The sequence below is a fragment of the Micrasema longulum genome, unplaced genomic scaffold (genome assembly GCF_059751315.1).
Source record: "Micrasema longulum isolate JH-2025_06_02 unplaced genomic scaffold, ASM5975131v1 h1tg000766l, whole genome shotgun sequence".
In the NCBI taxonomy this organism is placed as follows: Eukaryota; Metazoa; Arthropoda; class Insecta; order Trichoptera; family Brachycentridae; genus Micrasema; species Micrasema longulum.
Genome location: NW_028277960.1, coordinates 202834 through 274922, shown reverse-complemented (window position 1 = coordinate 274922; position 72089 = coordinate 202834). Strand labels below are relative to the sequence as shown.

The window sequence follows — 72089 nt, the reverse complement described above, 5'->3', positions numbered from 1 at the left end:
AGTAAATTTGTATTTTTTTAACTAATTTCCCGATTCCTTTGTCCTTACCTTAATTTGCTTACTATAAACAATCTGCATAAAGGCTTTTAAGACATTTTTGCAGAAATTTGTAAATAAATCAGTACACAAATACATAGTTACTATGTCCCTAGATAAAGACTTATACAGAAATCGGTGAAAAATACAGAATACAGCCATTAAAGACAAAACTCACGCAGAAAAAATGTGAAATACCAAAATACAATGTTGGTCCATTTCATATGGCTTAAACTCAAAGTTTGCATAGGGTGCAGTGTGGGAAGTGGGCATACAAAACAAAACAATCATAAATCTACTCCGTGAATTTTGCACTAAGATGAAAAAATAAATAAAACCCGTATTACTTACCTTATACTGTGGTTTATGTGCGGAAAATTACGTCATTCAAGTGATGTCCATTTTCGTTTATAGGAAATAGACGCTGTTGACGAAAATTTCTCCCCACTCTCTCTTACATTTGAATTTATAATTTTAATGCGTGTTATAAAATTTTGATTTCGTTTTGTAAATAATTTGTAAAAGTCGAATTAGTAAATGCAATATTTTTTTGAAAAATTTTCGCTTCCCACTCTGCGTCCTGTAGAATAATCAGCAGGGATTAAAGATAAAATATTCCAAACGACTTTTAAAAAGTCAAATATCACACAAAGCCTATTTTATAATTATTTATAGTGAGAAAGATAAAACAAAGGGTAGAAGTCAAATCTAACATCAACATAAAAAAAAACTCACAAATTACCTAAATCTGATGTCGATCATCTCAGAACGCAGAAAGGTTTGTATAATAATCTGCAGGGAGAGTGATACAAATTATAGACATTACGAACAAGTCAAAACTTATACTGAAAAAAAACTTATATAATAAAGGTTTGTATCATAATCAGCAGGAGAGTGACCAAAATTATAGGCATTACAAACAATCCAGAACTCACACCTAAAAAAAGAAACCAAATGACTTGCTTGTAATGTTGATCAGATCAGGTAACTTTAAAAATAAAGGTTATTATAATAGTGAGCAAAGAGAGCCATAAAAGTTATAGGCATTACAAACGATTCAGAACTCACACCCAAACAAGGAAACCAAATGACTTGATTGTAATGTTGATCAGCTCAGGTAACTTTAAAAATAAAGGTTTGTATAATAATGAGCAAGGAGAGCAGTAAAAAACGATTCAGAACTCACACCCAAAAAAGGAAACCAAATGACTTGCTTGTAATGTTGATCAGCTCAGGTAACTTTAAAAATAAAGGTTTGTATAATAATGAGCAAGGAGAGCTATAAAAAACGATTCAGAACTCACACCCAAAAAAGGAAACCAAATGACTTGCTTGTAATGTTGACCAGCTCAGATAACTTTAAAAATAAAGGTTTGTATAATAATGAGCTAGGAGAGCTATAAAAAATATAGGCATTACAAACTATTCAGAACACACACCCAAAAAAGGAAACCAAATGACTTGCTTGTAATGTTGATCAGCTCAGGTAACTTTAAAAATAAAGGTTTGTATAATAATGAGCTAGGAGAGCTATAAAATTTATAGGCATTACAAACGATTTAGAACTCAAACCCGAAAAAGGAAACCAAATGACTTGCTTGTAATGTTGGTCAGCTCAGGTAACTTTAAAAATAAAGGTTTGTATAATACTGAGCAAATAGAGCTATAAAAATAAAGTTTTGTGTAATAATGAGCAAGGAGAGTTATAAAAATAAAATTTTGTATAATAATGAGCAAGGAGAGCTTTAAAAAATATAGGCATTACAAACGATTCAGAACACACACCTAAAAAAGGAAACCAAATGACTTGCTTGTAATGTTGATCAGATCAGGTAACTTTAAAAATAAAGGTTAGTATAATATTGAGCAAAGAGAGCTATAAAAGTTGTTAGTATTACAAATGATTCAGAACTCACACCCAAAAAAGGAAACCAAATGACTTGCTTGCAATGTTGATCAGCTCAGGTAACTTTAAAAATAAAGTCGTTGAAACAATAGGCATAATCCCCCAGTCTACACACGTGCGTTTCCAGAAATTCTCCAGCAGCCTAGTGGACCACATGGTGACGATATCTACCTACTGTCTACAAAAGATTCTCTTCGTACATCTATCTCCCTTTGTTGACCATGGAGTTGATACAGTGCTTTATTTATTTAGTTTTTTATTGCTTAGTTCTTGGCATGAACACTTGACAAACTTACTACTATGCTCTATTTTTTAAAAATTTATTGATATCATTCTAACTTTGCTAGAATTCCACTCGTCCATGCGCTTTGTAGCTGCACGATGATTGGTTATCTAGCTTTCATATACCAACTTAAAAATACCTAAATTTTATAAATGGGGTCTAGAATTACAATCGTCTATGCGCTTAGTAGCTGCAAGACGTGTTGTAATCTTACTCCTTTTTATTATTCATATTATTTTTATTTTTTTTTAGTATCATTAATACACTAAATTTATTTGTCAATTTTTAAAATGTGTAAATGGGGGCTAAATTTCTAACTGTCTATGCGCTCTGTAGCTGCAAGACGTCCTGTAATCTAGCTCCTATCTGTTATATTTTTTTATTGATCTTAATTGAAAACGAGGAACTAGAATCCCAACCGTCCATGCGCTCTGTAGCTGCAAGACGTACTGGGATATTTATTAATTGTACAGCGCCCTTGAGGTGATTTTCACAAAAATGGCGCTATTTAAATTATCCAACTATATATATATATATAAAGGTTTGAATAATAATGAGCAAGGGCGGTTAAAGACACCTTGGAGGAGCGAGGAACTAACCTCGCTAAAAGGCTCATTCAAAAGGGCATCCCGTAGATTGGGAGTTGTCCTCAGTAAGGTGAAATGGGTATCGCAGATCCTTGGAGTCTAACCAGTGTACTAAATAAGAATAGAAACGGCTCGAACAAATATTTAAAAGTGATTATTGGTAATTTAACTACCTCCACTGTCGAGTCTACCTTGAGGGCTCTTTTAGATTCACCGATTCCACAAGACTGTGAAGTAAATGATTCTCCGTACCACACTCTGGTCAGAAGAATCAGCGTCGCTGACCCTAGTACCAGTGATATCGAGGTGTTTGTCGTCACGGAGGGTGAAATCGATAAAATCATAAAATCCCTCAGACCAAAAAAGGCACCTGGTATTGACAGAGTTAACGGGGAAATTGTGAGACACGTATGGTACTTTGCCAGGCATCAATTCACAACTCTGATGTGTTTATGTCTAAAAGCAGGGATATTCCCAAAAGTTTGGAAAGAATCACCCCGAAGGGTAACGATAAAAAGGAATCTGATCCCAAGGCTTACAGGCCAATAACGCTCTTCCCAGCTCTTGGCAAAGTTCTTAAAAATATCATTAGAAATACGTTGGAAGGCTGGCTCTCTGCTCCCTCTCCAAAGCAGTACGGTTTTACTAGAGCCCGGTCTACGGAGGATGCCATACTCCATGTCAGTAAATGGAGAGATGATTGCCGGGTGAGATATGCCTGTGGGATATTTTTCGATATCTCTGGTGCATTTGACAACGCCCGATGGCCGATGGTATTGATGAAATTAAAATCCAGAGGTTGTCTGAAGGAACTTTTTGGGATCATTCAGAGCTATCTTATAGATAGATCCATCTCTGTGGTCCACGGATTCATAACCGTGTGTAGAACGACGACCATGGGTTGTCCACAGGGTTGTATCCTGGGGCAATCACTATGGAACATACTATTTGATGACTTACTGCGTTTACCTTTTCCGGCAGGCAGCAATATGGTGACCTACGCAGACGACGCTCTTCTTCTCTTGTCAGGAGACATTGAGGGGAGACCCTTAAGAGTCCTAGGGGACTCTCTGTCAGCTGCGCATAGAGGAAAGTTATTATAAATATTCCTAAGGAATACAAACTCTATGCAGATTAAGGAGGGGGAAGGAGGATGTATGGACAGAGGCCAACACGTCATCCCCACCCCTCAGGATCCCCTTAATGCCTCTGTTTTTCTTTTTATTCAATAAAATACGTACCTACATAAACAATTTACATAAATAAACGTATCCAAATATACAAAAACAATTTCTTAAAACTATAGTAACATAACAAACATAACTTACACAAAACTTAAGTAAAAACACGGATATTTACAATAAGAGAACGACTTTGGATAAAGAAGGACTCCCTGGGTGGTCAGAGCCAGAGGATCCGAATACCACCCCCGTAAGGGGAGGACAAAACAAAAGAACGTGTGCGTTCCGCTCGGAAGGAAGCACAGTTCCAACTGAATGAGCATCCCACAGGAACAGTTGCCTGTCCATCCATATTTTACCCACCTCGGCGTCCGCGCATCTGAGGAGCTCCCAACGCGATACCCAAGTCCGGACAAACTGACGGAAGAGTGCAAAATTCGTACTATTGGCCAGACCAGTATCAGATCCAAATTCCACGCTGGTCGCATGACCCCTGTCAGACCATTGAGTATCTCATCTCTGGCATCATCATCATCACACAGTGCCACAGGATGTGTTCGGCCGATTGATGGTTATCTCCGCAAACACAGCTCGAGACAGGGGCAAGTCAAAGACAGTAGAAGGGAGTTGGAAATTAGGGGGTGTGAGGCACTTAAACTAATTTTAGAATGGGGAAATAGGTACAGACTAACATTCTCACCGCAACAGACTATGGGACTCATGGTAAAGGGTATCTCTGGCAGAAGAAGAAAACCCATAACCAGGATGGGTGGGCGGGAAATACGATTTTTCCAAGATGTAAGGTACTTGGGTGTCCTTCTGAATACTCAAGAATCGTTTTTGGCTCATACCAAAATGATATCCTCAAAGGCGTCTTTGCTTTTTAAGAAAGTACGAAGGATGAGCCGAGCAACGTGGGGAATAAAAAGTAATGGAGTCCGACTTATATACCAAGGAACTTATGTCGCACAATTAACATATGCTGCTAAAGTTTGGGCTCATCGTGCATCCTCTGGTGGCGTCTACAGGACCCTCATGAGTGGCCAAAGGGCCTCTTTAATTGCACTCACGGGTGCTTACAGAACTGTGTCCACAGCCGCCTTACCTGTCCTAGCCGGGGAACTTCCGGCAGACTACGAGAGGTAATGGAATCTGTTGCGGTGAAATTACTAAAAAAAAGGTAAGTTGGTTACATATTTTGACATCAGTGTTCAACACCGAGAGGGTAGTAGATTAAAACCATTGACAAATGTAATAACAGAAAAAACTATTGATCAGTCCCAAATTAGGTGGGATGCATCTCTTTCCGGTCATACGAAAAAAACTAAGCCTAAGGAAAATTAACCTGGATCACTGTGTTGTCCATATGTTGTCTAGACATGGTGAGTTTAGGTCAAAATTATATGACCTCGCCTAGTATCCTGAATGTACTTGCGGGAAGCCCCGTCAGACGGCTGAACATATTTTATGGCATTGCCCGATTTTAGATACTGAAAAGGAAAACATGCTGACCGGCTTGACAGAGGTGACAAGGCCGATGTGGAATCCAAGCTTATTGGCAAATCCAACGAACGTTAATGCATTTTTTCATTTTGTGAGCAAATGGGTGGAAAAATGGGAGGAACTGGGTAAAGGCCTACCATGAGTACTAAATCAGTTGTTATAATGATACATACTTGGGTACTAGTATCGGTTGTCTGAACTGAATTCTTGTCCGTCTGTGTTGTTCCTGCCCCATAGAAGGGAAGGGGTAAATTACAAATCTAAATAGTAGACTAACTCAAGAGAACCATGCGCCGACCATGCTCTAGGACCCGTTTCGTCTGCTCTAAGGTCTGAGAGATTGTTAGGACGATTAGGGTCTTTGCATAGGATTGTTTCTACGGTTGGTATTAAGATATTAAGATAATGGTTTTTGCGAGGAACTCAGTATTATGAAGTAATTTTGCCTGAGTTCGATAGGGATCATGTTAGGATCTGTGTTAGGATTTTGCCAGTAGTGTCTTGATAATTTGATGTTTCTCTGTGATTTGGTACAGATACGTATTGTTTTTCTTCTGTTGCTTGAGTGCATGTTTATAAGGCAAATTATTCTAATGTTTTCTATATGTATTTGGGTTTTGTGTCGTTGTTTGATTTGTTTGTATTGCTACGTTCTTCTTCCTTTCTGAGGTTTGATCTGGAGCGTGCGGCCGTGATCTCAATTTGGAACTAACACTGTATCTCTTCACTGTCATACTGGGAAATTAGAAAAAGGTGATTGTGCTTACCATGTGAATTTGATTAATCACAAATTGACAATACTGCAGTGAGGGGTATAATGAAAGTTTTAAAAGTTTCTTTGTTTTATTATTTCCACGGTTTGATTGTAAAGAAATATTAAATTTTCGCTTAGTTAGTTTAAAAAAAATTGATATTGATATGTGAAACTGAAAATAGACTCAAGTCTTTATGAACAGTTTTGGGAAAGTGGTGGATGCTTTCATTAAACCTTCTCGTGGCAAAGATGTACATTTATCTGAAAACCGCACGTAAATTGGTCTGGTAGTTATTGAGTCCATCGAGGACAACTATTCGAACATTGTCTTTTATAGAAGATTCATAATTTAACGTGGGTAATTTATTATAAATATTTAATTAATAATTCGTACATGTAATACGCATATAATCTGAATAAAAACATAATTGTAGGTAAAAATGAAGTGACATTTTGTAAATTTGAAGGGCTCTATTTGTATTTAATAAAAGTTTTAAGCTTAAAAATATCAATGTTATTCAATAAAATAAGGTTCCTTTGAAATAAATGAAATAATATAGATAATTAATGTTATTAAAAATAAGTATTTCTTATTTATAATAAATTGAGTAACGGGAGAAACTTTCATATGTTTTAAATTTGAGAAGATGTATGAATGTGAAGGAAGCAAAGGAAGTGTGCCAGGACAGAGTGGTGTGGCGTTCTATCCTCTCTGCCTACCCCTCCGGGGAAATGGCGTGATGGTTAGTTAGTTAGTTAGTTAGTTAGTCATATTTAATGCAATGGGAAGCCAAAAAAATATTTTGAATACTTAAATTTAGAAATTTCTCTAACCTGGGTAATCTGCGCTGTAATTCACCATTGTAATTAGGCTGCCTGGCCTGTTGTGGTGTAATATTAAAAAAATAAATAAACATAATATTAAAAACAAACAGATGGCAGCAAAAATAGCTTAATAAATATATAGAAAAAATGGAAATGTTAAATAATCGGTAGAATTTCGATAAAATTCGGTAAACCGACAAATTTTTTGTTCTTTGATTTACAGCACAGTACAGTCAGGTTTGAGAAAAATAACTTTGAATTTTTGTGTTCTCACCGGGAATTGAACCCTGAACCTACCGTGCGTGAGTCATGGGTCTTAACCACTACATCACGGAGGCGGCTGGGATATTGAATATATCATGTCTTGATTTTTTTGTGTTTCTCATAGCATTATTCTGACTGATTATTTTTTTTGTTATTTAAAAAAAATAAATGGTTATGTTTTTATGATTTACGCAAATATTTAAATTTTGGAAACGATTTTTAACGAGTTATATATAACTCACTATTAGGAAATGGGAAACAAGTTGTGATTGACCGAGGTGTGAACCTCGGACCTCTGATCAGTGAGTCTGCGACCCTAGCCACGGGACCACAGCTCGGTTCATTATCACATTTAGATTGCTACGAACTGGAAAAAAAAATTGACGCTCCAAGGGGGGAAATTTCACAGTGCCCAAAATCCTAATTAGTCAACTAAGGCCCGAAGGGCCGAATTTCCTAGCATGTTACAGTCAGTGATTGTCGACTGTTGCCTGCTAGTACGAAAATATATCTAGGTACAATTGTGATGTAACCAAATATTGTTTTGTTTTAAGTGTTCTATTATAATGTGCTCGAACTTAATATAAAAAGGCACTGTGCCCTTAAATACACTAGTTTTATATTGTAACGGTCAGTGTAGGTTGAAATAAATTATTTGGTCCCAGGTGGGTGACATTATAGAGGTAGGTTATCAAAAATAAATAAGCAAGTTTTTAAGATTAAGAAGAATAATGCAGATGACCAAATAAAGTACCTACAAACACTTACCATTCACCAGTTTCGCTCAATCGGCAAGAACATGAGAATTCTCCAAAAGAATAAGATTATGTTGTATAAATTTAATTTTATGAACGGAATCAAAAATGTTATATAGAAAATACCTTACTGTAAAATGGAACAAATATGACTTAAATACCTGAATTTTATGAAATAAACAACTCGTTAGTGAAATACAAAATTTTAATAAAAGAAGAAATTCTCTACAATGTAACAAGATTAGTTAATATAAAAATTCAGAATTCTGCCTAGCTAATATGAGTAAGTAGTTGACAGTAAATTTATCTAAGAAATAAATATTCGTTACAATAATAATGACAAGTGAAATAGATTCTGGATTGTTTTCTTCTCGAGATGATATGAAATAATGTTGAGTTTACAAAATAAAATCCGCAGATGGAACTCGATATGCGACGTCTTCGGTTGATATATTTTTACTCGTGGTTGGCTCAGTTGATGATTTCCCAGAAGATAATTTGTCGACATTTTGATTCAGTAAATGATCGTCTGCTTCCTTGCATTTGTAAATTTGTGTCTCATGATCTTAAAGAAAACTTTAAAATCTGACACCGCGGCTCCAGGTATTTACGAATAAACTTCGTTATAATTAGTGATCCATTCGAATCATGGAGTAAATATACTACATTGTGAAATCTTTATCATCAGACACAGTAGATAAAAGGTGGAGTAAATAAAATAGAAGAAGGTGAAAAAATGGAAAAAGATAGAAAAAGGTAGAAAAAGGTAAAAAAGGTAGAGAAAAAGGTAGAGAAAAAGGGAACCTGTATAAAATACAATCTCATTAGAATATGATGCTCTATAAGAATTTCGATAGTAAATTTAAAACAAATAGGCTTACGTTACGTTGAACGTTCCCTTTCTTGAAGGACTATATTTTTGAAATGTGCGGTCGCCTCTCTTTGAGTCCTTGCGCGACAGTTGGACTGTTCGTCCCGAGTTTTCAAATGGAAAGGAATCTACTTCTAATGCACGGATATCGTATGGATGAGCTACTACCGCAGATGGCGCTAAATCAGGCAACTTAGAATTATAATCCAGTACTAAAATGCTTTCAATACGGGGTACGTTGGACTTCTTTTTTACAACGTTACAATATGTCGGAGACTTGAATAGGTTCAAAAAACAGTAAATATCATGTCGTTGAAAGTATCGTCCATCGCCAGTGACTACTTTCTCTTATCTTTCTGGCAGCATACGAATACCATTTCGAAAGAACGTCTCATATTTTTATGTTATCCATAAATCGAGACATTTTTGGCATCTTTCCGAATAGATGTGCTGTTCAGCCAGCCCATGAGTCCTCGATCGGAACAAGTTGTATCGGAAGGAGCAATGTCCGATGAAGACGGCGGGTGGGGTTGGACTTACCGTTTGAGCGATCCCAAGTGTCAACAATGTTTCCGGAAGGATTTCCGGATTTTTATGAAGTTATTTCGATCTAAATTCATTGCAAACAGAGAGGAAATACATTTTTGAGAAGGGAACATGGAAGTCTAGGCAGGGCTTATGACTTGTCATTAGCTGGTTCAAGTGGCTACTTTATACACTTTACGCATTCACCATTCTGCCCACATTTCCTCAACTCTTCCATATGTTGACTTTTGTGAAGTAAAAGAGCTAAAACCTTTATCATGTGGGTGAGATTCATCCGGCTGAACCAATTCACCTACTAGTCAACCCCTGAAAACAATTTTCCAATTTTTATACTTCTTATACCAGCTAGTTTAATCAACAAATGTTTTCTCTCTCTGTTGCAACACATCTACATCTAAATTACTCCCCAGGGAGTAAATTCAGCCTGGCTCCAAACATTTGAACATACTCAAAGCATTGCTGATTAAACTAACTGGTATAAGAAGAGGTATAAAAAATGACAATTGTTTTCAGGTGCTGTCTAGTAGGTGAATTGATTCAGCTGGACGAATCTTACCCACCCGATAAAGGTTTCAGTTCTTTAATTCACATAAGTCAACAGATAGAACAGATGAAGAAATGTGGATGTTTAAACAATAAACAGAATGACTCCCTATGAAAGAGACTTCCACATTCCCTTCTCAAAAATGTTTTCCATCTCTGTTGCAACAAATTTAGTTTTCAAGTATGTTTTAACTGACCTTGCAACATATGGCCGAGCGTTGTCATGCTGCAAAATTACTTTGTCGTGTCTCTTATCGCATTTCTGCCGTTTTTCCTTCAATATCCGGCTCAAACGCATCAATTGTAGTCGATAGCGACCTCCCGTGATGGTTCAATTGGGTTTGAGGAGTTCATAATACACTATACTCAGCTGATAACGGTACAAAGAAGAAATAATAATGGTGAAGATACTCGTATCGATGACGTTCGGTGGTGTTCCGCCAGAGTATGGTCACCGTAAGACTCCGCGAGAATAATAATTATGTGCTTTTTAGCTGCAGATATAAAAAAAGTACTGCAGTAAAATTCCCCGCAAGCACTATTTTTTTGACATGAAATTCGACATGTATAACGGTATGAAAAATATGTTGTTTACACGTCGGCTTAAGGGTGGAGCTTTACGATGAAGTTGGCTGTTATTGGCTGATGTAAAAAGGCTAAGATAACACCGTATGTCGGGAAACGATTTGAACTTAATTGAGGGTACTACTTGCAAACCCGGCAAAATCCAAAATTAAAAAAAAGTGAGATATTAATCAAAACTTATTCGGAATACAATTTTTTTACAATAATTTTAACATTGTCAGTTAAAAATACGGCTTAGTTTGTAAGACTTGATTTTTGAATTATCGGCTTAAATTAAACATGGCAACCTCTACTTGAGTATTGCAAACTTGGTAATCTATAAAATTAAATTTATTATTTCACTAATGTTTCTTGACATAATCATGCTTATGTCATCACTGCCTACGTATAAAATATTTACTGATTACAATAACAAAATTAAGTTTTTAAAAAAGTTGAAGTCAAGAATTGTATCAGTTTTTTGTGATTTGCTCAAAATAAAGAAAGATGGATTTTGCCGGGTTCGCAAGTAGTACCCTTAACTATAAGCACCAGCTGACGAACTGCATTTTATGCAGTTCAGTAGGACTTGAATATTTGTAATTTAATTTTTGTGTGTTTTTGATAAATAAATAAAAAAGAGACCAACAAATTTGTAAAATTAGGTATTTATTTATTTTATTTATTTAAATCTTAAAGTAGGGCACACATATCATACATATTGTTATGTGTGTTCTAATAATAACATTGCAAATATATTTAATTTATAAATTGTTTATCACATATGTCTTGACCATTATTTTAAATTTTGATATGTTTTTTTCTTCATAAATATTTTTTTCCATTTCGTAATACTTTTTAATTGCTTTAAATAAAATTGAATTTTGTGACTTTGCCTTTTTCCTAAATGGAAGTCTAACTTTGTTCTTTTCTCTAGTATTGTGATTGTGTTCATGCTGGTTCCGATCAATTTTTTTCCAAAATTCTGTTTTTTTATTAGAGTTTATAATTTTATGAACAAATATCATTGTATTGTAAAATATTCTTTGTTTATATGTTAATAATCTCATTTCATTTACCATCGACTTTACCCTCGTATATCTGTTTTTTTTCAAAATGATTCTAAAGGCTTTATTTTGTAATACAGTTAGTTTATCTATGTTTTCTTTGTTGGATAAAAATAAAATGCTACTACAGTAGTTAACGTGTGGTTCAATAATTGCTTTGTAAATAGTTTTGCAGGAGTTCTTATCAATAAATCTTCTGATCCTTCCCAAAATTGATATTTTTTTTGCAATCTTATTTATTACCATCTTAGCGTTTTGGTGAAATGTAAGTTTTGAATCCAACATTACACCTAAATATTTAATTTCAGTGACTTCATTAAGTTTTTCATTTTCTATTACAATTGATGGTGTAATTTCTATTCTTTTGTTTCCTATATTCATATATTTAGTTTTGTTAACATTTAATTTTAATTTATTAATTTTTAGCCACAGTGATACACTATTAAGATCATGATTTAGTCTGTCCATAATTGTTTTATAATTTTCTCCCGATATATATATTAAGGCATCGTCTGCAAAGAGTCTTATTTATTTACAAAAGTTAAGAGATTGTTGGTCCAAAACACTTTTAATATCTATAATAGTTTAAAACATCATGGGGTAGTGTAAGTATCATTAAAATAGATTTTACGCACTGAACTCGGCTCATTGAGTTTTGTTCAATGACTACGGCTCGGCGCTGGAATGATTTTTATTTAGATCCCGCTGGACAAACAATCGCCAGTAACATAGTGCCAGCGTTCCCGATCAAACGAGAGGCATTATACGGCTGTGTATTAATCAAACACCGGTGTTAACTCACGTGCGACATTCACGCATAGCGAAGACATTAAAATTACACATTTCATTTGTGCACATCCAAGTTTAAATAAAAAAAAAGAGTGATTAATATCGATAGTCAGTGAGCGTTTCTTATTCGCGTAAAGTTAAAATGGAGTTCGAAACAATGGTGCCTATAACAGTGGAAGAGGACGATAAACTTGAAATTCAAAACGGATTTGAGGGGAAAATACGCAGCATAGATGAAGCCGACGAGGCCAAAGCATGTCTCTCTTCCCCCGATAAGTTTGCCGAGCCTAAGCCAAACTTTAAGTCGAGAGCCGAACAATCTATTGACAAGTTGGGGAAGCGGATCGGGCATCGCTGGCTGTTGCTGATAGCCATGCTATTGTTCGTATTTTTGGTGCTCGTTCTTTTCCTTCTTTTGTGGCCAAGAATCCCTCATCACGCGTTGGTGCCAAAATGTGCGACACCTCACTGTCTTCGGACTGCGGCGACGGTAAGCATGGAATACAAAATACTACTAACACGCTGATTGAGTTATGGTTTCTGTGCCAGGTTTCTTGCGCACTATCACGAAGACGGCACAATTACTTAGAAAAACTCAATATGCATTTGAATTGCCCTGAAAATCTAAGCAATTTAACTCATTATTCGTCCAAAAAAGTTTATTTATTTTTATGTGAAAAAATCTTTACCATTTTTGTTTCAATTAAAACCATTGTTTTGAATTAAGCAACTCGTTTTAAAAAAACAGATAAAAATTAAATACTCGTAAAAATTGATCATGTACTCGCTTACATATAATATGGAGGGAATGAGTTATCAAAAAGAAAGTTAAAATAATAACAAACAATTCAAATGGTTTTCCATACCTATGTTTTAATGAGTAAATATATGTTTTAATCGACTATGTTTTGGGTATGTCCAAATGTTTGTAGACAGGCTGGATTTTCTTCCCAAGGAGTTATTGAGATCTAGACTTGTAAAGTAAAATAGCTGAAATCTTTATCATGTGGGTGAGATTTATCTCGCTGAACCATTTCACCTACTAAACAACGCCTGAATTTTTTTAAAAATATTTTGTACTTCGTCTTATGCCAGTTAGTTTAATCATTAATGTTTCGAGCATGTCTAAATATTTGTAAACAGGAGTGATTTCCTCACTAGGGAGTTATTAAGGTCTATTTTTTTGCAATGGAGAGGGAAAACATTTTGAGAAAGGAATATGAAAGTCAAGGCATTTACAGGACTTATGTCCAGTCATTGGTACATCATGTTATAGATATTTAAGGATGAGTATTGTAGAATCAAGTGATGAGTTTAGAAAGATATTGTGTTTATACTATCGGAGTAAAAATATATGTCAATTTTAATAACTCCCTAGGGGTAGAATCGCTTCATTGTCTTCAAACATTTGCACATTCTTAATATATTGTGGTTTTAAATCGTAATTTTTAGTTTCAATATAATTATTTTTGGTGAGTGATAATATTGTGAAAAATACTTAAAATATGCTAAAAACGTAAAGTTGGGACATTGGGAGTTCTATTTTAGAATTTTAGTAAAGAATGCTTATTTAATAAAATAATTAAATATTGTCAGTGAAAGTTCTTGATGGAATTTCATTGTAATTTATTACACAGCGTGTATTGTAAACCCTGTCACATCCAAAGTCACAATAATCGGTATGAGCAAAGCGACATATTTTGTTTTATTTTTATTAAGCCTTTTAAATGCCACACAAACGAAATGGTGTATTTCGCAAAGCGCTGAACTAGCTGCTCGAGAAGATATTTAAAAAATAACGGCTTAGTGCGACCCCCCTCCCAAAAAAATGCTGAAATACATTCGTTTAGTAAAATGCAGATTTTTTACTCCTAGGTTTGTTTAAGTTCTCAATTCAAGTAAATAAAATGATTTTTTCACTTAATTACCCACTTACCCAGATCCGTTTTAAGGTAATGTGGCCTCTTTTCAGGTCCGCACATTGCAAAAAGAATTCCTTTTTAGCTGTAATAACGGTATTTTTTTTTTAAAAATCTTTTTTTTGTATTTTAAAAATTTACGTTTACTGCTTTCAATACCGCTATCATCGTCAAAACAACCGCCAAAAAGTATAACATACAAAATTATTTTTGAAAAAACCGTATTCTTTTCCCAACGTTCAATTATTTAAAATATTTAAGTTTAGATATAAAATTGCCATATAAAAAAAAATGTTTGCTTCAAATACATAAAGATAAAATAAATAGTAGTATTTCTAGGTCTCAAAATGTAAGTACGCGACCTAGAACAGGTGGTAATATCTTAATTCCTAAATTAAAAACAACTACTGCACAGCATCATTATACTTACAGAGGAATATTTTTCTTATAATGAAATGAACAAAGATAATAAAAAGTACAGTTAGGAATACAATATATTTAGAAAGAAGTTAAAAATTACATCTTAATTCTTCTTTATGTAACACTGATTAAAAACATAGTTTATATATTTTTGTAATTTATTTAAGTTATTCTAAAATATTATTGATTAAAATAAAATAATCTATTGTAAGACGTCACTCCCCATTATGTTCACAAGAATTGTTTATTTCTTTAACGTAATGGGAAACATTAATGTAAATATATGTATTTGATTAATGTAAAAAATTGTATTTGTTGTTATATTGTATTTTTATTTGTTTTTAATAAAAAATAAAAAATAGAAAAATTATAAATATAGTCAATTTGTCAGTCATCCTCAATCTAATTTTTCCAATCCTTACCGTGATAGGTATTCTATTTTTTTAATTTTTATACAAGAAAACAACAGTTGTTGTTATATGAGAATATAAAATATACAAAAATAGTACATACATCCAGGCAAGTTTTTCATAATTATAACGAGAGAACATGTTACAAAGCAAAGAGTAAAAATATTATATTATATCAAAGACATGAGAAAAAAGTGCAAGAAGGTAAAGGGATGAGTGGAGGAGTGAAGAGAAGGATTTTTATAATATATTTGACAAATGCAAATTTTGATATTATAATAACATGTACATAATTAAAGGTACATGAACTTATTACACACTGAGAAATGTTTCATTTTGTAGTGTTTAAAAAGATTTTTGTGTCACAAAATTTTGAATTCATATCTAAATAGGGACAAAGTAAGTTAAGTTTTGATCAGCTACGATACGAAAAACAGTTTTGAATATATTTTTTTTGGGCAAAGGATTATAAAAAAATTAACTTGTCGTGTTGTATGGGACAGAAAAGGACTGTGGATAAAATTGTTTAAAATATTAAAGAGAAAAGACAGATCAGACATCATGTTGTGGTCCCGTGGCTAGTGTTACGGACTCACGGATTAGAGGTCCGAGGTTCAAACCCCACTCTACCCGATCTTGATTCACATTTTCTAACAGTGAGTTATTTACAACTCGTTGAAAATGGCCCCAAAAATCGAAATATTTTGGTAAATAATAAGAACGAAAATATTTTTTTTATTTTTGTATTTTTTAAATGCATCTACGTTTAGTAAAGGAAGTTAAACTATGAAAGGAAGAAGATTCTTCGTACGTGTCAAAATAAGTGTGAGTTTATAATTCAGACGTTAAAGAAATCTATTATGTGTCCTATCTATGTGTATCGAGGATTCCAAACAACAGAAGCAAACTTAAGATGGCTGCGAACGTAAGCATTATATCGAAATTCGAGGGATGCGTTTGTTTTGAATGGTTGAGTGGTGCGTATTATAAAACCCAGGTTTCTGTAAGGCTTATTTATGGACGCCTGAATATGGGAATCAAATGAGAGATTTTCATCCATAATCACACCTAAATCTTTTAGCTGGTTTTCCCGGACAAGACAATTAACGTTTATTTTATTTTTATTTCTATATCGAAATAACGAAACATATATTAGTGTAAAAGTATAACGGGTTACGGTAACAGTAATCCGCTAGTTAATTTAGGTGGTTTTGTAATTCCAAACAAATATTTTCAGATCTAACTTTTTAAAATAATTAAGTGTCATCAGCAAACATGAGAAAATTAGATTGCTTAATAAATTTTTCAATGTCACGTATGTAAATTACAGTCAATAAAGGTCCTTAGTGGAATCCTCGAGGGACTCCAGAGGGGATTCAGACGCAATTAGAATTAAATCCTACCACAGCTATTGTTTAAATTCTATTTATAATATACGATTTAAGCCGTCTGTACAATCAACTTGTATTGCCATTTTCCATACCCTGTGAAGAAATATATTATGTTAGTTCATTAGCTTGCTAGTAAACCGGAAGAATCAAGTCCGATCGGAGAACCAGAACTGTTACCACTCCTTTTATATTTGTTTATGAGCTGCTCATCATGAATTATTATCAAAAAGGATCGAACGGCAGCGTCGCATTAAAAATAAATTGTGAGCTGATTAAGTGCCTCGTTACTGTTTGTAAATTCTGTTAATATTGTATGGGCTATGGATGGATAGGTCAAAATGTAAAAAATAACTCCCAGTATAATTTAAACGGGGCTTCTTTGGAAAGGAGTTTTTTTTAAAACGGTGCAGTTTCATGGTTTGTAGTTTACTAGTTTTTACAAAATGTCTTAAAGGTTACGACTGTTAATGAAACTGTTTCAGTGTAATTTGCTTCCCTGTTGTGGAACCATCTTCGGTTTTCGGTATTCTTTTACAACGGTTACGACTTCGAGCTGTATAAATTTCGTTTTCAGCTGATACGAATGGACAAGGACACGGAAATGTGCGGGTGTGTATGGTGGAGTGGAAACCGATCTGGGAAATTTTATGAGTATATGTGTTTCGGGCGGGTAACTGTTTTAATATACCAATTATATTTTTTGCAACCTCTTCTAGCTACCCCCTCCGCACTCCTGTTTTCTCTTCTGCAGAAGTAAGCAACCATTTTGTTTTTTTGTTTTGAAACGCTTTTCAATTAATTTTTTTTAAATATGCCGATATAATTTCGTGCTCATACCGATCATCGCGATTTAGGAAAGGACAAGGTTTACCATAAACGTTGTAGAAATAAATGACTTAGTGACGCTTAAATTCACAAATTTGGAATTTAAGTTTCACTCGTTTTTTATTTCTATCTATTTTATTAAATAATAAGCGTGTAAAGTATATTATTGACAATATAAATAGTATTCACAATTCATAACTGTATGTTATAATGCAATGCAGTTATCAAAGGTGTCATATGAATACGACCTACTTGACTAGTCAGAGGTTTTATCGAAGTATTATGTTTCATCCACATACGAGTATGTACGTAGATACGATTATGGTTTATAAACTGTTTAGCGACCTCCATATTGGATAAAAACTAATAGCGCCTGCATTAAAGCATTTAAAAAATATTTGTCTCACATATTTCTCCTTTTTTTTCCTAAAAATACATAAGTTTGGTACAAAAAATAATTTGAATAACAACAATAATATAGCTCACTTTAATGCATAATCCCGTATAATAATGTAGAAAGTAATGCTGATATTGATATCTTTATGGATACATTGAATAATTATTGGAGAACTGTAATGTATTGTATTAAATTAAATAGTCCCTTATGTAACCTAACTAAGGTAAAATAATTCTAATAAACTGTTAGTATAATTTAGTTTTACAACCTTCATAATATTAATAGAATTTAATTGAGCTAGTCAATTTTTAGAAGAAATTATATCCCTAAGCTTTTTTTAAAACTTATTTGCGCATGTTGTGTTCTTATATAACTGATGAACATGATCTCATATTGTGATTATAATACCAATTTCGTATGTATTGTTTATTGTTTGTGAACCACAATAAATAAAAAAAATAAAAATAATTTCCATCTTCATTTTAAGTAAATTGACCCATGTCCCGGCGTATTAAGAATACAGTTCTGTACAGTTCGCAGTTTCTGTACAAGACGCGATGGTTGAAAATAAAAAGAAAGAAAATCGAGTGGAGAAAAATTAGCCTCGTAGTTTAGTCGGTGGCGCATTCGCTTACCGTGTTTGAGGTTCAGGGTTCATAATATCTATCAGTTCTTCTTTACGGATGCTAATCGTGGCACCTCAATCGAATCCAAAATGACAAAATATTTCGTTTAAGAATATTATTCTACGCAGTAGTTTGTTTTCGAATAAAAAAAAGAGGAAACTTATAGTTAAAATCTAGAATGTTTAGAGCGCACAATCCTCGGGTTTTAATAATATAAAGCGGTAAAAAAAAAATCATAAAAAGAGGAGAAGCGGTAGACGGCCTGCGTTTGGGCCAGCATTCTTCCAGACATTGATAAGCATTTTACAAGAATACTAGACGGTAAGAGAGTGACTACTGTATTTTGCATATAATATCATGCTACGAAAATGAAAAAGAGTCATAAGATGCATTGTATCCATATTTGTAATAATCAGTAAAAAATGCACTAATTTCTCTTCCACCGGTTGCGGATTTTTGTATCATGTTTCTGGAATCTATTGAGGCTTCGTTGTACATTTTATTGGATAATGTCGATGAAACATTATAACTGCTATTAATAAACTAAAATACGCTACCCGTGTTACTGGTAATATTTTTTAAATACTTTACGTAATTTATTATATAAATAAAACACGAGTGATACTTTAATCCACAAATTTGGAATATCCAGTGACCTTTGGAAGATGTCGCGAAAGCGATGAAACCGGTTAAAATATAAATTAAAGTATAACTCGTGTTTTATTTATATAATAAATTACAATGAACTTCCATCAAGAATTTTCACTTACAAACTTAAATGTTTTAATAAAACTTTACCTAATATTAGCCAGTTAATTTCTTAGTACGATTTTTAAGTTATTCAAATGACAAATTATCTAGCACATTACCTTTTTTTTATTTCCTTCAATGAATGTATTTGTCTTTAACGATTTTTTTTATTACAATTTCGGATATCCTTTGGCATTTTTTAAAATCAATAGTGTTTCTGTATTGTAGCGTTTACCTTAAATGGTTATTTTGATTGTGGCGGACCCCGCAATATAACGGCTAAGACGTTTGCCTCTCGCACAGAGGGTTCCGGGTTCGATTTCCGGAGAGATTACAATAATTTTACTCAATCACGGGTGTTCTGTGCTGTAATTAAAACTCGTAATTGGGCATCTTGGTCTGTTTTTGTGCTAAAAAAAGTAATATTACGGACCGCAAATCATAGGAATATAGCAATCAGATCCCATACTAGAAAAGCTTGTTCATGCCTGATTTAGAAGATTCAAACTTCTTTTTTTTTGGCAATGTAATAAGGATGATTTGAGACAAACGTTCTTAGTTAAACTTTAATAAAAACAAGAAAATTATTTTTCTAAGACCCCACTTCCTGAGAATAAACAATATGAACGCATAAAAATGACATTGATGTAGGTATTTGATACGGCTTTGGTGAGCTTAAAAATGTCATTATTTTTTTAAAATTCATTTGACGTAGTAAGGTGTATATAATATAATATTATATTATTTGATAAAAAATTACAAAGAAACGTAATCTATTTTGTTATTTTTTCAATCTCTGTTGATTTTTCTGTCTTCCTAGAAAAAAAATTCTACACAAATAAATATGACAAATTGAAAACATTGTTTTTGTAAAAAGCAATGAAAAAAAGGAGCGTTTTCGAAAAAAATAAATTATCTTGCTGTTTAGGTTTAGAAATTGTAGTTATATATTTATAAATATAAATGTAAATGTAAGTACATATTCATGTATAAGTTTTGCATAAATCTATAATAAAAATATATTATCAATTGTTCATATTTAAAATATGCAAAAGTTATTCATATTTAAATATGAATTATTGCATATATTATGTTTCACGTCACTCAAATTAACGCGTCTTTTGACCGTTATTATAAAAAAAACACATTTTGTTTGCAAAATATACTCTGTACACATACATATATATTTGATTTATTTATTAAAAAAAAAAACAAAATTGTTTAATTTACATGACAACCAACAATATTTTAAGTTTGTCCAAATTTTTATGGACAAGGACTGGATTCAAATCCCTGGGGAGCTGTTTATATTAACATATTACAACAGAGATGAATAACATTTTAAAGAAGGTAATATAGAATTCTAGGCAACTGCAGGGCTTATGACCTGTCATTGGCTGGATTAAGTGGCCTTTTTACCCACTGTTTAACATTTACCATTCTGCCCATATTTGAACATCTATATTCCTTTACTTCACAAACATCAACAGATGAAAGAATTGAAGAAATATTAATGTTCAAATATGGGCAGAACGGTGAATGGTGGGCACAGTGTTTAAAGTGGCCACTTAAACCAGTCAATAAGCCCAGTTGATACCTAGACTTCTATATTACCTTCTTTGAAATGTTCTTTATCTCTGTTGTAATATGTTACATATACACTTTTAAATTATACACTTAAAGTTTCAATGTACCTCTCTAATTTAGTAAGATTTTTTTACAAAATTTAAAATAGTATTTTGGTAATGTTAAAAACATACAAAGTTAGATATTGAAGTTATATTTTAGATTTATGAATTTTTCGAAAGATCAAAACTAATTTATTCAGTGAATGTGTACACTGCTCATATCAAAAGACTTCTAAACGTGTCGGTATTACGTAATCCTTCCGGATGTGAGGTTGTACCTGTAAACATAAGAAAATATTGAAATGCGAAAGCTTTAGGAGAATATGCATATTATTATTTTATTTGTTATTTTTAAATTGATTTAATTTAGTTCTATGATTAAGATAGTCTAATTCAACATTTATATCTATAATATTTTGAGTTTGTCCAAATTTTTGTAGACAAGGACTGGATTGAACTCCCCGGGGAGCTGTTTATATTAACATATTACAACAGATATGAAGAACATTTAAGAGAAGGTAATATAGAAGTCTAGGCATCTACAGGGCTTATGACCTGTCAATTGCTGGTTACCTAGCAGTAACGGTGGATGATAGTTGTCGACTGGGACTAAAGGTTCAGTAGATCTAGACAGCTACATCATGCAAACTACTGAACACTAAATCTAAACAAGCGTTATTATAATTTGTAACTTGATTGTGTTGAAACATATTTATGTATGCATAAAAGTTGACAATTATAGCCGCTTGCGCTGATAAAGGGCCTATAGACATAACTCCGTTGTCATCATTAGCAAAAACAGTTTTGAGGAAATTAAAATCACCACAAATAATTACGGTGTTAAAATTTTCAGTCAAAATCTCTTCGAGCAGCTTACTATGGGATTTAAATGTTTCAATTGAAGACGATGGTGAAAAGTATACAACTCCAAATATATATTCTTGTGTACCCATCCGCACGCATAAATATAGTTGTATGTATAAAATATTGAATTTGTATACGTATGACCACTTACCGACTTTTCTATGTCTACCACCTTCGAGACTTACTTTATTACTAAAATCCTACTTAACACCTTCACCTTCACCAAAGAAGTTGCTCAAAAATATAAAACCGACGCGCTGATAGGATAAAGGTATATGCTATTAGAAGCGAACATCAATGTGCAATTATCATTAGAGTAGTTAGTGTCCTGACAAAACCGGTATACACAAAACGTCCGTAAGTGGTTATACAAATATTTACTAACATTTATTGAAATGTTTGACCATAAAGTTAATGATTTAAATATGTATCGGCACAGCAGCTGACGGTGCCACGATAGAAGAACTCCTATGGAGTATGGAGATAGAACAATGCGGAGTGTAGTGCCAAAACTGTTTATTTGAAAATCGTGAGGAAAAAACCCTAAATACATTTAAAAACTTATTAAAAACAGCAAGTAAAATATAAGTGCACACAAAAATATTATATTCTTCATCTATTATTAAACTATATACTTACCTTTTATAAATAAAAAAATAAAAAAATGTTATGTGACCCGCAGACAAACCTCGGCTTTGCGGGAACAAAAATACAATAATGTATTTTATTTTATTTGTTAAAATAAATAAACATAAAAAAATATATATATATATGTTCACAAACTAGTTCCCCAATTATAAACGCTCGTTTGCTATATTATTTCGTATTCAATAGTGACGTAAAAATAAAATATTATAAATTTATTTTTGCATAGTTGAATGTCCGGTAAAAAAAAACCTTTTTATTCTAATTTCCACAACCCTTCAGTACCTGTAATTGTAACTGTATTTCTTCACTGTCATTCTGGGAAATTATAAAAAGGTGATTGCACTGACTGTGTGTATTTGATTGATCACACATTGACAATACTGCAGTGAGGGGTACAATAAAAGCATTTCATGTTTCTATTTTTTGTTATTTTACCGATTTGATTGTAAAGAAATACTAAATTTCCGTAAGCGGTTAGTTTTTTTAAAATTGATAGAAAATATGCAAAAATGAAGAAAGACACAAGTATTTACGAACAGTTTCGGGAAAGAAGTGAGTGCTTTTAATGTAATCCTTTAATTTCACGTTTTGTATGATTGAATTATGAGTATTTTGAAATCCTTAAAATCGAAATGTAATAAAAGTTAATGCATGCAATAGATATCGAAATGATATCGACCATAGCTGTGTTCGCTTGTTTTATTTAACTCATGTAGCACGTTTCTGTAGTATGTATATCTGGCATGAAATAAAGTTAGTTAATTATTATTCATCTCACATCTATCATACGCGGTAGTAATTTGCTCCGGGAAATGACTATGGATTCTGCTTCATTTCATAAACGTAAAAGCTAGCATAGTTTATCCGCAACACTTGAACCTTTAATTACACGAAGTTTCGACATACAGATAACCAGACGACACCTTCGCTGGCCCAAGATTGACTTAATGAGCATTAATATGCCCAGAGATACGAGAATCGACAGTCTTAATGTGCAGGATGTATGGAAAAGCGATCACTGTCGTAGAACACGCGCTTCTTAAAGATATCAATTATTATTTTTAGAAGGATACTCAATGTTCATTCCCTTTGGAGCCACTTCAAGTGGTTTTGTTCTTCCTACTGTTAAACGTGCTTGTGTATGAAAATAGATATAAACGTTTTAGTAGCAAATGGTTCTGTTATTGTATATTTAAGTATTTTTAAACCAAATCAGTTCAGTTGCGAAACAAGGAATGTTTCTTATTTATTCTATAAACATCTTTGAACCCGCGTCGCATCAACTTGAAGCTCAAAGGGTCAAACAGAGAACACAAATATTATCATTCAATATTTGTCCGCCTCGTGGTGTAGTGGTCAGCGCGTTTGCTTACCAAGCAAGAGAACATGGTCGACTTGAAATATTTATTTGAAAATGTGTTTTACAACATATTTCATAGTCTTTAGACTGGCACCTGAAGCGTAAGACTGATCCTTAATATTTTCATCCAACAAAAAAAAACTATTTAGATGTGCTGCTATTGGTGTACCATTGCAGTACCCTATGCACTATTAGGTGCGGAAAGCGGATTTTTTATATTTTTTTACAGAAACTAACAGTCGACAGTAGATACGGTTTAAAGACAGACCAGCAAAGTTTCTAAATAAAAATCATACATATTATTGTGGTACAACAAAGGGGAGTGTTAATGTGTATTTGTATGAGAGTAAGCTGAGAGGTGTGCTTGTGTGTATTGAGAGAATGAGTCTTAATTTATTTTTAATTGTTGAATTGGGGCGTGTTAAATATATCAATAGATAATTATGATGATAATAATCCAATAATAATTTCGTTTGCCATAGCATGCGTCAAAATGGTTGCTACATCGCGCAATAAATAAATATTATCCTGGAAAATGCATCATGCTAACTTTTAATTTATAGATGAAAAAAAAATCTAGGAAAAAAATAAGCTCTCGGAAACATTTCATATAGAGTTCCTGTCTTTAAAAAATAGGGAAATATCACATACTACGAATGCCGATAAAAATGTATGAAATGGATTTAGAAAAAATAATTGTGTTTTCCAAATGAAAAAATTATTTCATTCGTAACTTTAAAAGAGAAATTAAAAAAAATATGATGCAAAATGATTATTTTGTAGAATAATGACACACAAAATAATTACACTTTCCAAAACTATTCAGATCATAAAAGATTGTAATTTTTTAAATACTGATTTTTCCTAAGGGGATCATTTTGGACAGGCTTCCCCTACCACGCATAGAAGTATTTCTTTTCATTTTTATGTTTATTTATCCCTCACCATTTTTCTTAGTAACTATCATAATAATAATCGAGAAATCCGTTGCTGGTTTTTTTACTCAAATAATGTTATCTTTGTAATTTGCATTTATCATCAAATATGGTTCTAGCTCGATACAAAAATCAAACATTCTCACTCTATGATAGCAATGTTAACGGGGCAACATACCTATAGACGGAGTCTATGATCAAGGCGCACGGAACGAATGCGGTAGTGTTTTATGACGCTGTCCGGTTGAGTTTTGATAAAAATTGGCTCGTCGATGTTCACGTTGAAGGCCCCTATTAACAATGGAATTTTGAGTAGAGCAGTTCAAATTTAGTTTTACAAGCACTGTTGCACGGACAAAGTTATTACTACCGACAATATTAGCTTAGAAACTGACTAAATAACATGATTTTAAATCAAATAAATTATTGTATACTATGCAACTTTTAACTGTGTTTATATTTATACAGACCATCGATATAATATATTAGTAAATATCTACGAGCCATTCGAAACTCAACCCGATAGCGTCACAAAACACAACCGCATTCGTTACACTGAGGGAAGATGATAAGCGTGTGATGAAATATTGTAGCAAATAAATACACGAATAACGAATATTTTAAGAACCTTGCCGGGAATCCTGCTAAGAACCTTATGCATGGTGACTAAATGTGCTATCACTTTACATTTGATCAGTAAATGGGCAGGACAATCTAAAGGTATGTGTTGTGAGATACCTAAGCGCGCGTCATTTTGTATTAATTAAGTACAAGTGACACAAATTTTAACGTACGTACGAGTAGTAACTAACTGTTCGCTATTTAAATAATTCTGGTAATTTGGAATCATCCGGTTTACTTAAATGTCCTTCATAGTTGCGTTACAATATTACATAATATAATTCAAGTCCCGATATCACATGTAGACGATATTTTTAAACGATTGGGTGCCCATGTAAATGAATACAATCCGTATATTAGGTGCTTACTAATGAAATTGTAGTTTGTGCATTATTTATTTATTTATTTAAACACTTTGTATACATATACAGATTACGAGATTACATACATATGCATAAGCGGAGCGGGCATATTTATTGCCTTAAGGCAATTTCTTCCTACCTACCCAAACCGTTAAATGTGAGAAAATCAGTAGTACTTGTATATGAACATATTGCAGATATATTAGAATATTTTAATTATAAAATATAACATGAATTAAGGAAAGCAGGAAAAAAAAAACTAAAATATTTAGATAGTGACATTTTAATCGTGATTTAAATGTACATACAGAAGGGGCGTGTCGGACATTAGTGGGATTATTATTTTACAATCGAGCAGGTACTATGAAAGAGGAAGCAAAAAAATAGGAGCGGTGAAAGGGTATTGAAAGGGTTCTCTCGTTACTAGAACGAAAAAATAGCCCATGCTATGGTAAAAGTTGGAAGATCTCTCCCAGATAAACAGGCGAAGTGGGATTATTTAATATATTGTGGAGAAATAATAGAATGTAAATTATTCTTCTATGTCCGATATTGAGCCAGTGTAGTTGTGTGCGATATTCGGTTATGTGGTCAAATTTGCGAAGATTTAAAATATAACGTACGCAAACATGATGTAATTGTTCCAACATATCAAGCAATTGACTGTTTAACATACAGTATTGTGCGAATTAATAAAATAAAATTCCTTGTAACCATTTAATACGTCTTTAATTAATATTTTGAGTTACAGGTCACGTACCATCAAAAAATACTTTTTATTTAATAGGATGTATACATGTACGTCCTTCTTTTACTTTTATAACAGCCTGAATACGTTTTAGCACGGAATCAATTAAACATTGTCAATTTTCGTTTATTCTGTCATATTGAAACCACATCTGAATAACAGCCTTAATCATCTTTATCTTGGTCTAGTAGTCAAATTTTTGTATCCTATATTTACAAATCGCCCATAAAATTGCTATAGGGTTAAGGTCATGTGAATTTCCAGGCCAGTCTAAAAGAGTTATTTTCTTATCATTGAAATACTTCGGCATAAATTTCGATACGTGACAAGGAGCTGAGTCCTGTTGAAATACAGCCCCACCATTAGGACAACATTTATTCACTTCTGTACTCAAGTGCTGCTCCAATAAAGTTTTATACTTAAGACTATTTATTATTCCTTCTATTGGTATCAAAGATCCGGTCCCCGTATATGAAAAGCAGCCCCAAAACATCTTCTTCACAGGATATTTCACCGGTTGGTCAATATGAGCCACATTAAGTTTTTCATCCCTACTTTTTCTAACAAATTTTCGGACACTAGTTTTTCGGTTTCTTCCACATTTCACAATTCTCTTTGCTTCAACTGACCCTGTTTCTCTTTTCTGCTTAATTATCCTGCTGACTCCTCCTTGAGTTACAAAAAATCCATTTGCAATCTCCTTCTGAGTCATTGATGTATGTTTACTTAAGGTTATAATCTATAACAAGGTATCTCATAAACTTCTTTTAAGGAAATGGTATGCGTTGGGGACAGAAGGTAATCTGTTGGAATGGTTTTTAAGTTATTTAGTTTTTATTTACTCGATTTAATAAACTCTTCTATGTAAATGTATCTACACAAAACACAGTGCACACTTGTCGAAAAGGAGAATTCATGCGTTTGCAAATGAATACGCAAATGATATACGAGTAGATATATATAATAAAACAATTTTGAATTTTAAAGGGCAGTGTATCAATTTAATATCTTCTAATTTTTCAATTTAAAGATATTTAATTAAATAGTACTATGTTGATTTTAATTGTTTACCGATTATTGACTTATATCTGTATTTTAAATTATTGTTTTTCTAACTTCTTCTAATTTTAAGATTCTTTTGATATAACTTATATGAATAAATGCACTTCTGTTCTTTCCACTGCAATATGTACTATGTGTATAGTATACCCATTTATGTTATACTTATATGTAAATATAATTTTTCTACATATTTTATATTTTTATTAATCTTCTTTAAATTATTTACATTTGTTGCTACTTTTGTGTAAAATACATGCCTCTCTTTAAATGTATTTATGTGTGTAAAACATGTAAAAGCCTACAAGGCATTTAAATAAATAAATAAAAAGAAAGTTATACGTTAAGGTTAATTCGATAATATCATAGCCATTTTACGCTTCTAGTGGCTTACAACAGGGAAGCCACATGAGAACAGTACTGTTTTTAATTTTTAATAATTACATTGTTTCAATTTTTGAGAATGTAGAAGTTGTCCTGTTTGCAGACGACATAAACGTACATAAATAAATTACAACATTTAAGTTTGTCCAAATGTTTGTGGACAAAATACTGGATTTCACCCCCTCGGGAGTCATTAAGATTAACAAATTACAACAGGGATGGAGAATATCTTAAATAAGGGAATATGGAAATCTAGGCATTTACAGGGCTTATGTCCTGTCATTGGCTGGTTTAAGTAGTCATTTTACAGTTGGAAAATTACAAAATTGGAAAATTGTTTTCAGGCGTTGCCTAGTATGTGAAATAATTCAGCCACATCGCAAAAATAAAAGTTTCAACTCTTTAACTTCACTAAAATCAACAAATGGAAGAATTGAAGAAATATGGATGTTCAAACATAGGTGAAATGATGAATATTACACAGTGTATAAAGTGGCCACTTAAACCAGCTAATGACAGGTCATAACCCTTGTAAATGCCTAGACTTCCATATTCCCTTCTTTAAGGTATAATGTTGTAATTTGTTAAATAAAGAAATATCAAATGTAAATGATTGTCAAAAGCTTCAGTTTAACTTTATACCTTAACTTTAATTTTAACTTTAACTAAATAGTTGGATCATACAAAATGATTTATTTTTTAATATTAGAGACCCAACCTTCGTTGATTGACCCCCACTACCATTCCCGACAGGCCCTCGGGCGCTCCAACGTACAGTCACGTAAAAAAAATTCACTCACATTACTTTCCAGATACACCATTTAGACATTTTTAATATAACAATTATTCATGTTACAACGTCTTTAAATGTATTGTTTAAAGCTAATTATTTAAGTCGATATAAACCATTATTTTTCATGATTTTTTTTCTCTATTTTTTATGTGTATTATTATTGTCTTATACTCTTTTTGAAATTATTATTTGAAATATTTTTAACATGTGTTCCATATATATTATCATATGAAACACTTACTTTTATTTAATTTTTATTATTGCAGTATGCTTTTTTAGTTTCTGCATGTCTTAAAAAAATATTCGTGTTGTTTTTTTTTAAAATTATTATTATGTTTGAAACTGTATAATTTTTATTATTGACCCATGGGCGTATTGTAAAATTCATCATCATCATCATTCCCTTTCTGCACCAAATGGTGCATAGGGTACTGCATTGGTACAATAATCGCAGCGTATCTTTATCATTTTTGTTACCCGAAGGTAAGATGATTAGTCTTACGCTTTAGGTACCACTCCAGGGACTAAGAAATATTTTAATGTGAAAACACCCTTTAAAGTATATATTTCATTTCAACCAAGTCAATCACGAGGTCGAAAATTTTTAAAATTCAATAAATGAAAAATAAAAAAATGTTACGAATGAAAATTAAACTCGACGGTATTCTCTGTACAAAGTTATAGTGTAATAATAACTACAGTTTTTACGGAATACCGTTTCTTTAAATGTAGATTTTTCAGTAAGATATTTATTTATAATAATATGCACTTACTATATACTCATATATGTAAGCGCTCTATGGGCTTAGTTTAATAAAAAAACCTTAAAGGGAATACGGTACTTAAGGCAATTATATGGCTCATGACCTGTCATTGGCTGGTTTCAGTAGCCACTTTTTCGTTGATAAACGAAAGAAATGGGATTTTAGGTAAGGATCTAAACTTGTAGAGGGGCTGGCTACGGCAAAAGCACGATCTTCTTTGGCCAGCTCCGAAGTTCGACAAGTTTTCCTCGGCCTGAATCAAATGTTGACTTAAGAGTAGATATTATTTGATTTGATTCCGGTATAATCGAGTAAGGAAATTAAAACAAAGTTGTGGTAGAACTTGGACCTGAGTCTGATCCGGGGTAGTAACACTACAACTTGGCCTCAATTCAACTTATTAAGACCTAGTTTAGCGAATTTTAATACATAGCTTGTTAATAATCCTTGACCAGTTCAGCAGGTATTCCTTGAGTAAGTTTCCAAAAAGAGGTTCTACGGTCTAATTTCAATTTGCCCATAATCATCCCCAATAATAATTTTCTCAACTCAGAGTATTTTAATCACGTAACCACCAAAATTATCGGGCAACGCCGTTTATTGTAGAAAGTAAAAAAGAATATAAATAAAACAAGCAATGTTGTTCAGAAATAGTCTCACCATACAAATTGCACTGGTTTTACTAATCCTTTATATGGGCCTTATTTCAAGGTTTCAATAAGTCGGTCGTGTAAAATGGAGTTCAATACTTTTATGTTTGTCCCATAATTTTGTTTACAAAACATGTCAATTTGTTATGAAAGCACCGACGCGACGCCATTAATTCTAAAAATACTCTAAACAGAATAACATCACAAAACATTTCTTTTGTTTAAATTATTATACCGTTTTGTTTAGATTATTAATTAAAAATAAATACAGGTGAAAAAGGAAATAAAATATTCAAGAATATTCTATTTATAATCAAAAAAGCCTTAAATGTGTGTATGTAATGGAGGCCTCCATAGCGTAGTGGTTAAGACAATTTACTAAAGCACGGAAGGTTCCAGTTTTGATTCCCCTGAATGCGTTTTTTCTCAAGCCTAGTTGTTTTGTGCTGTAATTTACCACTGTGATTGGGTTTTTCGGCCTGTTGTAGTGCAAAAATAAATTAAAATTAATATAAAAAAATTAACTCAAATAATTAAGTTTCTGTAACTTCTGGGAATGTAATGCATTTTCATTGTAAAATTGAAATATATTTGTGTGTTTAGAGTGTTATACAGCACGAGCCTAGTACTGCGGTAAGGTACAATTTCCTTATATACTACAATACACTAATACACAATAGACTACAATAAACTAAGACTACATCAACCCAGATGAAACGCTGTGGGCAGGAGTTTTAATACACGGCAAAATAACCCAGAGAAACATCACAAGAATGTGCGTGCTTGTTTGTTTGTTTGTTCGTCACAGCATCTCTTCCGAAACGTTAAGTCCTAGCGACGTGAAATTTGGACACGTCATCCTAAATATGATTTGAATATTATATGTGATATTTTTGAGTGAATTCTTTTTTAAGTCTTCCTGAAAAAAATAAATAGGAAGTTGTAGAGACGTGAAATTTATAACGAACATATAAAATGCCATTTTTAGATCAACCGTGCTGTTTTTGATACAATTTTTTCTTGGTCTTCTTCGATAATATTTCTTTTTAGTATAAAATTTAACTTGTTTACCTGTCTTTGGCTGGTGACCACTTGACATACTATTTTTTCATGAGTTGCAGTATTATTGACCTTGCTTATAATGTACAAGGTTAATATTTCACAAGTGGATTTTATTTTCTAGCTAGCTATATCTAAGAAGTGTCGGGAAAGGGAAGGAATTTCGGCAGTAGAACTTCATGGGAACTTCTCCGCAATTGCTTAATGAAGAGAAAACCATTGATGTTGAACTATTGAAGAGACTATTGATAGACGTCAGTAGGCCTTCCGTCTCACTTGATAGGACGGCACTTTGAGTCCTTTTACCATTTATTGTCTGTATTACCTGTACTATCCTAACCTTGAAAAATACTACCTCTTGTGATAAGTCATTGTGACTTATTACGGAATGGATGTGCCCTTGATCCTCACCGATGATTCTGCATCGTGCCTCCTCATTGAGTCTTTCGACACTGAAAAGGGGGAAATGCATCAACAAATGGGGAATATCTTGAGGGGTTTCAACATCACATGAATACTAGTTAATCTCGGAAAGTTTAAAACGGTGCAAGCAGCTCATAAACCCGCTACGGCCCGTGAGGATTTGGGTGAGTTCGAAGTTCATACGTTGCTTTTTCCTGAAATCAAAGGCATCATAAATAGAAAGAAATACGAAAAACGTTCATTCCAGAGTTGCAGAGTTCTGCTTCCAATATTTCTTTTAGCAAAACTAAGAGAAAACTCGGAAAAATCAGGAGCTGTCCTTTTAAGCGTAGCTTACCGAATCTTTTCGTTTGATCTTTTGTTACTTAGAATTTCGATATGTCCTCTTATAAACGGTGTAATATCCACACACACACATTTACACATTGTATGGCATTCACTATTTTGCATTACCATGTCTGAAGATCCACCTTTTTTCAAATCTGCCATTTGTTGATTTCAGTGAAATAAAAGAGCTGCATTCTTTATTGTTGTGAAGAGATTCATCTGATGTAATTATTTTACATATATAAGGCAACGCTAGAAAACAAATTTTATAAGTTTGTCAAAATATTTATAGACAAAAGACTGGATTTCACCCCCTAAGGAGTTATTAAGATAAACGAATAAAAACAGATATATTATAACATACGGTACTTTATTCTAATAAAGTACCGTATTTCTAAATCGGTGAAAAAAAAAGTACTTTACCGAAGCTCAGAACACTTAACTTCTGAGTTTTGAGAGTAAATGCTTTAAGAAAATATTAGGCATAAGACGGTAAGATTTTATAACTAACGTTTAAGTCGAAAACGGACGCAGCAGCCTCGTATAACGAGCGTCTTGAGGATGCAGCGTCGGACCTGGTTTGAACACCTGCTACGCATGCCTCAGGAAAACCTTAACCCAAGTTGCCTGTTCTTTGAACCTGCGGGCTCATGCCGTCCTGGAAGGCGGTCGATGACGATCTTCCGACTTTTTTCGGCAGAACTAAGGGGCGCTTGATTGACAAGGGAGGAGGCGAGAGTGCTGGCTGGCGATAGGGTCTCCTGGAGGCAACTGATGATGTCCACATGTTACACTAAGTAGCAGATATAGAAAAGAAGAAGAAATAATACAAAAAATATATGCTTATCGGTTTCGTAACACAACTACTATTTTGTCAATAAGTATAAATGAAAATAAATTTTAATATTATGTTAATAAAATTTTTATAAAACCACTCACCGACTTATCTGTCTACCGGTTTCGAGACGTAACCCGTATGTTCGTCAGGACAACAACACTACCCCAACATGCAAATCATATACGCCTCGGCAATGGAAGTGGCTTTTTTCGGTGTATATTTTTCTGCCCTTTTTTTAAATGTACCGGTTATGTAAAAAGTTAAGATTTATTTATTATTTGCATGTTAATAAATTTATATAATCTATATTTTAATATTTACATTTTTAAAATGTTATCTACTTTGGAATGATATTATTTATTGTTTTGTTATTTAGTTTAAGTCATTGTTATTCTATTACATCAAATAATATTATAATTCAATTTTATGGTTTAACACGAGCACAGCCTAGAAAGATTAAATTAGTTCACAAATCCTTAAACCAATGTAATTTTAAATTAATAAATTAGTAAAATAATTATATCGCCGTTATTGTAAAAAAACGTCGGTTTTGCGCAAAATGCGTCATTGACAGTCTTAGATATTTGATCTTGAAAAAATTACAAAAAGGCTTTATATTCCTGGTTTAAAAATAAATTAAACATATCAAATTAGATACTTTTGTAAAAAACACTTAAACCGTTCTCACATAAAATTGAAGAAAATCACATGTGTCGTTGTTCTACAATCCCGACGATATGAAGAAACATATACAAGAAACTGAAAAAAAAAAAAAGATAAAACTAAGTAGCTAAGACAAAATGGGCAATAAAATAATTTTATACAATATGTTTTACAACACTATCAACATAATATAAGACTTCGAGCTAATCTATGCCAATTTTTTAATGTGTGTATTTGATTTTTATTTCACCTTGAGGAGAATAATACAATGCACATATCTATTTATATTATGGAGATTATTTCCATAAATGAATATAAAGCGCCATTTTATTTAAATAGTCAAGAAATCAACCGTATATTAAATCTTGATCTTGTTACGTTGACTTTCCATATTTTTTTAACAGATGTCTCTAACAATATTTCTTAAGGTGATCGTACGTGGATCTTACTTTTTATATTTTGAAACAAAAGGATTCATAAATGTCAATGGCTTACATTTATTTAAAATTCTACATTAAAATAATATACATTCATTTAAAAATGCCTTTCTAAGCTTGTGAAATGTGAATGTATAATAAACATACATTATATTTTTGATAAATTAATTGTAATCAGCGCTTCTTGCAAATATTTAATGGCAACTTTCTATTTTATGAGAATAAATTATTATTATTATTGTCTGGTGCAATCCAGTGTTTGCAGGAAATTGATAAAAAATACATTTTATGGTCATGATCCGAAGTTTATAAAAAAATATGCTCGTCTGTTTTAGTTGTAAGTTACAAACGGTGTATTGTTTGAAAATTATTAAGCTTTTATCAATATACTTTTATTTTTGTTTTTCTAATCCGTTTTCCTTTTTTTCTTATGCTTTTTTTACTAATATTTTTTTTTGATCTTGAAATAGTGCACACATTAACAGATTCTTATGTGTGCTCAAATTTTTCTTCATAAACGTTTTTTCCCATTTCTTTACTGCCTTGTATCCAATTGAATTTGTGACTTCGCCTTTTTTCTACGTGGGATTCTGATTTTTGCTCTTTCTCTGGTATTTTGATCATGTGTGATTTGATCAATTTTTAAAAAATTCTGTGTTTTTTAAAATTTATAATATTATGTACAAACATCATCGTATTATAAAATATATGTTGGTATGTAATTTTACATCAAATTTATACTTGTGTATCGTTTTTTTTTCCAAAACGGTTTTTAAAGCTTTGTTTTGTAATATGGTGTGTTTGTTTAAATATTCTTTGTTTGATAAAAATTATATACTGCTACAGTAGTTAATGTGTGGTTCAATAATGATGTTATAAATAATTTTGCATGAATTCTCATCAACAAATCTTCAAATTCTTCCAAAATGTTTTTTTTGCAATCTTTTTTGTTACGAAGATTTTTAAGTCTCGAATCGGTTAATACGATCATATATTTAATATTTATGCTTTGTTCAAATATTTATAGAAACGGTTTCAATAAATACTAAATTTGTGAGCCTGGGCCCATATTATAATGAAAAGTTAAAGTTTATCTTCAATTACATTGATGTTTTTTGTAAATATTTATTGATGAAACTCCATAGTCAATGATTTCGATAAAAATATAAATGTGCGCTCGTTCGTCGAATTGAATAAAAGTGAAACTGAACCATGAAGTTTTTTTGATAATTTTATTTATTTTTAACTTAATCTAAAAAATCAAGTTAAGTTTTCTGTATGACAAATATAATATACCTACATTTTTATTCTAAACATATTCAATTTCATGTTACCGCCGAAGATACTATAAATTTTCATGAAAATATACACATTTTCCTACATAAATATCGATTTTACTTCAAAACATGTTCAAATGCAGGTAACAATGTGTAACATTCACCATTTTGCCTATGTTTGAACATTCACATTTCTTCAATTCTTCCATTTGTTGATTATAGTGAAGTTAAAGAGCTGAAACCTTTGTTGTTGTGAAGGGACTTCCATATTCACTTTTTTAAGGTATTCTCCATCCCTGTTGTAATTTGTTAATCTAAATGACTCCCGAGGGGGTGAAATCCAGTCTATTGTCTACAAACATTTGGACAAACTCAAATATTGAAATAAAATGTTTATTTAAGTTTATAGGACGGATTTCAGTTTTTTTTGTATCATATAGTTTCAAAGTACAATAAACGAATATAATTTGTATGGATAACCACTTTTATTTTAGTAAAAATAAAAAAAACTTTATGAGATTGTTTAATTAAATACAAAAAGAACAGTTCGTTATGTATTCAATCATCTTTTCTATTAAAAAAATGAAAACGAAAAAAACTTTTTTTTTATGTTTAGTGCTATTTTTTATATTTAGTATAGTTCATTAAAAAAAATGGTGTTAGTTTTTCGTTTAATTTAAGGATAATTTAGGATAAGTTTTTTTTTATTTTAAATTTTCGGACACCGTCTTTTTAAACTTAAGAGGCTTGTAGCAGGAGATTTAGGAATATACTATATGTGAGAGTACCCGCTCTCCAATTAGTAGCACGGCTTTAAAAAGACCCAGACTTGTGAATGGCGATAATTCGCTTACGGGGCCCCGTCACAATAGATCTACACAGTACATAGATCGCAGTGACGCCAGCGGTGCTATTCTGAACGGCTCCCGCGTCATAGATAACACTTTTATATAGTGTTTTTACTTACAAAATACGCGAGATAAAAGCGTTTAGAATATAGCCCCAGGAGCTTATTTAGCTCTGATATTCATCAGAATATAATATAATAGAAAAGGTGAGGTAGTTCCGACACGTATAGCGAATGTACAGAAAAAAACGGCTAAAATACATTTTTAAATATCCATAATAATTCGCAAAAAAGTTACAAAATACTGAATAAAAACATTTTTCATATGCAATAGTTACTAGAAAAAAAAATAGCACGCACAAAATAACAATAAAGAAATAAATATTATATTAAAATAAATTAATTAAAAAATCAGAATTTAATACCTTAATTAACAATGAAACATCTGTGGTATGTAATAAATTATGTATCTAAAACCTATCTTCAGAACACATTTATTAAATACTAGTAAATCAAGTCTTTTTTGATACCGAAATAAATGAAAAATTATAAACTAAGAAATCTAGGTCCCAGGAAACAGAAATTGCATTGGCCAAAGCTTGTATTCATAAAAGATCCCGCGTAACAGATAGTTTCTGTCGATTTGGTCCGAATATTTTGTTGTGATTTTATTTTGTCATTAGGTTTCCAGAAGTAAACAAGCGCTTCTTTTACAAAATTGGTTCTTTTTATATTCAAGCAGTGCTGACTCTACGATGGAATATATTTATAAGATCAGCGTGTTTTTTAAAAATATATTTTAAATCACATAATACAAAGTATCTTACGAATTGATTATATTACCAGGAAATACTACAGCTCTTTAATATATATATTTTTAATGCACATATTCCCAACCATGTCACGAGAGTCAACATCTGAAATTTATTAAATCTTTTAAGAGGAACTTTTGTTTTTATGCCCCAATGTCCAGAATTTCGCCACTAAAAGAGTATCAGATGAAAATGGATTACATGTTTTAGCTCGAGATCTTATTGATATGTTTATCGTGTTTATGATTATATTGTTTACCATTATTTTATCGCCCTTGTTTGTCTTTGATACATGATTTAATATTATTTTTGTCCAGTTTCTTGTAAACACGTTTCTTCATATAACTGTTGTAATTGGCTGAGGCCGTCTATATAAAAAATAAATATTTAGAACATCAAAGAAACAAAGCAAATTTAAACGCATATATAAATCAACAATGTAAAATAATGAAAGCACAAACAGCCTTACTGAGAGTATTCAACAAAAAGCCCTACCAATACTCTATAGACATACTTTTTACAGAATTTCCGAAGAAAATTTCAGAAGAAAAACATGAGGAAATTATACATAAAGACAATTTTAAGACACTTTTATTAAAAGCCTAACAGACATAATGACGGACAACAAATTTACGACACTAGGCAAAAACAAAAAAACAATACTTCTGCTACTAAAGAAAAAAAACAAATTACGGACAATGACACTATATTTTTTTGGCCCTTAAGCTATACAACTTTTTAAGTATGGATATATCGGTAAGCAAAATGAAAAACAATGTTTTCAAAACTCTAGTCCATAAATGGATTACTAAAAGGACTAGGCAGGAAGCTAAGGATATACGTTTCGTATTCTTCTTCTTTTAAATCGGTCCCTCAATGCTGAAGATCGTGATCACCATGAACATTTTTGATAAGTCTGTTCCACTCTAGTTTGTCCTCAGCCCGACGAACTGACTCATCAAATTTTAGTCCCGTAGTCACCTTTATTTGGTCAGTCCATCTATATGGGATTCTACCCCGGCTTCTTTTCGGCTAGAGATCATTGCCTTTTCTAGATTGTCTGGCTCTCGTCTAGCAATATGTCCAAAGAAAAGCAGTATCCTTCTCAAACACACCACTGATAGACGAGTTGTAATATGGAGCTCTTCCAGTATCGATGCATTCGTCCTTCTGGCTGTCCAAGATACACGCAGAAGATTTCTCCAACTCGAATGCATCGATCCTCTTCCTCTCGTTTGCATTCGCATTGTCCACGTTTCAGCCCCATATAGGAAAACGGAGGATTCCAGGGCTTCCATCAACCGTTTTTTGTGTTTATTGACATACTTCGATCTCACCAAATCTTCTCCAAACGGTTCATTGCTTCTTTGGCCATTTAAATCCTGCGACCAATCTCAGGTTTGCAACTGCCGTTGTTGGAGATAAGCGAGCCGAGGTACACAAATTCATCTATCAGTTCATGGTCTTGCATCTGTCTTGTCACCTGTCTTGTCTTGCCAGCTCTGTCTACAATCATTAGCTGTGTCTTACTTTTATTTATTTTCAGACCCAGAGTCTCACTCTCCAACTCTATCCGTCTGAAAGCTTCTGCTAGCTCTGTTTCATCTTTTGCAATCAGTGTCGTGTCGTCTGCATATCTCAGATTTGATATTTGTTGACCTTCCACTTTGACACCACCATTCCACCCATCCAGCGCTCTTCTCATAATATATTCACCGTAAAGGTTGAAGAGTTTTGGCGACAAGATGCAACCTTGACACACACCTCTTTTTGCTTTAAATAGAGCTGACAGTGCATTCTCCATCCTTACTTTTGCTGACCCATCCATATTTATTTTTTTCACCAGTATTGTGAGATGCTGTGTGGATATAATTTTAATTTAATAAAAGTCCTTTCTAATTTTATTCATGAATGTGTGTTTTAAAATTTTGTATTTTTTTTATTTTTACACCCATAATAATATGTTGATGTGACTTGACAATTGATGTGAAAGTATATACTATTATGCATAAAATAAATAATACACTGAACGTGCCTGTGGGCCAGTCGAGTGGCTACATCCATTAATAAAAAGGAAATCTTATTGAATGTACCTATTGTATAAACTTTTTTTTGTTTATTACGTATTTGTATTATAATAATAAATAAAAATAAACAAAAAATAAATATTTAGCCAGGTACATATATCGTTAAAACGAAAATAAATAAGAAAAAAGGGACTTAATTACACCTAAATATTTATTTAGTTATTTATTTTACATATTATACTGTAATGTTAATGAAGAGTACTTTTAATACAATAAGAAAGTTCAGTGCTACGGGAAATCGAAAATAAAGAATATGTAAAAATTAGAGCATTTAATTGTATTGCGAAGATTCTTAAAAAAGTTACGTATAAAATGCTTTTATTAAAATAACTACTTTGAGCTCTGACTAGAACTTATGACGTCACAGGCGGAGTAATTTGAGAACTACAAAACTGTAAAACATGCGCAGATAATACAATACATAAAAATAAATTGGCTTAGTTTGATAGTCTATTAACAAACAAAAAAAAAACACTGAATTTCCTCATTTAAACAGAAGATAAAAATAAGATGGTAAAATTAAACGTACACTTAGAAAAAATAGACTTTGTAGTTTTTGACGAGGTTTCCAAAATATTAGCATTGTTTTTTTAAGTCTGTGTAACGTAAGACGGATCATCTTGCCTTTTTGTAATGTAAATAATCGAGTCTATTGGTGTACAAATGCAATAGTGTCCTTAGCACAATTTGATACAAAACATTGAATGATTTTGATATCGTATGTTTTATTTTGTTTTCAGTACGTAGAAACAATGAACAGCAGTGTCGACCCTTGTGTTGACCCTTGGCAATGGGCGTGCGGGAGTTGGTTGAACGAATCGACTACAAAAATCCGACAAAATTGGGGCAAGCGGGACGAGCTTTGGTTGTTAGGTAAATATACGCATGTACTGCATGATATATTAAACTCGAAATACTACAGTATAACTGCGTAGTTTATGTATGTAAATGTAAAGGGCCATTTACATGTGAATAATAAAATAGATATGACAGTATTGTCTTGTCCCAGATCCATGAACAGCCTCTGTCAATACTCAACATTGGGACAATAAAAAATTCGCTGCAAAAATTAATACACGACGGCGTTAATAACGAGCAAATTCTTGGTGTGAAATTAATAAAAATATTATCAATTTCATACCAAGATATATTGAAATAGTTGAAAGACGAACTAAATAATAAAAAGTATTGTTTTTTATTTATTTTTGGGAGCAGCACGATAGACACGCGCGATGGTGGGGGTAATCATTGCTCCACGGAGATAGCCTGCCCGTCTATCTCGGTGGCGATGTCTCAGGAAATTGCTGTTTACACGTGGAGAATTTTCGAGATCTGGGACAAAACAATATTGTATTGTCTACGTGTAAACAGCCAAGCTACAAGCTGCAATACAGCAAGCTGAGAGCGTGTTAATATAAACATTTGGTGTATGTTCGTTTGGCAATTCATATATAAAATATATGTTTGCTAGCAATGCTTTCTCTACCCCCTAGAGTGAGTTCGGAATCACGTTGCTGCACTAGTAATGGTGTCACTCTAAACTATCGTAAAACTTATCATACTTGAATTGTTCTTTTCTTTTCTTTCAACTAGTTTTTTTTCTTATCGATATTGATTTTATAATTATTGTATAAATGTTTTGAAATAAAAATACACTAGATCATTTAACAAACAAACATAAAATTATATATATTACAATGTGTGAATACTGGCTGTATTAAACTCAAAATATGACAATATTTTGTAAATGTTTGTTTGGTAATTATCATCATCATTTCCTTTCCGAACTTAATGATGCATAAGACACTGCATTGGTGAACTAATCGCAGTGTATTTTGATCATTTTTGTTACATGAAGGTAATGTGATCAGTCTTACGCTTTAGATACCAGTCCAAGGACTATGAAATTGTATCTATTGTAAAAACACACTTTTAAATATATGTTTCATGTCAACCATGTCGGGGATAAAACCCGAGACCTCTTGCATGGTAGGCAAATACACCAACCACTACAGCACGAGGCTGACTTGGAAATTATTCTGTTTGACATGAAATATTTCGTTTAATTTTTGTAAATGATATTATTATCGTAATTTATTTTTAAAAGTATTTTGTATTCATGAATACTTTTTTTAAATGTTGTTTTTCATGATTTTTGCATTAATTATTATTACACTATTCATATGAGCCAATTTTTTATTTAAAAAAAAGAATATCAGAAACAAATTTTAAATAAATATTTTGTGTCGGCATATTTTGCCTTTTAAAAATAGTTGTTACTTTTGACTTGAACAAGTCGATATGCATTATTTTGTTTTTGGGTCTTTGTTCTTGAAAACTCTTGTAATTATTGTAATTTGTGTTTTTATTTTTAAATTATGTTATTTTTTTTAGTTACACTCATTGTATTTCGATTTTGTATTAGATTTTGTGTTGTTATTTTCCTTTCGGTATTTGTGTGTACCGTGATTTTTTGTTTTTGTTGATACTATAACCTTAAAATGGGAAAACACATGATATAAAATACACTTATTTGTTTGATACTTATTAAACAGATAAGAAAGAAAAATTATTTCAATGTGTATGTACAAACGTATCTTAATTAAAAACAAAGCCACACTAATTTACTTGCCAATTTCTTCTACGGTTTATTTTAATTGCAAATATTTCGTTATTTTACAGAGCTGACAAAAGTGCGAGATATTGTGTCATCCATGACCGATATCGGAGGTCCGGATTCGGTCAATTGGAAACTGAAGACTCTCTATGACTCTTGCATGGCCGTGGAGGATGTTGAAGGTGACCATGACTATCCACTCAAGAAACTTATATTTGAGTTGGGTAAGTGACCATTATAATTCAAATTTTCAGAATCAAATAGTTGAATTGTTTAAATGGACGGAAATATTGATAGGAAAAGATGAAACAGGGGTCCGGACAGTTGTAAAATTTGATTGAGTCGCACCCCGGGAATAACAGCCGCACCAAACAATTTTAGAAGGGAGCAGTTACACATACAACCGAGCTATAAGTATACTTACATTTATTCGCAACAATAAAGGCACAAGTGCACCCACTAGTGCTATCTGAATTTAAATGTATTCAGAAATAACAATGGCATAATTTTTATAGTGCTATTCTTATTTCTAAAATTTTATTAAAAACATTAAGTATTATTTGGACATGTTGCTTTTAAGGCCACATATATATTTTTAATAATTATGTGGTCAAAAAGACAATTTTCAACTTATTGTAGCTCATGTGCCAAATAACCATGCGGGTTTCTGATGATATTCGAAACATTAAATAAAAAAATTCCTATTCATGAAAATAACTAATTTACTTCTCTTTATCCAAATTCTACTACAAGAATTTAATGTCAAATTGTTATTTTGGTTTTCATTTCTTTTTATTAACATTTTTATACATAATAGCTGCATAAATACAGTAAAGTATATTCATCATTGAGATTATAAATAAAGTTTCGTTTTTAATGCTTTGACTGAGATTCCATCTTCTTTAAGGTGACGAATAGTTATGTTATGTATTTATAGTTTATGTTATGTATAGTTTATTATAAGCAAAATACGTCTTTTAATTTTTATCACTTATTAAATGGACTTTTTTACCAGTTTTCAACAGCTTTCAAAAGAAAAATTCTAAATTAAAAGTAGTCTAAACTAAAAAAACGGATCAACTAAATGTTATAAAATATATAACCACTTACCGACTTTTCTATGTCTACCGGTTAAGTCTACGGGTCTATTGGTTATACTTATATAAATATTAAATGACATTTAGTTAAATGTTTGACTACAAAGTAAATGCTTTAAATATATTTAATATTTTTAAAACGTATAAACTTTATATTTGAAGCGCTAGATATGTGGTTATTTATTTTTATAAAATAAATATAACGATTTTGTTTTTAACCACTTATTGTTTATTTTTTCTACCGACCGGTTTCCAAGCTATACAAGCTTCTTTATCAAGGTATACTTAACTAATGAATTTTATTCTATCAATTTTATGCTTCGTATGGAAATAACTAATCAAGTTTTTCTGTCTTGTAAGTGTGGGAAGCGTAATTTAAGATGCAAACACTTAAATCTATACTGGAGGAAATATTGTTTATTTGGTTATTTATTATTTCTTCCTTATGAGAAATATAAAACCACGCATAATATCATGTATGTAGGCACTGCATATTTTGAGATGAAATATATAGTGAATAAAAAATGTTTGAAGTTACTCAAAACTCTTCGATGACACTACAAATTAATTTCGACTAGAATGTAGTTTGGTTCTAACTACGGAAGTCCGCGTGCTGCGAATACGGTAAACATAAAAATGAAAACAACGTAACACATTTGCTGCCAACGCCACGTGCTCTTGGTTTATCGATGAGATAATTTAGATGTAAATATCGTCACAAAATGTTCATAAAATACGATGAAAACAACAAATCGCCCATTGACGTGCCGAAAATGTTCGTTTTAATCTTAATATTCGACTATGATCCGGCCATCAAGCCCCGTTTATGACTAAAGATTTAGATGTTTTATTATGGCGCCTTAATAGAAATCAATATGCATGTTGACATAATCACCTTTTTTGACTACTGAATTTTAATTTACCGTTTTATAGAGAAAACTATTCGCTAATTAACATCTGAAGTGAGCAATAAAACTTTACCAAAAAAGTATTTAATAATGCCGCTTTTCACAATACTGTGAATTGAAAGTTACTTTTTTTATAACGTATCTTTACACAAAAATATATGTATGCGAGTAACAGGTAAAATTTAAAGTAAAAGGGGTTTTTCAACATCCGCCTCGGCATCGTCGTGCTTATGTTAACGGATTTGACAACCGTGTGTGTCCCTGGGTCAATTTTTCATTAAACATTTATTTAAAGATTTTTATTAATTAACAATCACGTAATTTTGAAATAATAATAAAAACCAAGTTTCTATTCTCTTAGAATTTCTATTCTATTACCAAATTTCTATTCTCTTATTAGAATTACTTTCGTAAATGTTTATTTTATTTTTTACTATTCCTGCACTATTATCATCTGGTATAACCTTAGTATAATAGCCTAATAAAGTCACCCGTGCGAAGTTAGCTACAAATAACAGCAATACAACGGGCCGTAGGTACTTGTTTTGGAAAGTGCAAGCGCAAACCGAAACTGTCCATTACGCGTTTGTTGTTAAACTAAACGCCAAACTAAAACCAAACGAACCCTGTGGAATAGAGCTTAAGGGCTTCTTTGAGAACTATTACTCTGAGGGTATAACATACGTGTACATGAAAAATACAGATAAAACGCAACCGCGAAACAAACTAAAGGTTTGTGACAAAAAAGTTAATATTATGTACATGATTGAAGCTAAAATGTTACAGTTGGTTTTAAAGGAATGATATACGAGTATGCTCCAGGTTCATTCCTTAACCCTTAAATACACCTTGATGGACATTTCCATCGCACCAAAAATTCAGTTATAATTATTTAAAAACATAAATAGTGGAGTATTTTTTAAGTCTAGTATTAATTTAGAGAGTTTATCTATAGATTTAAGAAAAAAAAAAAAAGTATCATATTTAATAAAATAAATTTTATTTTTGATGCACTAAATTTGTGGTTATTCATTATAATAAAATAAATAAAACAACTTTATTTTTAACCACTATATTTTTTTTCCACCAACCGGTTTTAAAGCAAACAAGCTTCTTCGTCAAGGTTTACGTAACTAATGAATTCTTTTCTATTTTATTTTTATCATGTTTACTAAATACTACACGTGAGGCCAATAAATCAAGTTTTATTTTTTCCTAAAAGGGTGATTTGATATGATTATTTTCGAAACTAGACAGGAGTGGACTAAAATAAATATTGTTTAACAATTAGTGTTTAAAAACAAAGTTGTTTTATTTATTTTATTATTTATTATTTATTAAAATTTCTCAGTTATTTATAATTTTTCCAAAGGCGACGAAAATCAAAATTTGGAGCAAAACGTTAGTATTCATATATGTTATGTTAAAAATATAAAATTCAACAAAGTCATTGTAAATTATAATACGGTGTAAATTTAAATGATTATGTTTTTTTAAAAGTTTTATACTATTTGTGACACAAAGATTTTAAAAAAATGAATATTGATTCTCAAAACTATACCTTATAAAATATTTGTTAATGCAATATAAAAAAATGTGCATTTAAGGGTTAATATATGAAAGTAGAAGAATCAAGTAACAGTGTTTGTCGAGTTAAGTCTAGTCTGGCCTTGTCAAATCGATATTTTTATCCTAAAATTGGGATATTTGTGAAAAATCCGGGTTTCGAGAGTTATGTATCTAGTTACCTATAACGATAAAAAATTAATCAAATATGATATTTTTTGTATTGAAAATTCAAGTACCTATCTTAACTTTGTTGCTAAATGCTCTTTATTCACACATAAACGAAGCAAAAAATATTGAAAACAATGTGGCTGATAAAATATCGTTTGTTGTTTTAAAGCGTAAAATCTTATAAACGATTATAGAGCATCCCGTCTGCCGTTTATAATATGCTAAAATGTTCACTATGGATGGCTTAGCATTCTTTTATATATAGTTATTCCATTATTATAACGTATTCTTAAAATTCGAGTCCATACTATAAAATCGTGGGGTAATTTCTACAACGAAGTAACTTTAGAATCAGCATTTTTGAGTTAGCCACAAAAAAACATAATTGTATTTTCCTCCACGAATGCTAAAGTGGTGATGCATTTCAATCATATGACGATGATTTAAATGCATGACTTGTCTATTTATATAGTTTATGGAGAACGATGAAAACATGCGTTTTTATTGGTTAGCTAAAAAATGCTGATTTGAAGTTACCAAGTTGTAGTGATTACCCCACGACATATACTCGAATGAACGTACACACATACACATTTATGCTGTCAAAGTGTTGACATCAAAATATATGAGGGGTAGGATTGTAGGGAGAGGCAGAGGAGGGAAAGCAGGATTCGACAAAGAGAACACGGTCAATAAAGAAGGGATATTAAAAGTGATTCTCCCCTGTAAATGTATCTAATTTCAATAACATGTCTACCTTCTTCTGGTTTAAATCCCTGGATATGGTTTTTAGCAATCTTTCGCATCTCTTTTTCCATTCATTCATAATAATATTTAGGTCCTTAGCGGCTTATTTCCACTGGCCATATAATGTGTATTTCAAATATTTTTTTTATACTTTTTTAAGCTGCTTAAATAACACAACCGGTCTGCCTTACGTATCGTCTCTCGTTACCTCTACCCATCAAACAATTATTTCTCTACAGAGAAGCAGCTGCTGCTGTACAAAATGATTGCGCGATTTATTGAATGTACAGAGTTACCAGGTTTAATAGCCATACAAGTTCCAGCCAGGATGTGTAGACAGTACCATCTTTTTTTTATTCCAATTAGTAAAACATAATTTTTCTTGCTGTGCCTTATCAGGTCTCTCCGACTTTGGCGATCACTACAGCGAAAGCATTTTGGTCCTGCGCTTCTCCGAGGTCAGGACAACTGCTTGTTGGATGTACTCGCCATAGTGATTCCTGGGTGAAGAAGACGAGAGTGGTTTCCCGTTGCTTTCTCTGGTGGATTTTTCTGTCAGGGTTACCTTCACTTAGCTGGTTAGTTCTGGTTTGGAGGCGCCAGAAACTCGACTTTCATCCTCTCGTTAGCTGCTGTGATCACACCGTTATGAGTGTGATCTCATTGCCTAGGGTTCTCTGTCAGTTCTGCCTATTGGTGCGTTTAGTTACCATAAACCGGAAATCTTTCGCAACTCTTTTATCATTGGTTGATTCATGTGAACTTGTGATGTCGTTCAAAGCAGTTCGTTATTATTAAAATGTATTTTATTGATATGAAATATTTATTTAAAAAAATGTTTTTACACTGGAATATGTCACAGTCCATGGACTGGTACCTGAAGCGTAAGAATGATCACTTTGCCTCCATGCAACAAAAATAATCAAGATACGCTGCTATTGGAGAACCAATGTAGTGCCCTATACATCATTAAGTGAGGAAAGGGAACGATGATGATGATGATTTTATTATTTATTCGTAAATTTTCAACAAACTTTGCCGTACAATGAAAAGCTCTAATTTTCGCCAACGCTACAAATAAACGTGTCATGCATTAAAATCATAATAATATGATTTGGAAGAATTACAACTTGTCTTTTAGCATTCATGAAGGAAGATACAAATATGCGTTTTTGTGGGTAACTCGAAAATACCGATTTTGAAGATCGCTACCTGTAGTATTTACTTGACGATATTAAATGCTTTTTTCCATGGGTATTGCTTAATGCAAAATACTAAATTTAAAAATATAGACGATAAACATCACACCATCGCATTGGCACTGAAATGAGCAATTAAAATTTTATATGCAGCATGACGGTTAGATACTAAAATATTAAATAGCTTATTTTACAATAAGCAATCATAATTTTTTTTTTATTAAAATTATTTATTGACAATTCTTGATGAAATTCTATTGCAATGATGTACTAACTTATATTTACATATGTTATTAATTTAAAAATACTTGGTACACTTTCACTAATTTATTTTGACCAATTAACGCTTTCACCCTCTAATGGACATCTTCAGACTGGTGACTATTATACAGTGTAAGGATGATTTATATAAAACCAAATTTTATCTTATGTGTAGGTGTAGGTACATTTAAAAACAAGTTGAAAAAGATACAATACGCAATATTGCAATATTGAGAGAAGCGTTCATTTTCTTTCCCGTTGTCTGTGGTTTCGTATCGTCTATTCCTGGGTCAATGTCTTAATCTATGGTCGCTCTGTCCGTTTCCGCCGATTTTGTATCCCAGTCATCCATGGATTTTGTTTTTTCATAAAGCTCATAATGCACCCGGTGGGTCTTACCTGGACTTCAGAAATCAATAGAAACATAATAAGAGTTTTAATGGTTGATATAACTCCAATATTATGTGTTCTGAATTGATTTCTAGAGTCCATATTATGAGAGATCTGTCTGTTATCTCCTGGTGACCGGGTGACGCCTTTATTTGTATTAACCGGTTGAACCAGGCTTGCTAGAGAGGAATCTTTTGAGACTGTATGATTCCATTGAAAAATTGCGTATTGTATCCTTTTCAACTTATTTTTAAATGTACCTCCACTTAAGATAATATTTAGTTTTATACAAATCAACCTTACACTGTATAAAAATCACCAGTCTGAAGATGCCCATTAGAGGGTGAAAGCGCTAATTGGTCAAAATAAATAAGTGGAAGTGTACCAAGTATTTTTAAATTAATAACTTATATGTAAATATAAGTTATTACATCATATAAATTAATATTTACACTTACTTTAATTACGTATCTATTTACATCATCATACAGAAAGCAAATAATTTATTTTTAAAGTCATTCACACCCTTTTTAGATTTTTCATGCATTCAGTCATCTTTTCATAAATGTTTAAACCCTTACATGTAATGCAATTTCGGGGTTCCATTTTTTTTAAAGAGCAGCCTTATTCTATCCTTATTTCTAGTAATAAACTATTTTTGATCTCTCTGTCTTCTTATTCTTTCTTACATGTATGCCGATCCCGATCATTTTCCATTAAGGTACGACAAGTATATTTCCGTACTTTTAAAATGTAGTTTTGAATGTTTATGCACTTTTTTACAAACATAGTACAATTTACAAAAACATGATACTGGTTCTGAGCCCATGTGATATGTCTAAACTATAAATATATTGAAACTGTACGGTTTTCTTAAATGTATTGTTTTAATCTGATGTTCCACAGTCTGCGCAATTTATAAGGTGTGAAAGCACTATAGTTGGTATGATATCAACGCATAGCGCATACCTGAAATGAATTATTTTTTTACGCGAATAGTTTAAATGTTTGTATGATTCAATAAAACGCGTCCATTTACTAAGATATTTTGAACATGAACTTTTTTGTTGATTAATTAATTTAGATACGCTTAAGGTTACACATTTTCTTAATTATAAATATAAAAGTATGTAAGCGTATGCATCTACAAATAACCTCTAAGTATAATATTATTTTCTGCCCACATTATACATTTTCTGATTTTTAATGCAATTTTTGACATCAGAAATTACACTTAAAAAAAGGTAATTTTTTATTGCATTATTGCAACATGGTTTATTCCACGCTTGATTACCATGAATGCTTAAGGTGCATGCATCGAAACTGATCACGGGCAACGTTGTCCAGAAATGTTTTAATAAACATGAAATTATACTGCACTTACATATTTTGTCACAAGTTGGTAACTACACATTTTTAAAAATGAGATCTCTTCTTAAATGGCACCAAATAATCTTTGTTCAAAAAGTGAATAAAAATATTTCGTGTTTTCAAAAAGAATGTTTTATAGCATTTAATATTAAAAGTGCAATATCTCACAAAAACTAAAACGTAGTGAACAACTTGTTCCAGAAACTTAATGATTTTGTCTGCTTTTTTGTTTAATAAACTCCTTGATGAAATGAAAAACGAAAATACAATTGAATTGTGAAAAGTTTAGCACTAAAAAAAACTGTTTTTTTTCTTTGCAGTATGTAAAACAGTTTCCTTGAATAGTGTTTAAATACTATGTTTTGATGGTTTAAACATGTTTTCTTACTTTGTTGAAATATATAAATGGAATTATTATTAAAATATTTATTTATATGTGTGTGTCGTTTCAAATGAGATTTTATTGACTCCTGTGAGTATGTTGCATAAATTATGTAATATAATATATTTTATTTAAAAAAAAATTGAAAAAAAAACGATTTTTTCTTTGTCTGGGATTTGCAATTTTACTAGAACGAAGATACAGGTATAGAATATGGACACATAGTACCATTATTTTTAATTTTTTTATTAAACGTAAAGGTATGGTAATAATATAGTAATTTAGTAACAAGTAATAATATGTACATAAAACTGAAATAATATAGTAAGTTAAGTATATAATACGAATAAATTAAAACGAATAATAATCAAAATTGACATTAAACATTTACATACAGTTAACACATATAACATGCATAGCATATACGTAAACACGGTACCGACATCTTTAATCAGGTTTGTAGCCCAATTGCGGTTTGATTAATAAGGATAATTAACTATTTTTATTATTATTTGTCTAAAAACAAAGCATCGTGAGAGAATTCATAAGTGAAGTATCTTTAATCTTAAAACAGGACTGTATAAAACATTACATATACATTCAAGTGTGTAATGTAAGTATTACTAAACAGTTATTAATGACAAATCGCGCACCACTTTTTAGTGTCTTATGCAACCAAATAATCATTTATCACTATTTTATAATTTCAAAAAGATTTCTTGGAACCAAATCGTTCAATGTACATTTATGTATTTATTGATGAATATGTTTATGTATTTGATGGGTATTTTTTAGCGTTTTAAAGCTATACGCACGAAAAATTCCAATAAATTAAGATAAAATAAAAACAGCTTGGAAAATTTATTTACACATCTTTATATATTATAGAATACATTATCATCATCATCATCGTCTAATGGTGAATATCAAAGGGTATTTTTGTAATACGTAGGTAAGGTAATCAGTCTTACGCTTCAGGTGCCTATCCAGGGACTATAAAATAATCTAGTGTACATTTTTTTTTTTAAATTTATTTAATAGCATAATTATACATTTTTAAAATTTAAAAAAATTTTCACTTGTTATATTTTTACTTAAACTAAAATCCCACCAAGCCACTTTTTGTACATCTTTTAAGTATGTAAATATTTCATATCAACCATGTCGGGAATCAAATTCAAGACCTATTGCATGGTAGGCAATTGCGCCTATCATTACACAATATAATACATGCATAATAATTCGTCCGGTAGAGCAGCGTTTCCCAACCTTTTTAAACCAGCGGACCGGTAAAAATAGGAGAAAAATTTTGCGGTCCGGTAACGCAGGTATAAAAAATATTTTTTATTTATTTTGATTTTATTATATTATAAAAAGGTATAGAAATAACAAATAACGCTTTTTGAATTACAATATTTTTTAAATGGACGACAAGTATTTCTGCGGACCAGAAAATCTCAACGGACTGACGGTTAGGAAACGCTGCCTTAGAGGATAAAACAAGGGAGACCATTTTTTACAGTTTTGAAGTTAAAAATAACAAAATTATTGTATAGAGCTTTTTTATGCGTGAATAAAACACCAAAGTCCAATTTGTTTTAATGGTAAAAACATCATTTGTTCCGAATTAAAAGTGAGTTTTGATGTTTTGGAAATCGCACAATGCACAATCACAAAACTTTTGTTTTCTAAACATTTCGTTCAATATGACTCTCATGGTTTATCCTTTAAGGTATAGATATGTATTATTGCATATAATGCATCAGATTCCTAGGAGTTATCAAAACTTAATTTCGGACAGAAATAGTAAACATATTTGTCAAGACAGTACCTACGTATTACGAGCACCCGATGACAAACTATTATTGGATAGCTTATCGGGACAAATATATTTTAATGCTTTAAAAACAATCACAACAAATTAATATTGTCTGTGTCTGGGCGACTTAAGAATACGGTTCTGAGTGCGAAACCTGGAGCCAGAATCCTGGATGAGTGTTTAAGGCTCGGTGGCTGCTCTCGGGTAATAATCTTGAAAAACGAAATCAAATGGAGAAAATCCGCCTCGCAATGTAGTGGCTGGCGCGTTCTTTCACTATTCTTGAGGTCCTGGGTTTGATTTCTAGCAGGGTGGAATTGAAATATTGTACACTTATTTGTTTATAAATTTGTATAAACCACTTAATTTTTTTTATTACACTTCGGCCGGTTTCGAGGTTACTGCCTCATCGTCAGGAATTTAACTAACTTATAATTACACGTGTTGCTATTTATTAATTATAAGTAAGTTAAATTCCTGACGATGAGGTAGTCGAAACCGGTCGAAGTGTAATAAAAAAAAGTTAAGTGGTTTGTACAAATTTATAAACAAATAAGTGTAAAATGTCATACCACAAAGTGAAAAATGTTTTTGATAACCATAATATGAAATGTTGTAATTTAATGTTGCTCAAACTGCAATATTTCATTGTTTTTTGGACTAGCACCTGAAGATTACGATAATAAACCTTTGTGTTATTAAGAGGTGGGTAGAATACTCATCTACTAGCGTAGGTAACTATGTATTTTTATTTGTTTTATTACATCTTTTCCTTTATAAAAAAATATTGGAATTGGTAGTCGAGAAATATTATAAACAACTTTTGAGAACAAATAATTTAAAACAAAAATGTAAGATTCAATATTTTTTTTATTTATTGCGATTTTTTTGGACAAATCAGTGGCAATCAAACTGTTTCATTTAAAATTTATTTACATATTTAATATTTCCCAAGAATACATTATATAATTGAATTGACAATGTATTTTTTCACTGGGATAACCTGTGCCTAGGAAGACCTTTTACAATTTTAATTTAGTTTGATTTGTAACTTGAAATTGATTTTACATAACAATTTTAAAACAGAGCTTTTAGGGAAGTTTTATTGAAGTCTTGGCATTTAGAAGATTTATGACCTATCTTTGGCTAGATTAAGTGGCCACACAAAACTGTGCAAAAAAATGGGAATTAAGCTTTGGCAAAACAGAGTGTGAACTTTGGGTCTGTGATCCGCAGTCCACGATTCTACTATGGAAACAAAACCAGACTCAGTATAAAAATAAATATAAAACAGCATTGTTCTTAACCACTCATTTTTTCTACCAACCAGTTTGAAGCTATGCAAGCTACTTTATCAGGGTTTACTTAACTTCAAAGACTATCATTCAAACTAAGCCAACTAAAAAAAAATAAAAATATGTATCGTTTCATCATCGCTTGTTTATGTAATTTTGAAAATATTCCACCCGTGACTTCACTAGTTGTCGTTGGTACGTTGTCCAGACATTTAAGAAGTGAGCCCCGTACGTATAAAAATACGCCAAATATGGCTTCCCGGAAAACGGAAATATGTAGTATCAAAACATAATTGATTGCTAATTTATAATAGAAATAAAAGACGAGTGATACTTTAATCGACGAATTTGGAATATCCAGTGACCGGTTTCATCGCTTTTGGGACATCTTTGAGACCGGTATCTTGAATAAGGAGTTCAATGTATTTCTACAAAAAAGAGGTAAGGATAGACAATTCAAAATTATATGAAAATAAATTAAATTAAATTATTTTTGTCTTAAGTATCATTCACAAATTTTTGTTTCGGGTTAACTAATGAGTTGATATAATGCTGTTTTAATGAGTTTAAGTATATTATTTTTATTTTTAGTGTCCCACCCTTCGTGAGTGTGATTTTTATCAGTTATGATTTCTAAAAAATAAATAGTAAAATATATTTTAATGGGTATAGTAATGAAGAATGCACGCGTGTTATCTCTTCATTAAGTAACTACGCTGGGTTTCTTTTTTAATCTATTAATTTCGAGAATTTCTAGTGTGTCAAGTTTATGGTCTTTACGTGCAATATGAATTATTTTTACGTTATTTTTATAATTGATTGCTATTCTCAACAACTTACTAGAACCTGCGACGTTTTTTAATAGTTCATGTTTATTAAAACGTATTTTAATTAAAGATTTCAAACATTTTTCGAGGAACTTCGAACCCTATATTTAAACGCCTATAATTTTTGCGGCATGTAAAAAAACATTTTTTGTATCCAATTTTCCGTAGCACTGACAAATACATAGTAAGAATTTAAGTTTAATTTACTCGTATTTCGATGCGACTAGTTTAAACTCTGTTCCATAACGTATCTTTAAGTAGATGAACATATTATAAATCAATTTTATTTGGATACAATTTTTCACGGAAAATATGCTCAATGTCTTTGGTTTTTATTCTTCACCTGCTTTCAATAGTGGCCACAATGTTTATCCGAATCATTTGAGTGATTAGAGCCACCTGCTCGGAACATTAATGTATTCTTTCTGATATTTCTGTTACAAGTTATATGGCACCAAAGCTTTGTTATTTATCCACACTTACACACTAATAATATAAATGCGATAGTGCTACTTGCCTATGCGACCGAGATCGAGATCCGTACATTATGTAAGGCTGAGATCATCATCGACAAAATCTAGAAAGGAGCTCTGCGCTGGTTTGGACATGTAGAGCAAATGGACAGTGGAAGAACGGCTAAGATTTTCAATGCGAATGTTGAGGGATGCAGAAATAGAGGAAGACCGAGAAAGACACGGCGTGATGAAATCCAACAAATGCTTGACGATGGACTTGTCAAAAGTCGGAATAATCGGCGCACGAAGATAAAGTGATGTGGCGTACTATCCTCTCTGCCTACCCTTACGGGGAAACAGGGTGATGATTTGTTTGATTGTTTGAAAGTTTATTCGTTTGTTTGTTTGTGTTTCCTTCACATCTCAACGGAGAGACCGATTGACATATTTTTTAAAATAAGGATAGCCTATAGATAGGATAGGTGAGAAGATAATTAGGATACTTATTTTTCATCACGAATTAAAAGAATACAATGAAATAATATTTAATTCGTCAACAATTAGCAACATTTAAATTTATTGCAACAGAGAAGAAAAACATTATTGAGAAGGGAATATGGAAGTCTAGGCACTTACAGGGCTTATTAAGTGGCCACTTTACACACTGTGTAACATTCACCATTCTGCCCTTGTTTAAACATCCACGTTTCCTCAACTCTTCCATCTGTTGACTTTTGTTTTCCCTCTCTGTTACAATAAATTTAAATATGAATAACTCCCTAGGGAGGAAATCCAGCCAGTCTGCAAGCATTTGGACATACTCAAACATTCCTGAATTAGCAACATTATTTGAAAACGAGTTGGGACGTTAAAAATAATCCATTTGAAATTAATTCTGTACATTTCTATAATTAACTTGCTTTATGGTTAGTTTGGTTTGCTTTCCGTTTTGGTTTTGTAGTAGGATTTTGGATTTGTGAACAGATTTGTGAACAAAATGGTGCGACGTCGCCATAGACTAACGGACCGCCGTATTTTTTTAAAGCGATAGTTGGATGACCGGCAATCGATACAAGCTACTTTCTGTCCCGAAAAAATATATCATTCCACCGGGAAAATTCTTATTGCTAAACGACAAAATTAATTAATTACCCAAATAATTTCTTCCTAATACCACGTGAGTGAAGCCGCGGGTAAAACCTAGTATTTCATATAATTTTTATTAAGAAAATTTAAATGATGTTTGCTTATTTAATGGATTACTATATTTTATTTATTTGTTTATTATTATTACTAACGGCCGTAGTTAATTTGTACAAAATTAAAGCTAAACATAAAGTTAAATAATAAAAAAAAGCATGGATAATCTTTCTGATTAAACTTAATAAATCGAATGTTAAAAGAAGTGTATAAACTGTGGTAGATGTGGGTTGAGTAAAATGATTTATTAATGCTTAGAATGACTTAAATTGACCATTTAAAATATGAATTATTCGTAACAAGAAAATACAAATCACCTTTGATGCTATTTTCATCAAAATGAAATATGTATTATTACCATTTGATCAGCAAAATGTATTTACTTTAAAAGTTTTTAATAAAGTGATTACTTTACATACCAACGCAACATGCACCATTCTGGTGATAGTTGAATTCTTTCATTTGATTTTTCGAAAGATTAATTCCAAAACTTGTCTACAAAGATTTATAGATAAACAAAATACCGCTTAAAAAACTAAAAGCCTAGTTTTGAGACCACTGACTCAGTGAATTCACTATTCTCACTGAAATTATTATATTTTGATTGAACGATGACGCCATTTTGTGTGAACATAATCGGGCTATAGTGTTTTGATGCGTGGGTTTTGGAAAGTTTGAAGGTATTAAAAAAAAATGGATCGAGTGTTAAAAAAATACCATAAATCACATGTATTAATGATAAGTAGGTACCTGTTTTATGCTTGTTTCTAATAGACGAAGAATTTTTCACACGTATCATCCAAATCCACATGGCACGATAAAATTAGTTTGGATTGACATTTATTTTTATATTATTTTGTCCAGGCGGATAAAGAATACAGTTCTGCGTATGAAATAAAACCAGAACCCTGGACGAGTATTTTTGACTCTCTCAGGTAAAAGTTCGGACTAAGAAAACATATCCGTCTCGTTGTGTTGTAGTCGAAGTGTTCGCCTACCATTCTTGAAGTCCTAGGTTCGATTCCTGGTAGGAACATGAAATATTTTTTTTTTAGGTTTTTGAAGTGCAATATTTATTTTTTCCTGGTCTGGCACCAGCAACGTAGGATTGATCACCTTGCCTTCATGTAACAGATGATCTAATCATACAGTGCCACTGGGTTTAGAAAGGGGAATATTGATAAATATATCCTTTTGTATTTTTATAAAAAATATTCAGTTGCTCTCGTGTGAAATTCGGTAAAAAGAAATCGCGTGGGGATTATTTGGCCTTATGGTGTACCAATCATATTATTAAAATACAATAAAAATCAATCAACACACAGTGCTTCTTTGAATAGTGTTTTTTTTATTACGTCGACCATTTCGGAAACGAACCCGGAGTGGAGAAATGGATTGGAGGGCGTGAAATATTCACGGGGACCCGTCACAATAGATCTTCACAGGTCGCAGTGACGTCAGAAGCTTGCATAGTACTGACCCCCACCTCTTAGAATAATAATAATTGTGTGTATAAATATCACTGCTTATAGTGCCAGGGTGAAAATACAGGAATGCGTTTGTATGAAGAAAAGTAGGACTGCGTTTAATTTCAGACTAGATAAATAAAAACCTTACGTTAAAATTGCTTTCTAGTCCAAGTAGACGAAATTCTCTACCGTTTTGATACCGATATTGCGAACTAAAGGTAATGAGAATTAAGATTTGAAAAAAGTTGAGTAAGTTGTAATTATATATTGCAATTACGTTCAAGTATACAGATTCCGTGAGAATTATTTCGTTTATCTAATAATATTTATAAGTTGTTCTCATTTCTTCTTGTTTTATCTACTAAACAATTAATTAAACAATGTAGTAATGTAAGCTGAATAATATTTCTCTATTTAAACATGTTCAATAGTTATGAAATAACCATTAAATATGTTAATATTAAGAGCGATTTATATGAAAAAGTTAGTTTTTGACAAAAATTATAATTTCTAAAATAAATGTGTTGCAAATAGGAAGTATTTAAAAAAAAAATGTTATTCAACAAAAACACACATTTCAAAAATTACAATTTTAAGATGTTTGCCTACAAAATTTCCCATGCATATGATCAATTACAGAATTAGACAAAATTGTTAGAATTACATCTGTGTGTTTTTAAAAAATAAATATATATTTATTACATTCCTTGCATATTTTATTTTACTCTTTAATATTGTAACTGATTAATTTGTTTGAAAGGAGAAAGGAGGGAGGGCTCATTTGTGGATACACCGTATGGATTCGCCTGCAAAAGGATTTTGTCCGAGTCCGAGTAAAAAAAAACCTTTTCATTTATTTTTTTAAATATTTTATTTATTTTTTACGTGTGGAATGATGCGGAGTAACTTTTTAGAGGTACGTTTTTTTCTTATTTTTGGCATTGTATTTAGTAATGTATAGAAAACTATAATTGGCCTATAATATGTAGGTATTTATTTTTTTATTATAATGGCTGTTGTTTTATTTTAATAAATACAATGAAATGAAAAAATAAAAATTAAATAGGTTGTTCACGTATACTTGCAGAATATTGTTAAGTACTATTTATTTCAAAGAGTTTGTCGGCAAACGTTGGGAATAGATCATGAAGTATGCCTATTTTGCAATTGTGTGATATTCCTGACACATGCAGGCCAAAAGTGTACGATATGTTGTATTGCTTGAAAATAAAAGCAGTTTGAATAAATCACGATGTCCGAGTATTGCACAAATAAAACAAATGCAAGTAATTTCGTCTAAAAATAATATATATTGAATGGTGTTCTATCCCCCCCACTCTTCTATATTCTGATTTAATCATTTTGAAAGGAATTAAAATAAAAACGCCTAAAAAATTCTTAAATTTTCACTGTTCATCGAATACTGACGATATTTTTCTGAGTTTTGATGCCATGAGTTGTTGCTAACGTTTTGGACACCATTACAGCGTCCATCGGCCGTCAAACGTCAACCCACATGCTCAGTAATAACAGTCGCTTCGGTCAGTCTAACGCTTCAGATGAACTATGAAATATTGCAGTGTGGCATGCTTTTGAATAATATTTTATGTCAACCTTTTTTGGAAATTGAAACCATGACATATTATTTCCTTGACAAAACGCGCTAACTACTCGATCGTGAGACAAAAGTTTTTCAATAGATCTTAGAAATATACTTTAAACATTATTTATTAATGATTGTGTTTATCAAATATTATTTGTAGATTGATGGTCTATTTGTCAGATGAAAATTTTTTCAAAGTAATAAATACAAGAAATGGATTATTAATACGAATTATGTAAATTAAATTAAATGTGATCTCTCTCGGCATTTTTTAGAAAGATAAGATTTAATATTTTTCACTGTAATTTTACATAGTTTCTTTTGACACACAATTTGAAATATTTTTTTTGACTCATGATTTTGTTTTAAACAAAAAAGTATTGCAAACAACTATTTTTATTTTGTATTGTTAGTTGAATACAACTATGTACTTTTTTTCATTTTAACGCCTTACTATGCGGTACCAGAGACATATCAGTCTTGAGGTAAAAAAAGAGAATAAGTATTTTTCTATATTCTTATAAGGCGCGTTATAATTATTATTAAAATCAATAAATATATTATTTTTCCTAGAACATCCAAGTCTCCTACAAAACCGATCTCTTTTTCGAAAAAAAAAATATTTTTCCCGGATCATCCAAGTCTCCTCCAAAAACGTTTTCGAAACGATAAAAAACCATGCGGTAAGGGGATAATCATTTTCTACTTTCTATTTTTTAGTATCATGTAATTTTAAACCCCATATTTTTTTCATGACTTATTTTCGTAATGTTATGTTTCTTTTACTGTTACATAAATTTTATTTTTATTGAACTTTGTTCCTTTTTTTTCTTTTTTAAAATTTCTTTTATATTCTGGTATTTTTAATTCTTAAAATAAATATTTTTTTTATTTAACATATTATATCAGCGTGTTATCTTACATTGTAATTAGTTAAAATCTGTGATTATTATTTTTGTTCAATATTTTTGTAAACTATTATTTGAACCGTAAAAAAATATATACGACATGTAGGCATAGAATTAAGAATAGTCCAGAAGGAGCGTATAATCATATTTGAATACATCGGACTGTGTTCAATAATCCCCCCACCATGCCCCACTTTTGCTGCGTGCATTCGTGATGTCGCCGCGTAATGTTGCATGATGGGAAAAATAATAATCATAAAATTTGTTTTAAATATAAATTTTTGTAAAAAAATTGTTGTAAGCTAAAAAAAAACAATCTGTAAAATTCTCTAAAATTTTATTGTGCACGCAGAAATATTGATTGACACAACATAGTAGATAAGTAAAGGCTCATTTAATAAGAGTAATTGAATTAATGAACTTTAAACTAAAAATACAAAACAAATTTTATTTTACATAAAACGGATATTTTTATAACATGTTATTTGATGTTTTGAAGATAATGTCGGTCAAATATCTACCACAAAATTGTTTAATCCGAGGTCCAATTTTCATTATTTCTCTTATTAGATGTGCAAAGTAGGGTAAAAAAAATACTACCCTGGCAACACTAACAAAATGTTCAATTAGTTTCTTCGACAATCTGACAGATGTAAAAATAATTCAATTTTTAAGTTATGCATTTGCTACTAAAACATTCGTTTGCTATTTTTTTTAAGCCCCAGTCATTAACATATTAATACATGGACACGCCCTATAGAGTAAAATATTTTTAAAAGTAGTGCCACGAAAACGTACCCTTAGTTACTAAGTTTAATTATTTATACCAGGGCGCCGATTACAATGGGAAGTTAACAGAGTTATCTTTTTTTAAAAATTATTTTGTCTTTAAATAGTACAAACATAATAAATGAATGTCCTAATATTAACTTATATCTAATCATTATTAAAACATATACTAATTATTAACATTTTTTAAATGATATACGTACACTTAAAAAGAAAACTTCTATAAAGCGAACACGAATAAGATTACTTTTTAAAACTTATCTGCGAAACACATGTTTTTTTAATTGACATTTAAACGAAATAATATTTTTTTGCTCTCTTATTTCTAATGGTATTTCCTTATAATATAACTGTACAGCTCGGTGCATCAATGAGTTCTGTGTATTTGTTTTCCTACGAAATGGTAGTCTTACTTCATGTTTATTTCTTGTTTTATATACACGTTCACATTGATTATAAAAAACCTTTTGAGTCAACTCTTTTGAGGTTTAACCATTAATTTTAATTACACATGAAATGTGATACCATCCTGTTTCTTTAAGATCATAGCAGTATTTCTACACTTTAAAAGTACACAACACGGCATAGTTGAATTTAAATCAGGAGTTGCGTACTGAGCGACGTCTATAAAGAAACTAATGGGTCAAAACGTAAACCTACTCATTTATGAGTAATTTAGTCACCTTTTGTTTTATGTGCGTATGCGGTTTCTGGGCTATTCTTAATTCTATGCATATGAGTTAAAAAGAAATACTAATATCCTAGCAATATGTGTACATAATATCGTACACATATCGCTAGGATATTAGTATTTCTTTTTAACATAATATCGACTGTGGAATCATCTCCCATCCACCATCAAAGATGTTACTACATTATCTCTGTTTAAATCACGTCTGAAGAAACATCTCCTTTCTCTTCCTTAATCTCTCCTCCTTTCCTTTTTCCTCTTTCCTCTTTCCTCTTTTTTCCTTTTTCCCATTGAGTAATAGTTTCGATTTAAGGTAATTTATAAACAAATACGTTTATTTCTATTTTTATATATCTTTAAATTTTTAATCTTTTTTTTCTATTGAATATGTTCTGTAACTTGAATTATAAAAATAAAACTTTTATTTTATTGGTTGGTTGGAAGAAATTGCCATTTGGCAATAAGCCCGCCAATGTACAAATAATCATTATGTACAAAAAGTTAAATAAATAAATAAATAAATACATAAATAAATAAATTCATTACTAGTCTTCAATGGGCGAGAGGAAACAAAATAAGAAGGAAGAGAGGAGTGTTATATTATTATGTTATTTTTGTTAAGCATCGTCTAAAATATAAACACAACGATTTGAATTACAAATGCAGTGCTCTATGACTACTGCACAGACTAACGGATGGATTGACGACTATCATTTGATGCAAAATTATTCATGATTTTGGTTTATACGCCGTCTTATGTACAGGGTCTCAGTAGGAGGTGTACGATTTGAATTGTGTACCATTTGCCCGTCTAACTTAGAAACGTCATATTTGATAAATGATATTTTCAGACATGGGAAATTAATAATGAAGCCCCATACAGATCAAAAATGCATAAAAACCGTACAAAGTTAATGATGCTGGAAAACCTCGAAAGTAATGCTGATTTCTAGAAGAAACTCAGCTCTAGCGGTGAGACACATACCTCAATGGATTCATTAAAAAGCAGAACTGCCGCACTAGAGCAGCTGAAAATTCGAAAGAGATTGTTGGAAACTCCATGCCTCTGCTAAAAGTCACAGTTTGGTGCGGCTTTTGGACTGGCGGAGAGTTCGGACTCTATTTTTTCTAAAACGAGGCCGGCTCAGCGATTATGGTGAACGGAGAACGTTATCGTGACAAGATCACAAAATTGACACCGCGTGAGTATTTTCTTCGGGGCTTTTTGAAAGCAAAAGTCTATGCTAATAGGGAATAGGCCGTCAACTATTCCAAAGAACAAGAAACTCCGACATATTGGTGAGATAGAGCTCCAATTATGTCAAAACGACATAGAAAATTTCAACAAAAGGATGACTACCTACTGCAATATCAAATTAACTTGTTATAAATAAAAATACAATAATCGTGACCGAAATATTTTTTTTAGAATAAATGGGTCACGTTTATGGCGAAATGAAGCCAAATGTCATCTTACTGGTACGCGAGTAGTTTTTATAATTTCGTATTGTTATAACACAAATTCATGAGAATAATATTATACCTAGTTGCAAACCTAAAAATTTCCATATTTGTTTATCAAACACGCCTTGGTCGAACCATCTACATCTTATTTATGATAAAATGCGTATTTCGTATTTCGAATATTTTTTTTTTATTCATTTAGAAAAATAAACATTATTATACACAATTCAAATAATATTCCTAAGATTTTTTCGGAACCATTGATTTAGGGACATTTGTATTATAACAATATTAATTTATGTACGTATTTTCGCATTTAAATTCAATAACCATACACAAAAAAAGAATATTAATCACGATATGTTACAAGTTTACAACTTAATAAGAAAAAAACCAATACGTATAAAAATTAAAAAAGTTTAAACAACATTTATTCAAAGTCCTTCCCTTGAAAAAATACTTCATCAATTTGCTTGTCCTGCTCCTATATTTTGAAATTGGTACTTTGAATATTGGTGGCAATTGTGAAATATGACTTTTTTGTACTTATTAGTAGCATAAAGATATTTTTAAAAGTATAATTTTTAATTCCCGCAAAAACTGTGCATTGGCCACGCCCCTAATACGCCACGATTTGGTTGAATTTTGATCTTTGTTTGTGGCTGCTTTAACTTTAATAGAACGTTGTCGCGTTGAACGTTGTAACGTTTAATAGAACATGTCGCGTTTTTGTGAAGACTTTTTTTTAACAATTTAATTTGAAAAATTATAAATGAAAACCTTTTTTCACAATATTCATATTGATTTTGAAAACACAACTAATTTTTCTAATTCTATTTGAAATATTTTGATTATTATTTTTAGTATGTAATATATCCCTATTGATTGAATTGTTTGAAACCTATGTGTTGTTAGGATCTAGTACCAAACTTCATACAACATTACATTACCTGGGTGTTTTTTTTTGATCGAGTGGTGAATGTCTATAATATTGAAAACAAGCTTTATGTTACTGAGTATTGAATCAGATATTGTAATAAGGGTAGTGCTGGAGAACCTGTAATAGGGGAGCATGCCAAAAGGCATGATTTTTGTCTCAAAATATACGTCCCTTATATGAGTATCATACAGTAAGTAAAACACAATGTGATAGCTGTGCAAATGTGCTTGATTAATATTTTGATAGTATAGAGACTTCAGCAAATTCAGCACCAACAGAGTTAACTTATTCTTTGAAATCAGGGTGCTATTAGGTTCTGACGTCACTGCATCATGTGAAAATCTATTGTGGCAGGCAGCGGTTGAACTTGATCTTTCATAACGCATATTTACAATTTTAAATTGATGTTATGGTGGTTGATCGGTTTCCCCGTAAAGGTTAAAGAAAAAATGATGATCATTAATTATCAATCAATAATTCCATTTATACTCACTTTCTCGCTTACACACTTGAAATTGTGGTTTCGGTTAGTTAAAAGAAGTATTCGTAAAAAAACTGTTCCACAAATTAAAAGGGTTTCTAAATAACAGTTGAAAACAGTGTGGGCAAAAAATCTAGAATAAATAACTTCTTAAATTGTTTCTTTAAAAAAACTGTTACTTGTAACGAAAAACTAGTAAGGATATGTGAAAAAATATAATAAAAGTTTAGATCAGTGTCCACAGCCAACAGCCACCTCCCTCCCCTCCAAAGATGGTTGTTCGCTTATGATTGCGACTTCTCAAACGAAGGGAACTTTGTGGACAAACGTTTTATAAAATTTTATTTTATACTTAGAAACCAGTAGACATAGAAAAGTATTATAATATATATTTAACAACATTTGGTTATTTTTAGACTTAAACTTACAGTTTCCCGACGCAGTTTAATTTGTAGTTGTGAGTTAATGATATCTTGACTAGTTTTTTATTGCAGTAGCAGTATTTTTTTTTCTAAAACTGTCTCAGCTGTTTCGGAAAAAAAATGTTTTAAAATTTCTGTTTTTTTTTTACTACCTTATATGCACAACCGTACACGGATACACTAACACTTCCTTACAAATATACAAACATACATATGCGCATTTGCCTTCTTAAAATGTATAATTAGTATATTATGTTACCATAAAATACTTTTTAGCACATTTTATACATTTAATTATCGATATACTGTTATTCTTGCATAATTTTTTAACGTGTTTTGGAAAAAATAAAAACAGATACAATAAAATACATAAATATGTTTATGCGTACATGAGGGTATTTATGATGCTCCGTTTTAAACTTTGTGTTCTACTCGTCTAAGGTAATTCTTCGTAGGATATTTTGTTGTTGAGTAAAAGAAAAATGTTGCTTTCTGAAGAAGTAATTGGTTGTCTCCTGCAATCGTGAGGTGATTATTTATCGACTCGATATTATGAAGTAGCAAAATGAGTAAAATAAATGACTGCAACCTTCAGTAAATAATAATCCAATCGTTTATACATTATGTATGTCAATGACATAAGACGTATTTAACTTCTTTACATCTTTTTTTAGTGCAATTAAAGCGTTTAGAAAAGGCTGCACTAATATGTGATGAGATTTTATATTATTTGCGTCCAGCTAAGTATTATGGTAATTATGTTCACTTTTTATAGCCGAGGCCGTCCATAATGATACTTTAATATCAAAAATCTTATTTGGAATGATCTTCAATTGATTAAAGCACACTTTAAACGTTATGGGAACTATTTCCAAGGCTCCATCACATCACAAATTCGACACGCGCGTGGATGGTAAAATGTTATAAAAAATAAAGCTACCTGTTTTTATTTTATTCTCTCACTACAAAACATCTAAATGCACCGTCGATTTGAATAATTCCATAAAACTGAAATGGTGGTTTGGAAAAACTAGTACAGTGGAGGTATTTGTGTCCTGATGGTGTTGTTATGTGCTAGATGGGTGCAAATAATAAAAGTGTACTTTCTTCTCAAAATAACATTTAATTCCCACACAAAAATACTGAGGTTGTGCTTATAGTGACTACTGTAGTGTTCTCTCCGTGAATGGGGGCTTACATGCCCTTATATTATGATATTAGGATCTCGGGGTATTTTTTGATGAAAAATTGTCTTTTGTATATCATGTCAATGGAATTTCAAGCAAGGCATAAAAATGTTGGGCTTTATTTTGAGAAATACAAAAAATTTTAAGTCCATCCGATCATTTAAAATATAATACTGTTATCTTGTAAGAAGTAATTTAAATTTTAATTCATCAGTATAGTCACCCTGCTATAATGTTCATGTTTATAATAAAGAAAACATTCAACATAAATTTCTACGATATATAAACTACAAAATAAACATTCCAATTCAAAATGTGAATTATGACTATTTATTAACACTGCTTAACCTAACAACACTTTCTGAAAGAAGAACTATTAATGATCTCATTGTACTGTATAAAATTGTAAACTCTCTTTTTGACGCACCAAAAATACTTGAATTGATTAATTTTAGAGTACCTGCTGTCAACACTAGGAGTACTTTATTGTTTCATTGGTCCAGTACTTCTTCCAACCAACAAAACGATTCATTGATACCGAGACTGCATAGGTTAGGTAACACTTATGGAACGGCTGCAGACATTCTGTCCAATTCTTTACCATCTTTTAAGTCCACAATATCAAGTTTATTTGTAGCTGCTCGTCAAACTATTATTGACAATTCAATTTCATAAATTAAAAAAAATACTTACTTGTTTATTTTTATTACCTTATACTTGTTTTTTATTTTTTACTATTATATCAAATTGCACTGTAGTATTGGCAAATACGCATTTCATAGATACATATTTTATTTCTTATTTTTTCGTGATAATATATGCTTGCTTATTTATTAATTTAACTTAAAAATGTCCTTCTTGCTTACCGTAACACTTTATTTATTGTTTGCCTTACAGAATTTATTTCATAAGCTTATATCTTTGCATTTTTTGTTTATATGCTTACTGTTTTTTCATGCATACCTTTGTTATTATTGTTTTTTTTTAATTTTAATTTTTATTTATTTACTATTTTAAAAAACCCGTTAGGGTTACATTAGAAATTTAATATTGTCAAGTCATTTTATGTCTCGTCTAGTCTAGTTAGTTCAGTCATCATGTGCTTTTTCAGATTGATTTTAAATTTGTCTCCAGTAAAAGTTTTCAAGTAGTAAGGTAGGTCGTTGTAGTGTTTAAGTCCATTATGTAGTATTTTTGACTGTCCTGTGTTTGTCTTTGCTTTTTCAATATGATAGTGTTGTTGTTGTCTGGTGCTATATTTGTGTATGTCAGCATTTTTGACTAATATAATGTCGTCGTCTTGTATGTTTCCCAGTGTTATTTTGTGCACAATTTTTAAGGTCTCAATTTTAGTCAAGTAGTTTATGTCAAACTGGTGTGTTTTTTTGTACAGTTCAGTCGTAGAGGTCAGGTAGGGTAGGTTGTATGTTAGTTTAAGAATTTTATTTTGTTGTCTTTGTATTCTTGTTATGTCTGTCTTGTTGCCAGTTCCCCAGAAGGCGATCACGTAACTCAATTTACTTTTGACATAGGCTTCGTACATCATAATTTTTTCCTTTCTTGGTATATAATCTTTAATTTTGTAGAAGAGGCTATGTAGTGATGCCATTACTTTAGTGAGTCCGTCTATGTGTTTTGTCCATTTGAATTGTCTGTCCATTGTGAGTCCTAGGTAAGTCACATGTTCTAGTTCTTTAAGAGTTTCGTTGTTTATTTTTATGTTCATGTTATGGTTCTTCTTTTGTGTTTCGAAATGTATTATATTGCATTTCTTGGCATTTACTTTGTAAAACTTTTTATCATATCCTTTTTAACTAATTTCACAATTTTTTTCTGTATATTCTGTTTATTATTTAGTATGTTAGCATGTATTTAATTTTAATTTTTTGTAAATGCTTTTTGGGCGTTAATGAACAAAATAAATAAATAAATATTATACAAATAAGATAATAAGGTCTGGACATAGTGCGCTGTCTGGCCATGCTCGGTGTACAATGTGTACATGTACTGACGTGATACAGGGGTATTGATAATGGGGAAGTTATACAAGATTATGGTGTGAACAGTGACCGTTACATGAATCACTGAATATAGAATAATATAGAAGAATACGCAGTAACTAAGATAATAGAAGAAGTGGAAAATAACATAACAGTGTTTATTTTAACAACAGCTGTTACTTTATTGACAATATTGTTTTTGGGATAAGTACAAGTGACATTGTACTAAAATATGTCGAGAACTTGTGATTTCAATAAACGCTCGATTTGCTCCAATGCGTTGGGAGGTTTCCGTATACTATATTGTTTAAAAATATATAAATGTTTACAAAATAAACAAAAGGTATTTGTAAAAAAATATTTGTAATTGTACATTTTATAGATCCGAATCTTGCTTTCCATACGACATTTCTTCGCCATCCAAATGCTGCCAAGGCTTCATCCGTTTGTTCCCTTACTTCAAAGTTTAGGACGCTGTGGCTCCAGATTTTAAACCGAAATAAAAAATAAAAAAAATGTTTTTTTACTAACTGAGATAGATATGTTCTAATCATCAGGAATTGCCACTGTATCGATGGTTGCATCGTCTGCGTAGAATGTGATGTTGACGACCTTATCTCCCTAAGTTCTAGATTGACCACTTCCTCTATTCTTGAAACGGATTTTGTATATTTATTTTGTTTTCGTATGAAATAGTTTTTGGTTTATATTTGTTTTGTTATATTTAGTTATAAAGGCGTTTAACTTGCTTTGTTTCTATGTTGTTGTAAATATGTGCTTTTTAAAAAAAAAAAATTTAAGCCCCGAATTGAGTTGGGAATAAAATTCAAATTTATTATACTTTGCAAAATACTTTGTATTAGACGATTTAAAAAAAAGTATTGTTTAATTAAAATACTAAAACAAAATAGTCCAATAAATGTAATAAACGTTACACGTGTTTTAAAAAATATTTTTTTGCCATAATTTCTGAGAATTTCAAATCCAGAGAGATATCACCTAATCTTTCTGAGAACGCTTTCAAAGATTTTGATTAAATAATATTACTCAGTTTATGAGAAATTATTTGTCTGTTGCTAAGTGAATATAAATTTTCGCTTGCGTATTGATTTTAGTACCGGGAAATTATATAAGTCATATAATACGAGGGTAAGCTGAAAAGTTCGAATTCTAAGAAAACAATTCTGTGTACAGTTTTACCTTATTTTCCCTTTTTACTAATATAATCATGTTCTTAAAATTAAAAACAACTGATGATATCACCTTTCTAGCTGATAAAATTTACTTGGCTCCAGGAGCTTCCTTCGGAGACGGCGAACCACTATGCCACCACTATGTATAGTGGTGGATGTATGACTCTGGTGTATAGTGGTGATGAAAAGTCGTCTCGCTATCTGCGAAATTCTGCTACACACTTGTAACTATTGCATTATATATGATGAAGCTGACTCCAATAATATTTTCTACTTAAAACCTCAAAGATGTGTTTCAGCGTAAGAAACTCTCGTTAAAAATATTTAATCGCGGAGAACAGCCGGTATTACCGATTTTCATAAAAAACAAAACTTTTTAATTTGTCAAAATCAAAATTTTTCTTCAAACGACGTAATTTTTTTTCTTTATCAATCAAAAGGTTCATATTTCCACCTTAATATTGTTGAAAATTAATTTATAATTTCAAAGTTTGGAGACTAAGGAAAAATCAGACTTTTGTGTTTTTGAGGTTTTATGTAGACAACAATTCATTAATGTATTTTTAATAAATTCCATTGGTAACTATTTTCTTCTAATACATAAAAAAAGGAAAGTTTTTAATGAGGCAAGGTGGCTAAACTTTGGTGGACTTTTGTTTGTTTATAATTTGGACAATGCAAGCCATAAAATACTTTACTGTTCATTAATTCGTCCCCATTTAGAATATGCAAATGTAATTTGGTCTCTGTACCATCGGAATCATATTGACTATTTGGAGTCCGTCCAGCATCGTTTTATGAGAAGAGTCAATTATTTGCTCGGCTTTGAAAGAGGAACCTATTATTATGCAGATATAAAAAATAAACGTTTATAAATGTCTTCATTGGAGAACCGTAGAACAGAGTGGGACCTTATATGTATTTTAAACATATTCAATAAGTGACGTCCCTTCTCTGTTACAAACCGTATTCTTCAATGTTCCTTCCCGTTTTACCAGAAACAATAACCTTTTGAATGAAAAATCTTTCAAATCTAACTGTGACATTAATTTCTCAATTTAAAGAATGTTTAGACTAGTAAACTCTTCCAGTGACTTAGAGTTTTTTAAGCTAAATCTTCCTGCGTTTTGCAGATCTCTTGTTAATGTCAAGAACAGTGTGGGGAGTAGAGGGATGCCATTGCTAAACTGAGTTTCTGCAATACTATTTCTCTATGCCTTTATTCTAATTCACTGTCTTCATTTTCTGTTCATTAGCTTAAGTAATATATTCTATATATATTTTTTTTTTTGGTTCATATAACATGTGTGTAAACTGTGCGAATTGGCTTAGGCCGTTAATAAATAAATAAGATTAACACATTCCAACGAATGGAGAATACCTTAAAGAAATGAATATGGAAGTCTAGGCATTTACTAGGCTTATGATCTGTCATTGGCTGGTTTATGTGGCCACTTTACACACTGTGTAACATTCATCATTTTGCATGTTTCAACATCCATATTTCTTCAATTCTTCCATTTGTTGATTTTAGTGAAGTTATGGAGCTGAAACCTTTATTGCTATGAAGAGATTCATCTGACTGAATTATTTCACATACTAAGCAACGTCTGAAAACAATTAACATTTTATTTATTTATATTTAAAAGTTTACGTAACGGGTAAACTTTTATTCTTTTTATTGCTTGGTCTGATTTTTTGGGTTTTGAACCCTAATTCTTTTGATTTGTTTAGTCAATATTGTCAAAAATCACGTTTGATTGTGGAAAAATGTTTTTTTTTCAGATCTATATGTACATTTTGTAATCCGAAAGGTAAAATAACACCAATTTTGTCAAATTTTTAATAAAAATATAATTATTTACAACCAAACCAAGTAAAACAAAAACAAACATTCCTTAAACTGTGACAAATCTTCGGACACAGTACTTTTTATTGATAGTGTAATAAAATTAAGAAGCATGTTGTATAAATGTAATGAGCGCTCGTAATACATATAAATGTATGCAATGCGCCTGTACCAGTTGCGTAAAATTGTATTTTATTAGAAGTGCAAAAATATGAGAATGAAGTTATGTTTCAAATAAATTCGTTTTCTCTAAATCACGGATAAAGAACAAGTCCGTACCGATTGAAAAATAGTTTGTTACCGAGCTGGTTTGTGTGTCGTCCGAACTGAGTAATGAACGACGGCGCGGCATTCGAAGTATAAAATAATACGGATAACTTTTGTGGAATTACCCTCAGTTCTCATTGTCTGTTTGCGAACAAAAACCACTAAATGAGCTTGGTATGAGTCTATACTGGTATGCTTGTATATTTTTTCTGCTGGAACTTTAAAAGATACAGGGACGAAGGAGCATATGAAGCAAGTGAGGCTGAGCCTCACTTAGAAATTATTGCTATTCACCAGTACCTAATATGTATTTTAATTCGCATTATATTAACACATTATGAAGATAAAAAACTAACAACCAATATAAAAATGCTCAAAGATGCCTACAAACATGGTCCTACTGTGTTATTTAGTGTGGGTACCTACTTAACATTTACGCATATTATGCTTATCCTTAAAATCTGAGCTTCACTAGAAATTTGGTATCGAAGACGCAACTAAGAATATTAATCGTCAAACGGATAAATACCACGTGGTGAAATAATTTAGATGAGAAAAAAATGGCCAGTGAAAAGCCGGACGTTAGTCCTACAATGAATAACAAATACGTAATAGCTCAAATTGGTGCACTTTCATTCTTCCATCCGAGCATTTGCGAAATGACACCAGGTCATGCAATAATCTAATTAACACAAGTTTTGAGTCAAATGGATACACGCTTTCTCGTCCATCTTATGGGCTCTTCTGATTTGGCGATTTAACGATCCGATTAACAAAACGGCTGACTTACGTCCATCCTGCCTGTAAACCATTTTATATAACGTTGGATAAGAAGCTACGTGGGTGTTAAATCAAGTTAATCAGTGTAATTTATCTGATAACTTAGTTTGATTGGAATCCCCCTATAAAATAAATGAAATAAAAATTATCTCCATAATTTCTAAGACGATTTCACAGCATTAAGATAAGTTACGAAACTTCCAAATCCCCAATTAGTTATATTCTGACACTCGCTGTAATGAAAATTTATAATTGACTTTTAAATGAACACCATTAATATTTCTATCATATTCAGTGATTAGTACTGAAATAAGATAAGACTTTATATTAAAATTGAAATAAGTTTCCCGAAGTTTTGACGCCATACTTAATTTATTACAAATTTATTAATAACTTATTAACAATTAGAGAAGATACTTGTATTTGACACGTGTTTTGAAGAACCTCATGGTAAAAGTAAAATATAAGTAGGCTCGGGCTCAGGTGGCTAAAAAAATTAATTATTATTTTAGTTAAGATTTTTCTTCCGAATGTTTCAAACATGGCTAATAAAATACAATACAGATATGTAATATCTACATTACGAACTATTTTTGAAAAACAAACTAGATTTTATAGAAACATATTAAAAATTAGCAAACAAACCTTTATTATTTTGGTACGTGTATTTTGTACATACACAAATCTAGATTTCTCCAGCCAATGACAGGTCATAAACCCTGTAAACGCTCGAATATCCATAATCCTGAATTTGAAAAAATTCTACCTCATCTCTGTAGGGATATTGTTAAAAAAAAAACAAACCTTTAGTTCAATAACGCTAAGTATAGTAGTCTGTAACAAACACCGCCCTCAGATAATGATCAAACTTCATGGAACAATTTTCTTTCACAAAGGGCTTGATGAAAAAAGTCCGTAGATAATGTAGAAACTCAAAAAAGTT

General features: G+C 31.4%; 1 protein-coding gene across 1 annotated transcript; it reads left to right on the top strand.

The window, feature by feature from the left end:
* The first annotated feature begins 12441 nt into the window (after nt 1-12441).
* Nucleotides 12442-46398, top strand: LOC148279104 (EEF1AKMT4-ECE2 readthrough transcript protein-like). Its single transcript, XM_088230441.1, has 4 exons — nt 12442-12964; nt 39539-39671; nt 41481-41639; nt 46304-46398. Exons 1-4 carry the CDS (start codon nt 12617-12619, stop codon nt 46396-46398), a joined length of 735 nt encoding a protein of 244 aa, XP_088086567.1. The 5' UTR covers nt 12442-12616.
* The last annotated feature ends 25691 nt before the right edge of the window (nt 46399-72089 follow it).

Coding starts and splice junctions, on each gene's coding strand:
- LOC148279104 (XM_088230441.1), top strand. CDS start 12,617: ATGGAGTTCGAAACAATGGTGCCTATAACAGTGGAAGAGGACGATAAA. Junction 12,965..39,538: donor GTCTTCGGACTGCGGCGACG/GTAAGCATGGAA, acceptor TTTTGTTTTCAG/TACGTAGAAACAATGAACAG. Junction 41,640..46,303: donor GAAACTTATATTTGAGTTGG/GTAAGTGACCAT, acceptor GTGCCTTATCAG/GTCTCTCCGACTTTGGCGAT.